Source organism: Anabrus simplex, chromosome 2 (assembly GCF_040414725.1).
Source record: "Anabrus simplex isolate iqAnaSimp1 chromosome 2, ASM4041472v1, whole genome shotgun sequence".
In the NCBI taxonomy this organism is placed as follows: Eukaryota; Metazoa; Arthropoda; class Insecta; order Orthoptera; family Tettigoniidae; genus Anabrus; species Anabrus simplex.
In genome coordinates, this window is record NC_090266.1 from 673,734,993 (window position 1) to 673,807,081 (window position 72,089).

The 72,089-nt window shown below is 41.1% G+C and overlaps 1 protein-coding gene across 6 annotated transcripts; it reads right to left on the reverse strand.

The window, feature by feature from the left end:
* Window positions 1–7,974: 7,974 nt before the first annotated feature.
* On the reverse strand, window positions 7,975–52,600 carry LOC136863026 (cuticle protein 70, isoforms A and B-like). Of its 6 annotated transcripts, none has more exons than XM_068225842.1 (4): window positions 52,556–52,584; window positions 34,604–34,668; window positions 34,532–34,558; window positions 7,975–8,305 (listed from the first exon to the last, which is right to left on the reverse strand). In XM_068225842.1, exons 1-4 carry the CDS (start codon window positions 52,565–52,567, stop codon window positions 8,029–8,031), a joined length of 381 nt encoding a protein of 126 aa, XP_068081943.1. In that variant the 5' UTR covers window positions 52,568–52,584; the 3' UTR covers window positions 7,975–8,028. The 6 variants fall into 6 exon arrangements, with proteins under 6 accessions (XP_068081943.1, XP_068081942.1, XP_066995440.2 ...); XM_068225841.1 differs by lacking the exon at window positions 52,556–52,584 and adding an exon at window positions 37,563–37,596; XM_068225843.1 differs by lacking the exons at window positions 7,975–8,305; window positions 34,532–34,558; window positions 34,604–34,668 and adding exons at window positions 49,352–49,650; window positions 49,696–49,760 and having other exon boundaries at window positions 52,556–52,595.
* Between the last annotated feature and the right edge of the window lie 19,489 nt (window positions 52,601–72,089).

Here is a 72,089-nt window from a genome sequence, read left to right on the forward strand (position 1 = left end):
GACCAAGGACGTCTAATTTATTTCGCAAATTCTGTTTTGACCTCTCCATCTCACATGTTACAACGTCAGCCCATTACCCACAACCATCTCTAGCTGAGCGAGTTAACCGTAATCTTCGATCTGCCTTGAACGCTTTTCATCATGAAGATCATCTTCGATGGGACTCTTCACCGCATTGGCTATCTTTTGCATTCGATCCGGCGGTTTACGAATCACACAAGTATTCTACCGCCTATCTTACGTTTACGTTCGTTCCAAACACTCCGTTGTCCGATTTGTGGCTCGTCAATGAGAGTTTACCAGAGACAATATAACCCGATAATATCAGGGATCTGTGGAGAAAGGCCAAAAATAATCTTAAAGCCACTCATGAGAAAAGGAAAGAGAAATATGATCGTTGACAGAGACCCACCAATTTAAAGGTCGGAGGTCAGGTAATGGTAAAAAACTTTGTTCCTGCAGATTTCATGGACCGTGCATAATTCTGGATTTCTTAACATCGGTCAGCTTCTATGTGAGTAATCCCGATATAGAGAGGATTTTCAGGGCTCATCTGTCCCAAGTGAAACCTCTGTGAACTCTGTGCTTTTCAGTATAGGCCACCAAGTGATGGCATTGCCGACTTAATTATATTTCTCTCCTTAGCAGCTTAGTAATAGTAATTTTAAATAAGGAGGCTTTCTGCCTCCGTTAATACTAAAAATTTGTAGGTAGTTAAGTTATTTTCAAATCTCATTTGGAGATTTGTCGTAAAAGCCTTCCCTTCAATAATTTATTTCCCCTGCCTCCAAGCCTGAGCCAGAAATTCTGTGCACTCGTCCTACATGCCGCCAAACTTAACTGCACCTCCAAAAACCACTGTCTATAAAATCAATCACTGTTGCCAAGGAATTAATTGTTGCAGTGCCCTGATTTCATCTGAGGCCGTGTCATAACAAATAGTGAGAGGTGCCGGCGCGAGGTAAGGGTCCGCCTCGTTCCGGCCCAGTCTCCTTCTCAACGGCCAATGTGGGCACCACCATCATGAGTAATGGCTGGGATGCTGAACACCAACCACCCACTCCATCATTAGGCACAACTATGATACTTGGTCTTACTGACCATCACCATGGCTACCCCTCTCAAGGTAGCGGGAGAGAGGTATCTGTGGGTACTTTGGGGGTTCGGGGGACCCCACCCTGGCATCGGCAGTGGCGGCCACTCTTGCCGACAACCTTGGGCATAACTAACCGGACTTCTACGACTTCAAAAATTACATCAAGCATTATCTTCTTCAAAATACCTTGTTAATGGAATCGCCATCAAGAAATTTTCTAACTTCGATCTCTAATTTCAAATTTTCTAACATTTCTTAAGTGCCAATTTTCAAAACTGTACGGGCCGCGGTAAAACCTTAGGGGTGGAGATCTGTACCGGAGGTACAACTTCCCCGTGTATTTCAACTGAGCGCCTTTTAGAAGGACATTTGTGATGTAAACCATGAACTGTGTAGTGGAAGAAGTTTGGACCTCTAATCTTCAGATGTCTCTACTGTCGACTTGTGCGCCTCCTCTGGAGGGAGGACGGACAGTAAATTTTCAATGGAAAATTCTATCCTATATGTTTGTTAACCTGAAGTGCTTGTAGATTGTTTTTCTTTGTGCTGATGTTGTCTGCACTACATGGCCTTCTTCTTCCTAAAATTATTAGCCAATCAGAAATTTTGGTATACAGTGTTTGTAGCCAATCAAAATTGGGGGAGTGTACACCCATCGGCCTAGAGAGTTGTGGAACTTTCCTCTCTACCATAAAAGCTGGGAGCTTTTGGGTCATGTTGTCTTCTTCACCGCTCCAATCTAGAGTGCATACGGTTAGTGGAGGCAGGGGAAAACCTTGCCCGTCGTCGGAAGGCCCACCAGCCCAAGGTAATGACGGACATATTTTAAATATGTGATGGCTCCAGACAATTGACTTGAGGGGAAGGTTACAAAACTCATTCTTAATGTAAATTTCTGAAGTTTAATATCATCTTTTAAATGTAAATTTTCAAGCAATTCTAAGGACTCTATTCAAATCCCTGCTGAGAAAGATGTAACTTAGGGAATAAAGAGGGTTCACCCTCTTTTAATTCCCATTCAGCCTGGTATTGGGGTGACAATGATTCTCAAAAACTTTACATTTTAGCTCTATTTTTGTAACTTAATATTTTTTACCATCTAGTCACCCTCCATAGTAGAGGCTTAGCCTCTGTAACTTCGAACAATAAGCCGATATTGAATTTTAGATGTTTTTCAAAGTGTACGTCAAAAGGGTTGAAAATGCTTCGCCTCCTAGCATTTTGTTCATGGCCGATTTTCCTAAATCTCTTTCTTTCTATACACGTAGGCCTTTGAATAAGGGCACATATTGCTCCTGTTTATTTTCTAATTATATATAGACAATTGTATATCAGTCTGTCGAGCAGAAAAGACCGGAAAAACTCTTTTCAAAGCGATCTAATGTAAAATTTGGATTAGAAAATTGTGCTTTGGAGAGACTTGAATGTTGTAAATTTTGGAGCTCAGTCTCTTAGAGTGTAAATTGAGTGGAGCAAAGGTGCTCTTTGGAATAGTGTAACTTTCAAGCTACAGGCTCATTTTGTAAATTACTGTGTATCTGAAATTTGACTTAAACCTTTCCCGTTATCAGAGCACACGAGATCACCGTAATTCTATTTAACTGTTATTTGCTATTGTTCATTCAGATTATTTATCAAGTTTAAAGTCAGAAAAAAGAAAGGAAAGAAATAAAATTTCAGATTTTAGTTTTTAAAAATTAATGCTGTCATCTCTTCCCTGTCCACCCAATGAAGACCGCACGTTCTTACACCTCTGCAACCTACCAAAACACGGTAATAAAATACATTAAAGTAAACATTCAATAAAGTGTCCGGGTAGCGCCGGGTAATACACAGCTAGTTCTAATATAAACAACTCAATAGAAAAGTCGTATTTAATTATTAATCGTGATTGGAACGTTGTTTAATCGATACACAGGAAGGTCATTATTTGCAAAAAGTTTGCATCTAAGTGATTGAGATTTCCCTTTTTTAATTTCCCAGCCCAAGAATCCACTTATTTCAGAATTTGTAAAGTCAAAATACAATATGTAGACTGGTACATGTAACTTAACAACTGTATCCGTACGAAAAGGTTTTTTCGTGCCTCCGAAAAAATTCCTGTCAGATGTCACCTTTTTGCATCTTCCGATTCAATTATGGCCACGGCTCTTTTCTATCCCAGCGAGACATTGAATACACAGTCTATACTGTGTGAGTCAGCCGCGCCTGACGTTTCTGCTTTTAGACATCCCCAACAAACATCAGTGGGGTGATGGTCGATTTTCCTTTGCCGTAAACCAAGCTAGAGTCGCCTTTAAAGCACTTACTGGGTATCAATGCACGACTTTTGCAAAAACATGTATGCGACATGTAGGCTATTTACACAATACATAACTGCCATACGGTTGTGTAAAATGTTCGTTCGTTCGTTTACCCTGTTTACCCTCCAGGGTCGGTTTTTCTCTCGGACTCAGCGAGGGATCCCACCTCTACCGCCTCAAGGGCAGTGTCCTGGAGCTTCGGACTCTGGGTCGGAGGATACAACTGGGGAGGATGACCAGTATCTCGCCTAGGCTGCCTGACCTGCTATGCTGAACAGGGGCCTCGTGGGGGGGATGGGAATTTTGTAAGGGATAGACAAGGAAGAGGGAAAGAAGCGGCCGTGGCTTTAAATTAGGTACCATCCCGGCATTTGCCTGGAGGAGAAGTTGGAAACCACGGAAAACCACTTCCAGGATGGCTGAGGAGGGAATCGAACCCCGCTCTACTCAGTTGACTTCCCGAGGCTGAGTTGACCCTGTTCCAGCCCTCGTACCACTTTTCAAATTTCGTGGCAGAGCCGGGAATCGAACCCGAGCCTCTGGGGGTGGCAGATAATCACACTAACCACTACACCACAGAGGTGGACTGTGTAAAATGTACGTGCCAATTATAAGCTTTCGATTGGTTATGAAATTATCGCTAAAAGCGATGGCATACTGATAGAAAAAGTGCGCAAATTTGTGAAGCGGAACGTAGTTTTACACCAAGTAAGCTTTCTGATAAACTGGAGGCTACAGTCACCATGGTGTAGTGGACACATGTTGCGTTTGTAAGTAGGTTCGGATCCTACGACCTATAAATATTTTTATTCACATTTTAATCTTTTAGGATCAAATAAGAGGCAATCCATGCCACATTCGACCAATAGCATGCATGTTGAATGTGTAGTGGCCTGACACTTGATGTAGCCTAGCAGTCCTGGTCATTTCTTCGCTGTGTATTCGAAAGGTATGTTGACATTCTCATCTACGGCGAAGCAAGACAGAACGCATAGGAAGCACAGCGCCTGTGCCAGGAAAGATTTCCATACAACCAATAATCCAACGCAAATACGTTTGGGAAGTGGAGCAAAGTTTGCGTATAACTTCGTTACTTTCCCGAACAGGACCTGTTAAGGAGGCATCAGTTACGTCCGGTGAAACTGCTGAGATGGTTTTGGACACTTACCGGGAGAATCCTCACACGAGCACCCGGGGAGTAGCACAACAGGCCAACATCAGCCAGTCGTCTGTTGTAAGGATATTGTATTCCAGCTTTTTCCGTCCGTATCACCTGCAACTACATCAAGAACTCCACGGACGAGATTTCGAAACTCGTGTTGATTTCTGTGCGTGGGTACTGAAACAAGTGGCAAATGATTCAACGTTTGTATATCACATTATATTTTCGGACGATGCACGATTTGATAATAATGGGCCTGTGAATCGTCATAACATGCACTACTGGAGTGTTGAAAATCCCCACTGGGTAAGGCATGCAGCATTTCAGGCACGATGGGGAGTAAATGTGTGGTGTGGTATACTGGATGATCGTCTAATTGGACCATATTTCTTTGAGGATCATTTGACAGGAGTTCGGTACCTACAGTTTCTTCAAGACCAACTACCATTGCTGCTAGAGGATGTGCCCATGGTGAGCATGTAACCACGACGGAGCTCCCCCTCACATGTCAGCAGATGTTCGAAACTAGCTGAATGCTACACAGCATGGTCGATGGATAGGAAAGGAACGTGTCACCTGGTCTGCTAGATCGCCCGATTTGACGCCACTGGACTTGTTCTTATAGGGCGATTTGAAGGATGTAGTGTACGCTCAGCAGCTGCAAAGTCCTGAAAGCCTGTGAATCCGTAACACTTACAATGCTACTTAGAGCCCGAATGGGAATTCAACGGCGTGCTGAAACATGCATTACTGCAGAAACTCATCTATTCGAACACTTACTGTGCTAACAGGCTGTTGTTTAGTCAAGCGGATTCAAACCCCCAACCATTCTATCCTCGTCCAGCCCTGCTTACAAAAAATCAATATAAGCAGCCCCAATCGCCTAGAACAGTGCTAAAGTATTGAATTAATTAACTAATTAATTAATAATTCTTAGCACCCACGACATGAGGGCATTCGGATACATTGGCTCTGTGGATGATACTCGAAAGTACTAAAAGCGAATACAATTTACAGGCTCCTACCAAACGCAGCTGTATTAACAGCACCGCAATTAACCTATGACACCACGGCCACACCAGCAATTAAGTTTCCAGAAGCCCTACTAGATGGACTAGTTTTTTAAAATCATGCTCTATCAGTTTTCTATCAGTATGCCATCGCTTTTAGTGTTCATTTCATACCCTACTGAAAGCTCATACCTGACAAGTACTTTTTATATAACCGTATGACAGTTTGATGCAATGTGTAAATGCCTGTCGCATACAGTACATGTTTTTACAGAGGTAATGGTGTAGTGAGTGATTAAAGGCGATTGTTGCTTGGTATACGACAAACGAGAATGGACCATAACGACACCAGTGACGTTCGGTAGGATGCCTAACAGCGTAAAACGTCAGGCGCGGTTGACTCACCCGGTATACTGCCATACTTAAGATCATTTTGCATGCAGTAAAAAGCTGTGAACATAATTAAATCCTTGCACGTAAACACTTTGCGGGCGAATTAAACGAGGTGATAAGGCGCGCCTAATTCATACAGAAGGCATGGGTTCGATTCCCTGTCAGGATGTCGACAAATTTACAAACGATATTTGAATTTGTGGAGAGGCACATGATTTGGGGTTGACGAATACTACGCCAGAAATGAGTACCAGGTGGCCAGACATAGAGCCAACCACTGAGTGCCAAGTTTATGGAGTGTGGAAATCATAATATTCTACTCCTCCAGGGACCTTCATGTACTGAGATGACTTTGCTTTTGCTTGCAACTTCTTGCACAACATTTTAATAGTAGGATGTTCCTGGGTCTTATCATAGAAACGTAATAAATTTTGGCAAAGTTAATTTTGATCAGACTATGTACTGACAGTTCAGTGGAAGAAATGTAATGTTGACGGAACATATGGAAATATTGAAAGGCTATCTTTTTATATGGCATAAATGCCTTTAAATTTACTTCGTTACGAAAGGTGTTATATATACGCTCTGTTTCTTTGTACAGTCAAACACGATTTTAAAATATAAAATACGAATACAAAGCAAAAGTCACCGATAAATCTTCTGAGCTCACAAACAGTATTACGTAGAGGTCTTTGTGGTTAAACCATGAAACGTCCTGTCCAACTGTGAAGTGAAAATATATCTGACCAACAAGCATACAGACAGTTTTCTATAGAAAATTATATATAGGAAAGATATTATTTCTCTTTTGCCATCGATTATAACTCGCAGGGGCGTCGATAAGGAAAATGTATGTACATTTATTTTAGCCGGACGCCGGTTTGAAATTGCATATCTCTCATGCATTAATAATAATAATAATAATAATAATAATAATAATAATAATAATAATAATAATAATAATAATAATAATAATAATAATAATAATAATAATAATAATAATGTCCATGTTGTTGTTTAGGTCATCAGCCCATATACTGGTTTGATGCAGCACTCCATGCCACACTATACTCTGCTGAATTGTTCATTTCTACGTAACTACTGCATCCTACATATGCACCAATCTGCTTGTCATATTCATACCTTGGTCAACCCCTGCTTTTTTTTACCACCAACACTTCCTTCAAAAACTGACTGAACAAGATCTGGGTGTCTTAACATGTGCCCTATAAATCTGTCTCTTCTTCTGGTCAAATTTCGCCATATCGTTCTCCTTTGAGCTATTCCATTCAGTACCTCTTATTTGTGATTCGATCCATCATCTCAGCCTCAGCATTCTTCTGTGACACCACATTTCAAAAATCTTCCCTTCCCTTTTCTTCTTAGCTCCTTATGGCCCATGCTTCACTTCCATTCGACGCCACATTCCAGATTAAAGTCCTCAAGAACGTCTTTCAAAGTCCTATGTCAATGTTCGAAGTAGAGCAAATTTCATTTCTTAAGAAAGGCTTTTCTTACTTGATAATGCGGTGTTTTGTGTCAATATGATAAGATGTGTATTGGGACCAACAGAAATACCCAATCCCCGAGCACGATAAATTAACCACACACGGCTAAAAACATCAACCCGGCCAGGAATGGAACACAGACAGTCTTAAACGAAGGCTATGATGCTGAACATTCAGCAGAGGAGCCGGAGAGTTATCGGTTCAACACTCTGGTCCATTAACTAAGTCTGGTTCTGTCTACATGACCCTAGATTCTATTATTGTCTGAGATTTTGGTGAGGAGTTTCCCAGCTTCATGACGACAATCTGATTTGGAAATTAATGGCACAGTCATACGTCAAGGCAGGCAGTCATTTGGCTCCAGCACTGGGCTTCGTAACGTATTATTGGCCATTGTGTGCTCCAAGAACTCCACGACAGGTAAAAGGAACGTACAGGGTCCAGAACAAGAGACATAACTTGATGTTCACTGATGTGTTTATTTTTTAAATTTCATGGCAGATGAGGTCAAAAATTAATGATTTATGTACACAGACTTAATAAATAAGGCGGGTCCTTAGTGCAGGTAGCCACCGTAGCCCAGGGGAGCCTTGAGCACAGCGGGGGCAGCAGCGGCGTAAGCCAGAGGAGCGGCGTGGACAGCGGGGGCGGCGTAAGCGACCGGAGCGGCGTAGGCGACAGGGGCGGCTACTGCGGTCTTGACGACGGCGGGAGCGGCGTAGGCGACGGGAGCGCTGACAGAGACCTTGTAGGTGTTAGCGTAGGAGGTGGCGACAGGGACAGCAGCCTTCACTACAGGGGCGGCATAAGCCACGGGAGCAGCGTGGACGGCGGGGGCGGCGTAAGCCACAGCAGCGGGGGCAGCAGCATAGCCGATGGCAGCTCCACCGAGGTATCCAGCGGATACGGCGGCGAAGAAGAGGGGCAGGATCACCTGGGAGAAGACATGGCAAATTATAGTTAACTGAATAACAAACATTCAATGTAGCACCCAGTGGTATTGTGGTGTCTGGAGCGGACTGTGTATTCTTATTATTGGGCACAAGTTTGGGAGGACCATTCTTATATTTTATACAAGGTACTACTCCTGTAGAGGGAGCATAACATGAACAGCCACTGTTACTCCGGATTCCCAGTCCTAATGACTGAGTACTCTTTGTTAAGAAGTATATCTTGTTCCTTGTGCTGACTGCTATAAGTATATACAACACCCACTACCTGTATACATTACATGAATCTGTATTATTAATTGTATGTCAATACTGCCATCGCATTTTCAAAATAGATGTACTTTTCTCCGTTGTACAAATGTCTAGTTAAGTTCGGAAGCTACTTCCTGTGCCATCTCGAATGCTGCTCTTTTCCAAACACATTACATTACAGTGTCCTATTTACCTTAAGATCCAACTAATAGTATAGATACGATATTAACACAGGTCATGGGAGATCGTTGATCAACAAAGCACCGTCGCTAATTGCACACTGGCGGGTATCTTGTTCTCTGAAGGCCAAGACTCTATTGTGGAGGCAGCCTTGATCTCTTGCAGAAAGTGAAAGTGCTGTCCGGCGCGAAATACGGTACTGTCCTCTCACACGCACTGCTAGCCGGGTTATTACAGCATCCTGCCACTCCTTACCAGCACGTTACTGTGCCACATTGGCACTAAATGTTCGTCATCTCTCATTCACTGGCACCTGTGTACTGTCAATCTCCGTAGGTTATAGGCAGTTATCCTCGGAGGCTGGGATACGATTACCGGTACTGGAAGAAATTTAAGATTGGCAGGAGGGCTGGTTTGATGTTAAAGAAAAGTTTACCGAGCTCGATAGCTGCAGTCGCTTAAATGCGGCCAGTACCCAGTATTCGGAAAATAGTAGGTTCGAACCCGACTATCGGCAGCCCTGAAAATAGTTTTCCGTAGTTTCCCATTTTCACACCAGGCACACCTTAATTAAGGCCACGGCCGCTTCCTTCCCACTCCTAGCCATTTCCTGTCCCATCGTCGACATAAGACCTATCTGTGTCGGTGCGATGTAAAGCTACTAGCAAAAAAAAAGAGAAAGAAAAAAAGAAAAGTTTCGTGTAGTTCACCTGAAAAAAGCTGCGATTTCTCGAGGAATACGAGGCCATGAGTTCACTTAGCATTACTTATCTCCTAACGGACAGGTTAGCGACACTGCCAATTAAGGTTTCTAGCTCTGTATTAGAGAGAGACATGGGTTCTAACCACTCGTCGACCATCCCCGAAACGGATTTTTCCGTGGTTTCACATTTAGATTCCAGGCAATTGCCGGGATAGTTCATTTCTCTAGGCCACGGCCACACCTATACCCTTCACACAGCTGACACCCATGGGATGTACCAGGAACACAGCCACTAAACTGGTGAGCTGAACATATCCTCGGATACTCCTGACACTTAAAAAATATACGGTAAGAAATGAAACATATTATCTGTTAGGTGAGGTATCTCTGGGAAGAGAAGTGGAGCATATATTGTGAACTTCCAGAGCTTTCCACGTTGATGTGTTTATGTATAGTGGGCGACTCTTAACTTCAAAAGTACTTCATGTACGAGTCGCTATTTGATCTGCCGTTGCCTGTGAGAGAAATCAGTGACGATACCTGCCCTTGAAGGTGAGTTAGTTTTGGAGGAAACTTGAAGTACTATTTAAAATACGCCGAAATAGTAATAGTATTGCTTTTCTAAGTGCCACTTGGTTCTTTTACGGGTTTAGCAACGCCAGGGTGCTGGAATTTTGTCCCATAAGAGTTCCATAAGTTGCCAGTAAATATATCGACACGAGGCTGGCGTTTTAAGATACCACAGGACTGAGCCGGGTTTGAACCAGTCAACTTGATCTCAGTCCATCCTTTCTACCATCTGAGCTACTCAGCCCTAATTTTGGAGTTACACTCACATGCCATTAGCATTTATGTGACTGAGGAATGAATAATGTGTTTTATCAAAAACAGTGAATGATTTTCCCGATTAAATTCGAATTATAATTTTTTTTAATTTCTAAAAGTAATATTATCTCTTCGGAGTCCCTCCCGTTTTGTTTTCCTGCAATTTTGATACGGATTCTAGTTTTTTTAGGCATAGCAGGGAAATAACCACAAATATTTTTTCTAATCGTTTAAGAATAATTGGAAGGTGCATGTTTCGGGTCTTCAATTTTGAGTTTCTATATTTTTTCCGAGTTTGTTATTATTTTTATGTTTTTCTGTAACGTGATTTGAAAGCACATTTTAAAGGAATTACGATCAATAAAAATAAGAAAACATTCTTTAATTTGTTAGGTGATATCTGGAGTTTTACCTACACTGTGATGCCAATTACGTTACAAATATATATGACACCGGTTGAGGGTTGGGAGATACCATTGCAACATTGTTTAGCCGCGCAGGAATTTTTTTATCTGGCCACTGACAAGGGGATGCCGCATTGAAACATCTTCTCCTGCAGTTAGTGGAATTTCAATTCTAAAGTTCCAAGTTTATCAAATAAGGAAATCAATTAAAGGATACGAAATTTTCTTTCAAAAATTATGAGGCACTGTTGTCCGAACCGCTGCGCCGTTAGAAAATTGGTGAAACTGAGTTAGTGTCTGCTGAAGCAAAGGAGGATGCAACGGTGATCTGAGAGAGTTCAGAGATTCCCTAGCCAGAATGCAGCGCATAACAGCTCAATGCGTTAACAATTGTCTTGCCCGTTGCCTCAGTCTAACTTACCTCCCAATATCTGTGACTTCCAATAAAGTTGGGCCAGAACCGACCGGTCTAGTTGTGTGTACAATGTCTGGTGCGAGTCCTGCCCAAACCAATTTTATATTTCCTAAACATTTATGGAGTTAACATTTCTGTGTAACTATATATGAAGCCTTCCGCTATTTACTGCACCTAATAAGCAAGCTCCACATTTCACACCTCATTGCTTATGATCCTATGTAAACTAGAAACACGCAGTTCTTTCCCTTATCGTAGTGGTTGGCAGGACAAACAAGACTACGGCGGATACTCACCAGCTTGTACATGTTGTTGTTGTTGTTGTTGTTGTGTCGGTCTGCGGAGCGGATCGAGTGTGCCTTACCGAACAACCACTTCGGTTTATATACCTCCAAGTGTAGTCCGAGTACGAGCGAGGTCATGGACGTAACTCAGTCACCGAGCCTCCCAACTTCCCCACCACTTTCTCTGGCACTCCACGGCATGGACACTGTCACCTGCTGGACTTTTCAATCGAAATTCAATGAATAAGAAAAACACGATGATCAGGGTGGAAAAGTGCTGAGAATTTCTGAGTGACCATTTCAATAATAATAATAATAATAATAATAATAATAATAATAATAATAATAATAATAATAATAATAATAATAATAATAATAATAATAATAATGATGGGCGTGACTGCGTCAGTAGTTTTGCTGCTACTTTCCCTCCCAGAAGGCTGCGTTTTGAATCCCAATCGATCTCGGGTGCAGTTTTACATATAAAGAATCACTTGGCGTTACGAAAGGGCATGCCCTATTAAATCAACGACAAAAATCAAAATAAACTTGGGTGCCTCCATTGATTCCAGAAAGTACTGGATTAGCTAAATAAATAAATACAAACATAAATAATTAATAATATTAATAATAGCTTTAATCGAACTCACGTCCTTCCGGGTTAACCAAGCAAGCTGTTTCCACATCGACTAGGCAGCCGTACAACTTCTAACATACTGGGTTCAATCCTGGCTGAGGTTAGCAGCATCTGGAAGTACTTCGACAATTCCGTGTCGTTGAATTCCAGTAAGCTTAGGAACTCCTGTGGAACAAAATTCCTATTATTATTATTATTATTATTATTATTATTATTATTATTATTATTATTATTATTATTATTATTATTATTATTATTATTATTATTATTATTATTTAACGTTCCCTCAGTTGTTATAAAGTATGAGTGATCACAGGTCGTCGCCCTAGGAGTGAATTTGAAATAGGGTATCCAAGGCTGTTTTTGATCTTAAATAAATACCTTCCGTTATTTTTAGAACCCTGCAGAAGAAATTGCTTAGACAGCAAATGTTCCTAAAGCCTATATTTAAAACACTGTTCGCAGGAGCGGACATTTACACTGTTTTCCAGCGGGTGGTACTTGAAGTATATTTCATCATTGACAGCTACTCTTAGTGCTTGAGATAAGATATGAATAATCAGAAATTAATATTGATGATTTAAATTGGTTACCCTTTACTATTAAGGCAAAAGAAGGATTATTTACAATAAATAAATAAATTTCGCATGGCTATTTCTAGCCGAATGCAGCCCTTGCAAGGCAGACCCTCCGATAAGGGTGGGCGCCATCTAACATCTGTAGGTAACTGCATGTTACTGGGGTGGATGATAGTGTTATGTGTGGTGTGTAATTTGCGAGGATGTTCCGCACAGCATAAACACCCAGCCCCCAGGCCATTGGAATTAACCAATGAAGGTTAAAATCCCCGAACCGGGCGGGAATCGAACCCGGGACACTCTTAACCGAAGGCTAGTACGCTGACCATTCATCCAACGAGTCGGACATTATTTACAATTCATTCAAACATAATTTGTGTAATAGTGTGTACTTTTTTCTACTGGTATGTTTATAGTGTTATAATTTATATTAAAATTGTTGTGTGTTTGACAGACTAAAAAAAATTATGTTACATACTTTAGCCTGTAGTGAGAAATACACTGATTAACCTCGGCTTGTGGTATCGAACAGTTGACAATCGAAACGTCCTGATAGGCTGTATTTGCGGATGGATTAAGTCGCATGTTTTCACATGAAGTAGAGACCAATGAACAGGAAGATAGTTCTGCTCTTTCCACGCCCATATCTTCGGGTATTAATGCTATCCTGACTGATACCCCTATGTTATTTAGGGATATTGGGAAATATCAACGTGAAGGTCCAGTGCTGTCTCCTATAATGGAAACCCTTTCTTCTGCGAACATGTCGTCCCTTATGTATTGAGGAACGGGGTTTTGTGTTGCCCTTCGAGGCACGATCAAAATATGAAAGTAGTGGTTTTAGGTGTGCTGGTGCCTATGATCTTCAAATACTACCATGAGACCCCATTAGGGGGGCATTTATGCAGCTTCATAGCTCGGAAAATGATCCGAGACCGAGCTCGATAGCTGCAGTCGCTTAAGTGCGGCCAGTATCCAGTATTCGGGAGATAGTGGGTTCGAACCGCACTGTTGGCGGCCCTGAAGATGTTTTCCCATTTTCACACCAGGCAAATGCTGGGGCTGTACCTTAAATAAGGCCACGGCCGCTTCCTTCCCTCTCCTAGCCCCTTCCTGTCCCATTGTCGCCGTAAGACCTATCTGTGTCGGTGCGACGTAAAGCAACTTGCAAAAAAGAAAAGATCCGAGAGATGTTCATTTGAAAAGGTATGGACGATGAAATTAGGGAAGTGGTGAACTCTTGTAAATCTTGCTTACTTAGTAAGCCCACCTTGTCCTCCACTAAGATAGGGCTTTTGTCATCGCATCAAGTGTCTCGCCCCATTGAATGCCTATATATAGACTACGTCGGACCTTTCTCACAATCCAAGGGGAACGGAAATAAATTTATTCTGTTGTGTGTAGACGGTTTCACGGTATTTTCTTGGTTATTTCAGACTAAGCTGTCTACCGCTCAGTCTTCCATTTCTTGTTCGAATAATATATTTGCTTCTTCTGGTCCTTGTCAATACATAGGTTCTGATAACGCTAAGGCATTCACATCTAACTTATTCCGCAAATTCTGTTTTGACCTGTCTATCTCACACGTAACCACTTCTGCTTATAACCCTCAACCGTCTCTGGCTGAGCGGGTCAATCGTAATCTCAGATCTGCCCTAATTGCATTTCATCATGAAGATTATTCCAGGTGGGATACTTCCCCGCATTCGTTAGCTTTTGCTCAAAATTCGGCTGTTCTTAAGTGCCATAAGTTCACTCCTGCATCTCTCATGTTTAGGTTTAGTCCGAAGACGCCGCTCTCTAATATTTGGTCACTTAATGACATATTACCATAGACAATAGATCCCGATAATCTTAACGATCTATGGAAGAAGGCTAAAAGCAATCTTAAAGCCTCCCACGAAAAGGTTAGAGAAATATATGATAGTGGACGGAGGCCCACCAATGTGAAAGTCGGAGATAAGGTCATGGTTAAAAATTTTGTTGTTTGCTCCCAGATTTCATGGGCCATGCATAATTTTAGACTTCTTAACACCTGTCACCTTATTGGTCAGTAGCCCAGCCACAGAGAGGATATTTAGGGTTCACATGTCTCAGGTGAAACCAGTTTAAATTCATTGGTGTATTTCATTAGCCACTAAATCTTGACATGAGTTGAAGGTTATCTTTCACTTAAGAGGGATAGTAGATTTTAGAGTTAATTAGATGGTAATATGGAGGCCTTCTTCCCCTATTATAATAAGTTATGTATTGTAATTAATGTTGTACAACCTTCTCCTCTGACAAAAACTCCCGTCGTCCATTATCTGGTGACCATTACCTAGCCCCGTCTCCCTAAATCCATGTACTGCTGACACACACTCACCGTCAAAGCCGTCCGCCTTCCTACCACCTGCAAAAATAAATATTGTACTCTCAAGCTCCATCACAGCAATCTCTGTCGCCAAGATGATTATTGTCTCAGTACCCTCTCAGCCGTAGGCGGCCGCATCTCAACGTCTGGCGAGCGGTACCGGAGTGAGGAATGGGCCCACTCCACTCTAGTTATGTCTCCTTCAGAGCGGCGTGCCGGAGCTCCATCTTTCCGGCAAGGGATGAGGTGCGGTAACTCTACCGCCAACCCATCTGGGGACTCTACTTCTACATCTGATCTGCGCGAATATCACCACGACTACCCCTCCTATAGTAGCGGGAGACGTGTATCTGAGGGTAATTGGGGGGTCCGGGGGACCTCGCCCAGGTATCGGCAGCGGCGGCCGGTCGTGACGTCAAAATTAAAAGGGCATATCAAAAATTTCTACGATGGCAAGAAGACTTCAAAACGAGTTTTCCAAATTATTTTATAAAAATCGACCTTCAGCAAAAAATCTCTGATGCGTAAAATTCCAACAATGTCTTCTTTCTCAAAGTTCTACTGTGTCACATCCAGGGAAGGACCTTGGGGGTGGGGGGCTGTGAGGACTGTACCGGGAAGTACACCTCAAGCCCGCACATTTAAAAGAAGCGCTTTAAGAAACACTATTTATCGAACAACACTTGAAATCGCTAATGCACAAAGTTCATACATCAATCAGAAGGTGTCACTACTGAATAACTGAGTAATGTTTTATTCTACAGTTTCCTAAACTGACTGGATTTATTTGTTTCGTTTTGGTGTACATCAAGAAGTTTGAACTTTTTGTCAAAGATATATCTATAAAAACTGAGGTCATGGACTCTGGTGCAAGGTGGTATAATTAATGATTTGAAGAATTTTTGTGTTCATAGGTTTTCGCAACTAAATTGACTTTCATTTATTTTGGTACTTCAAGGTTTGAAACACTTGCTTCCCTTCCCGCCAGATTTTAAGTCTGGCCAATCACAAATCAACTCTAATTATTTTTCAGCCAATTACAGGCTTACTGTAGGATTTTGGTTTACCCAATAAAATGAAAGGGTGTGTCCGGATTTAGTTCAGAGCCTTCTCGAATCCTCCCCTCGGGTATATAAGCTGCGATTTTTCCAAGTTACCTTTTTAACTGTTTCTCTTTCTGTAAAGCATTAATTAACCTTCCTTTCTAGTCACCTCAGTAGCTTGGTATTAGCCTCTGTATCATCGGGCCGCGAGCCCAAGTAGTGTTTTATTCTTGGTTTTCTAGGAACGCAAGTATACGCCTCCATACATTTTGAGTTTGGGCCGGTAATGTTAACCTGTTCTTCTTTATCACGAAGGCCCAGTAGTATGGGTACTAGATACCCCTGTATTAACTAAATTTCAAGTGGTAGGTTGTGCCTAGAAAGGCCAGAGTTTATGAGATTTTGTAAAGTTGCCTTGTGCAGGCTGTAAGAAATTAGGAGCCAGTCTCCTTTGTTAAATTCGGAGAGCTTGTAAACTGTTTTCTGATTTTAGTGTAATATTGAGTGGAGCCTTTGGAAGGCCGTAAATTGTATCGGTTGGAGCAATGTGCTCTGGAATGTTGTGTCTAATTAAACGCTACTTTGGCGACGTTTCATACTTGTAAATTTGGGGCTTGAAGCCCAAAACTGTTCAATTCCCTATTCTGTTTTTTTATTCTGGTATCAAAATTGTCATCGCACCTGATCCATTGGCTTCTCTACACTAAGTGAAGTAAGTTGTTAAGTTTGAGATCTGAAAAGAAATTTAAACTTTATTTAAAGTTTTAAATTAATTTTTGATATCGTGGTTAGACCCATTCAAGCCTACACTTTCTTTCACCTCTCTGCGTTCCACAAATACCCCGGAACAATTATTAGTATTTTTTAATTATTATTATTATTATTCAAAAAGAAAATACATCCCTTTTTAATAATTGTAATTACTTTACGTCGCACACACAGGTAGGCATTATGGCGACGATGGGACGGGAAAGGCCCAGGAATTGGAAGGAAGGGGCCGTTGCCTTAATGAAGGTACAGCCCCAGCATTTGCGTGGTGTGAAAATGGGAAACCAAGGAAAACAATCTACAGGGCTGCCGACAGTGGAGTTCGAACACACTATCTCCCGGATGCAAGCTCACAGCAGCGTGACCCTAACCGCAAAGCCAACTCGCCCGGTGAAAACACAACTAACCATAAATATGGTAATACAGAACTTCGTGCAATTTACTATTACTCATAACTGATATCAATCCATCTCATTTCTCATCTAGGACTTGCGGAAAATATAAGGAATTATCAAATAAACGTGAAATCTTATGATTTTATGTATCTTGTCTCTTCTCTCAAAAAGGGGCATGATGATTATTATTACAGGAGGACTGCTCGTCCAGGGTATCTCCTAGAAATTAACAAAAGGAAAGCAAAACAACATTCTTAAATATGTAATCACCGTCAACGGGCTTCCAGTCTCACCATGGACGTTCACGAATTATGGACTTTAATCCATATTACAAGTGGCGGAATTCATAATGGTCCACAAGATACATCCTTTTAGGTGCACCATCTTGTTTCAGGTACACACACACAACTACACAAGTATATATAACAATTATGCACCGATAAAACACACTCACTTATCACTAAGTATTCCTAGACGGCGCTCGTCTGATCCAAATGTGGCTCAGCATAAAAGAAATTTCTCGTGGCTCTCGTTTTGTGATCTGTTGGCTACTTGGCCTGTCTATAGCGAATTGTTATCGGCTCTTGGGCAGTAGGTCACCGTGTTAAAACCCCCTGCTGTGACGGGTTCTCTACTGTTCACTAGACGACCTGCCTTTAAAGGCTCGCCCACTTAATATTTGTTACAACAGATACTAATGGGATTCACTTCCTGCTATACCCATTCACTAATTCAAGTATTCATCTGAGTCTTCTACTATATTCCCGAGAGTTAATTACGTATAAAACGATTCCTCATTATACTCCACATAATTAAATTGTCCCTTTAACATGCACCCTAGAGAAAAGAAACAACAGTTTAAAAATTGACTGAGATACTCACTGAGGTTCATTACCACCTGACCGCATACTGACCGGCGCGTGAAGTTCTCAAGACTGCAGGACTGTGTAGTTGTGCGCGCGACTGGATAACGACGAGTGTATGACTACGAGTGTATAACGAGGACACTCTGAAGACGGCTCACTGTGGGTGGCTTCCCTACGATTTTAAAGGATGGCCTGGATTATTTTCTCCACGAGGTAGGCGGGGCTTGACAGAGTCTTTTGTAGTAAATCCTAAGTTCGATGAGTCCCATTCTCGCCTATCCCGGATTCTAAATAGTTGTGTTACTACCACAATTCACAGTTCTTCCACATCCGAACGTAGCAACCATCCGAATATTGAAGTGGGTGGATCGTATTGTATGGTTTCGCGGATGCACACTCAGTTAAATTCCCTACAAAACATCAGGTCGTAATCTCGACCCCAATGTATCATAACGACGCACTCGTTAAAATTAATTAATTCATGTTAGTATTAATCTTTCTGAGTAATGTAGAAATTTACATTATTGCACTGAACTCCCGAGAATTGGGAGTTATGACTAACTTTCGCCTGTAGTGTGAAATACACTGATTAACCTCAGCCTATGTCATCGAACAGTTGACAATAGAAATGTCATCATAGGCTGACATGGCCCATTTTGGAACAGTCCACTCTTTCGGTAACGGGAATCTGCATCTTGCTCGCACAATCGCCTTTCTCTCTCTTTGCCTTTCCCGAGTAAGCGTTCCTCACGCTAACTCCTCGTGTGTCTGGCAAGCAGGTGCGGATCGGTTTATTGCTATACAAAAAAGCCGTGCCTTTTTCGCCGGCTTAGCGGTTCTGCGGGGTGGTCTGTATATTATGCTAAACTCTTCTTGATACCTGAGCTCACTAGTGCTGAATCGGTAGACCTCGGTATCTTCTAGATTCGTATTGGCAACCATTGAAACACAAACTATGAATCGCTTATGCATCGCGATCAAACTGGAAAGCTGAAATCCTGATGGCCCAACGGGCGATACCTCCGGTACGACGAGGCCTAGCTAACACCGAACTCAAAGCTTGGTTATTCATTTCTAAGTCAAATTTGACATTTTTCCAAATAAAGGCGGAAATTCTCTAGCGCAAACAAAACTGCCAAACCCTCATCTTCATAGACTGAATATTTGGATTCTTGAGCCGATAAGGTCCTAGAAGTACAGGTGATGGTTCGCCTTCCGAGTTCCGTTTCCTGAAGAAAGACAGCGGCAAGAGCCGATGACGAGGCGTCTGTTTGAACAACGAATTTCTTAGAGAAATCTGGCATGGCTAATACAGGGGCGTTACAAAGAGCTAATTTCAGATCTTCAAAAGCTGCTTGCTGAGACGGCCCCCATTCAAATTCGACGCCTTTCCTCAGCAATAATTTCAGGGACGCCACTCTGTTAGCGAAGTAGGAATATATTTCCTGAAGAAATTCACCACGCCTATAAACCTGGCAATGCTTTTGATGTCCTTAGAAGGTTTGAAATCACGGTTAGCCTGCGTTCAGGAATGATCAATGGAAACCACACAATATGCCCTAAGAACGACATGGAAGGTTCAGCAAAAGCTACCTTAGATAATTTCACAGTCAACCCGGCCTTACGAAGGCGATTGAGTACTTCCTTTAGATGATCTAGGTGTTTTTCGAAGGTCTCAGAAAACACAATGACATCATCGAGGTAGTGATACAGATATTCAAATTTGATGTCCGAGCGGACACTATCTAGCTATATAGTAAGAACAGCTACCTCCGTGGGGAGCCCGAAAGGCACGCGGTTGTACTCATACAGGTTCCAATCCGTGGCGAATTCCGTTAGATGTTTCGATTCCTCTGCTAGAGGTATCTGGTTGTATGCCTGATTAAGATCAAGGATGATAAAGAACTTGGCTTTTCGAAACCATGAGAAACAAGAGTGAAGATCAGAAAGGGGTACCGATTGTAACACCACCTTACGGTTTTGAATCCCTGTAATCAAACACAAGCTTGAAGCCACCTTGAGGTTTCGGCACAAAAAAATTTGGCGATGAATACACCGACTTAGAAGGTCGAATTATACCATCCTTTAACATCTGATCGATGATTTCCTTAAGAGTCTTCATTTTAGGAGGGAACAGTCTATCAGGCGGAAACCTAACTGAGAATCTGTTAACTCGATCTTATATTCGATAAGGTCAGTAACGCCAAGAGTATCCGAAAATATATCAGGAAAGGACTGACACAACTTTCGAATACTTTCAGCATGCTCCTCAAGTAGATGTCTAAAGATCTAACAACATTTCACCCTGGGAAGGCGAAACCAATGAACAAGACACAGAGTTACATTTTAACAGGAGAATGTTACAATTACTAGCAAATTTGAAGGTGCACGACTTGCTCTAATTGTTGAGCACAATACCAGTAGAAGACATGAAATCGCCTCCCAGTATTACAGGGCAAGACAATTGTTTAGCGATAAGCAACTTCACTTTCCAGGTAAATTTTGAGACACGAACTTCAGCTCAAATGAAACCTAAAATATTGAATGGGGAGGAGTTAGCCGAAACACATTTAACAGAAGGGGGACTATAGTCCGGAAACTTACAAGCAGTTTTAATTTATAATACCATTCTTCCGAAATAATTGAACTCACACACCTTGAATCTAATAGAGCAGTGACGGGTTCATTGTTTACTTCAATTTTCAGAAATGGCACGAATGCAGGGGTCACTTCAGCGATCCTAAGACATTCTCTAAGGCCTTCAAACGATAAATTAGAAAAAACTTCACCCTTAACAGAACCTTTACTGGGTTTAACATGGGCTGAGCCTCGGGAAGGTGAACATGCTGACTCAGCCGATGACAATAGTAATTTCCTATTATGAGGGTTAGCGGAGGTAGCAACAGAAGTTGAGCAGGAGGGTTTGCTATTGATATTTGTGCAATTCTTGGTGAGATGGATAAAAGAGCCACATTTAAAGCAACCTTGAGATGAGCCTGCTCCGTTCTCAGTCCCACTTGATTTTATCAATGGGCATTTATTGCTAAGATGTTCAGTTGAACCACAAGCATAACATTTGCGGGTGGTGAAAGTTCGGCGAGGTGGAGGCCGAGAAGTGTTAGAAGACGGAGGGGGCTCCTTAGCAACACGTAAGGTGTCGGCGTACCGTACTCCTTCGGCTGACACAGCCATAGCCTCTAATTCTGAGAAAGTTTGAGGTCGTGATGCAAAACATAAATAAGACCTATAGGGCGGAGAGAAGCCTTCAACAATTGTTTGCACTATTTGGTCTTCAGAGAAATGAAGAGCGAACACCCTGGTGTAAAATTTAATATCTTCGATAAAGTCTGCAATATTTTCTTCCAACCGCTGTACTCTAAAGTAGAACTTTTGTATTAAGAATGGCATTGCTCTGGCCGGAATAAATTTCGCCAGTAGGTTGGCGTGGAAGTCTTCAATAGAGCTATGGCTTTGACCATTTTGTCCGATAGGACGCCTACAGAATAAGGATACATAATTTGAAGTATTTGGGAATGAGAAAGGGAAAACACTAACGCATGGTCTTGAAATTATACTAAGAACTTCATTAGTTGAGTTTCCAGAAAATTCTGAAATTCCCTTAAGCAACATAGCCAATGGATGAGGCAATCTACTCGAACCTGGTGACATAATCGGTGACGGCGTAGGAGGTTGAGAACTTTCAAACACCGCATTATTCAAAAAGAAAAATGGAGTTTGTCGAGGATGACCGGACTCAGTTTCCAATGGGGCAGATACTTGTTGAGTAGCAACAGATTTCCTACTTTCAGCAGATTTGCTAGGATATTCCTCCGTAGACAAGTTTATCAAAGGGACTTGGTCGGTTTTGCAAGTAGCCGCCCCAAAGAACAAGTGACTAACTCTATTGGACATGTCTGACTGATGTTCAACCAAATTGCTAGCCTCCTTAGCATGATCATCATTTAACATTAGAGACAATAGGTCCCTCACCCTATTGTAAAAAATGGAAGAGTCTAGCCTGTACTCTCTTAAGTTTCAAACTTCAAAAAAAATGAAAATTAATAACATTCTTCACTTAGTGAAGAGAAACGAATGGATCGGGTACAATGACAATTTTGATACCAGAATACAAAAACCCCAGAATAGGGAATTGAGCAGTTTTGGGCTTCAAGCCCCAAATTTACAAGTTTAAAACGTCGCCAAAGTAGCGTTTACTTAGACACAACATTCCAGAGCACATTGCTCCAACCGATACAATTTACGGCCTTCCAAAAGCACTACTCAATAATACACTTTTTTTTGCTATTTGTTTTACGTTGCACCGAGACAGATAGGTCTTACGGCGACGATGGGATAGAAAAGGCCTAGGAATTGGAAGGAAGCGGCCGTGGCCTTAATTAAGGTACAGCCCCGGCATTTGCCCGGTGTGAAAATGGGAAACCACGGAAAACCATCTTCAGGACTCCCGACAGTGGGGCTCGAGCCCACTATCTCCCGATTACTGGATACTGGCCACACTTAAGCGACTTCAGCTATCGAGCTCGGTACACTAAAATCAGAAAACAGTTTACATGCTCTCCGAATTCAACAAAGGAGACTTGCTCCCAGTTTCTTACAGCCAACACAAGGCAACTTTAGAAAATCTTATAAACTCTGGCCTCTCTAGGCACAAGCTACCACTTGAAATTTAATTAATACAGGGGTATCTATTACCCATACTACTGGGCCTTCATGAAAAAGAAGCTCAGGTTAACATTACCGGCCCAAACTAAAAATGTATGGAGGCGTACACTTGCGCTCCTAGAAAACCAAGAATAAAACCCTACTTGGGCTCGCGGCCCGATGATACAGAGGCTAGTCCCAAACTACTGAGGTGACTAGAAAGGAAGGTTAGTTAATGCTTTACAGAAAGTGAAACAGTTAAAAAACCATAGTCACCTCAAGATAAATTGAAAGGGAACTCGAGAGGGTAACGCACTCTCTATCCCCGATTTACAGTTTAAGTCTTTATGAAATTTTACACGAGAAGAAGTAGTTTACATTCTTAGGTAACGGATGGTTACATAGTTAGAAATTAGAATCTTCCCCTCGGGTAAGTCTGCGGAGATAGCTACAGAGATATAAAACTGGTGGTCATTACCTGTGCTGATGTTCTGCCCGCCGATGAATGAGGCACCTCGCCTCCTGTCTTAACACACACACACACACACTCAGAAATCTGACGATAAATAAGGCAAGGTAACTTGGAAAATTCGCAGCTTATATACCCGAGGGGAGGGTTCGAGAAGGCTCTGGACTAAATCTTAAAGCGCTTCTTTTAAATGTGCGGGGTTGAGGTGTACCTCCCGGTACAATAATAATAATAATAATAATAATAATAATAATAATAATAATAATAATAATAATAATAATAATAATAATAATAATAATAATAATAATAATAATAAAACCCTTAGTGAATGTGCTGGAAAGGTTGGTCTACAAATTTTTTTCGAAAAGACCAAGTTCTTCTGTTCAAAACTTGACATCCAAATTTGAACACGACATATGGGCTAATCAACCGAGTACCACACTTCAAGTACTTGGGAGAAATACTTGAACCAACGGGAGGCGAGAAGGCTGCGCAGAAAATTCGCCTACAAAAATTTCGGAAAGCCTACGGTAGGGTTCACAACATATACAATAAAAAGTGCTTGTCCCGCCATGCAAAGATCAGACACTATAATACAGTAATCAAGCCCGAAGTCTTATATGCCAGTGAGACCCTTACACTAAATTGGAAAGGTGACCTAGAAAACATTTTAAAAGTAGAAAGAAGAATCCTGAGGAAAAATCTCGGCCCCCGAAAAACAGAAGATGGATATAGACTGAGGTCACGCAAAGTGACAGAAGAGCTTTCCAACATTGCAGCAGACATCCGCAAAAGACGTCCGAAATTTTATGGGCACGTTCGCAGACTGCCGGCAAGTCGACTGACACACAAGATTCTCACCTACATAGAACATTTAAAAAATTATCCATGGGTACTGAAAGTGAAGAAGGATCTGGAAAAAGCCCATATGGACTCAACTGACACCGTGGACAGAAACCTCTACAGGAAAAAATTAATGGATGGAAAGTGCAACCAGAGAACGAAGTGAAAAAGAAGACTGGAGCAAAGTGGACAGAAGAATGAAAAAGGATCCACGGAGAAAGGATGAGAGCTGTTTGGCAACTCAGAAAACAGAATCGTTAGAGCTTTGCGTGATCCACTGGGTCCATACGCACATAATAATAATAATAATAATAATAATAATAATAATAATAATAATAATAATAATAATAATAATAATAATAATAATAATAATAAATGTCATAGTAACAAAGTAATAATCATGATGTACCCGAGCTAAAGATAGGGCCTACTTAGAGCATAATAATGGTAAAGTGATATGCGCACCAATGTTAATTATAAAGTCAGTTTGGAATCAAAAGCTAAACAATGAATATATTCTTGAGCCAAAGTAAATACGGATGTATGATGCTGAATTTGCATACAGTGTGCGCCAGAACAGTTAATGTGAAGATGAACGATCTGTATATTTGGAGGTGCATTAGATAAATGCGTATGTCCCCAACGTAATTGAGTCGTGATGATGGAATCGTTATGACGTGAAATGTCCCCGTGTAAGAGAGTGAATTTATGTGTTAGTTTCCAAATTGTGTGCATTATTTTCGTTAAATAAAGAGATAGATAGACGACAGTTCTAAATGTTATGTGGAATTTTAATGGGACAAAATGTGGACACGATGATAGAGGAAATGCCCATGTCCGGGAATTAAATGCCTTCCATTGGATAAATAAATATTGATGACTGCCACAACGTGTGCAAATCCTATTCACAATTGAACGTGGTTTATTTGGCTCTAATTAATAATAATGCGCTTATTTAGATAGCAGGAACTATAAGACAGTGAAGGATACACAATTTTAATCAACGGGGCAGACATAAGAATTCAAAAATAGATTTTGATACAATGTTACTTGTTTTGATTCAATAATGAGTTATTAACCTTCTGGAGAGCTGGTTATTAATCAACATACAAGAAGTAGTTTACTAGTTGGATGTGAGATTTTTATACTCCAGAGAATGACAGTAACAGAGGGAGATATGTGTTCATGTGTGTAAGAATTAACAGCCGGTTTTATAGATTTAACTCAACTGACCATGATAAATGATGGTAAGACAAGGTCATGGGCCGTCTCAGTGAAAATAATTTCTGATAATCATTGAGGTATATGGTCAAACATATCAGTGAAAATGAATTTCGTTGCATGATGTTCCAACGCGATAAATAAGATCAAATAATAATAAAAGAGTCATCAGATGAAATAAATTGTGTGATAATCAAATATGTGGAAACTCATTATTTGTAAATATTGTGGTACAGTATTTTTATATGTCCTTTATTACAGACTGTAGTGAGTTTTTCATGCCTTTTTAAGGATTTTATTCGTGATTTTTTATGTGTTGTTCATTGCGTTGTTAGAGTGTGATTTTTTCTTGTCATTGTAGTGAATCAACGTTATAAAATATTCTAAATAACTGACCCGCGTTGATTACCTCTACAGTATTCGATTATACAATTGACTTGACGTCGCACCGACACAGATTGGTCTTATGGCGACGATGGGATAGGCCTAAGAGTGATAAGGAAGCGGCCGTGGCCTTAATTAAGGCCCAGCATTAGCCTGGTTTGAAAATGGGAAACCACTGAAAAAACCTTCAGGGATTCAGACAGTGGGGTTCGAACCCACTATTTCCCGAATGCAAGCGCACAGCTACGCACCACTAACCGCACGGCCAACTCGCCTGGTGAATATTCGATTAGGAATAGGACAATCGCTAGTATCGGGTTAAGTGAACATAACATTTCTAAAGTCACGGCAGTATTACAACGAGAAGTCACTGAATTGACGTAAATTTTATTTGTGACTGTAGGCTTGGGATAGAATTAAGTGTTAGTAATTGAAATTCCATATGTTTAAATGCGGTGAATAATCGACATGAATATTGTGTGGGGTAAATATCTTACTCAGAAGTGTTTGTATTAAAAATCTGTAGCGTCCTTTCAGTCGATAGCATGTTATGGTTAAACGAGGTGAATGAACTCAAGTTCTGTATGAAGTTTCACATGTATTGATACATTTTATTATTAATTAGAGTTGTTTATTTATGGCAAAGTAAACGTAGATGTCACAACGACCGCGATGGAGACGTTTAGCCATGAGATGTTAAAGGAACCGGTTTATGTCAAGGTCAAGTATACGATGTCCAGAGGGACACAATTGTGTGTTAGTAACATAATCTTTAATGACGAGAAAAATCTCTGTGATATGTGTGTTTCATTACGTTAATACAATACTGGATATTTAAATCAGGTTTGTTGCTATGATTTAATTTCGATTCATGATCATATTTGTTTACATTAAATTCATCTAGTGATTTTTGAAGAACAATTAAGAGTAAATTAAGTGGTTTGCACTATGGACAGTATTGTATGAAGTTAAGCCGATCATGAGCACAGTAAATAATATCAGAATAATATAATGTGTCATATATTTTTATATTCTTATCTTTGCTACGTTCACTTAAAGTTTAATTTTGCAGTAACTTATTTTCGAGTAAAATTCAATATTATTTTTATAGTTTTTGTTTCTTACTATATTTAAAATACCTACTCCAGTTATTCATTATTTTAAATTTCATTTAATTTTGTTTCTTTTGGTGTTAAGAATTTGATCCTTTAAATCAGCCTGGCTGTCATTATTTGAGTAGTTTAGCCTTTAGATTAGGATCCCTTACGTACCTCAAAGAAGATGAATCTACGAACGGGGTGCGATCCCGAGGTAAGTGGAGAAAACGGTATGTATTCGAGCAGCGCCGAGGCAGAACCCAGATCCCAACGAAACATCTACTCATGCCGAATAAGATGATTTAAAGGGTTCAATACATCACACAGCATTTAATTTCAATATACCACCATGGCCGTTATACATTGTAAATAAGAGAGTACCCTAATCTTCCTCACGAAATTGCTGGTAACACGATTACATCCAAAAGTTTGTGCCAGAATCAGGAATCAAACCTAGATCCTCTCAAGCAAGGAACAACTTGTGACACTAGCCGCAAGATTATGAAGCTGATCAGGAAAATATACTTAACTTACGAAAAAAAAAATGAAATGGTGTGTGACTTTCAAAGTGGTGGGAGTGTCCGAGGACAAGTTCGCGACCTGCGCGTCCTGATGGGGATGAAATGATGATGAAGACGACACATACACCCAGTCCCCCGCGCCAGCAAAATTAACCAATAACGGTAAAATTCCTGACCCTGCCATGGAGCTGGACTACTAAGAAGGATTCAAATAGTCTGTAAACCTATGAGATCTACGAGTATATTACGGTCGCATGAATTATGGAAGGATTTCCAAATGCAGCATTTACGGCCGGAGTCTTCGGTTTTTCTTAAGAATAGCAAGTCTGTATTTAAATCGGCGAGCTTGAGAACTTTTCACTTCCACGGTAGAGTAAATTGAAAATATGAAAAACTTAGTTTCAATAGATATGATCATTTCAAGGATAATTCGAGGAATTGGTGTGAAAATAACGTAACTACAAACTACGTGTAAATACCAGCATACTTCCGACAGAGCTATACAGCATTTACGTTGTACTGATGCAATTGAATGCATTTGCAGATACACTACAAGTAAACATTCTTTATATTATATTCTGATTATTTAATAATTCTATAACAATTGGGTAAATGTATGACAATATTTTATTTGTAGTTTTAGAATCAGTAACAGTATTATTGTTAACTAATAACAAAGCAGTGATTAAGAACTTATTTTGTGGATACAGTTGCTCTCTATGGAGGACCTTAGGAAACAAATTATGTCTCTGAATTCGAGATTATAAATTTTTGTTTTGTACTCCGTGGAGTTCATGTCAGTTCATGGTAGTTATTAATGCCTGTAACGTGTAATTTTATCACTAACTTTTAATTTTAAACTGTATATTTGTTATCATACTGAATGCTTTGCCCTATTTTAAGACCTAGATAAAGGCTAAAACTCTTCCAGAAACCCAAAGTATATATATATATATATATATATATATATGCTGAGAACAACAATTATACGAATATTCAACGATATATTTGAATTTTACTGATAATATATTTGTAATTAAAACAATAATGACAGGTACTTAAGAGAAAATCTGGTTTTCATTACAGCTATTGACCCATAGAAAGCCTTTGACTGTGTCAGCAAAGGGGTTGACGATATGACAGTGGGTGGAATAGGATTGTGAAATAATGTGATTTATGCTATAGAGGAATTATATCCGGAGGTTAAATGTGCAGTTAAGCTGTGATTCCACTAATGGCGCCTGATTATGCCTTTTTTCCTTTGGCCATTATCACTAGCACTTCATTCTCTATGATTGGATCATCTAGTAAGGTCAGAATATTCTCCATAAGTATACCAATCCGTTTAATTATTAACATTCAATTCATCTTGGCACCTTAGTAATTACTTGAATACCCTCTCCACTCATCGTTGTTTATATTTGCTTGCTAATGTTTCTCTCGTCCTTACAAATTCGGTTTATTCTGTTCCAGACTGCCTTTGTTTCATTTTATTTACAATCCCTGCTTAATAACTGCTCCTCGGTGTGGTGTCAATTGTTTTCCATTTTCACTGAACAAATCCTTGTGCCCTTATCTCTTGTGCTTCCTGATTTCTGTATAATTGTGGAACCTTTATCACTTCAATTTTTGATTTGCACTCGTCCTCACACCGACAGGTTTTATTGTTTTCCTGTTTTTGTAACGATTTACTGCTAGGTATGACTATTGATTTTTCTATGATTCGTATTGATTCACCAATGTCGTAATTCTCTGTCTTACTTTCCTCTGGTTTCCACTGACTGGTCAGCGTCTTGCCATCGGGGTACAGGGTGCGATTACAGGTATCGTCGTGGGATTTGAATGGAGATTGGTGAATTCCCCTGGCTCGATTACAGAGTGTTTGTTGTGTCCTCATAATAACTGCAACTCACACCACATACACAATACCATCATCTACCCACAAGCACGCAGTTCCTCATACATGGTAGGTCCTGATCTAAGGGCTGCACCAGGTTATAATGGCTGCTCAAAATTATGAAACTTCTATCATGCCATCTGTTCAGTACTTTCACTTTCTTACAAACCTTGTATTAATTTCTCCTTCCCTATATTAATATTTCGTCTTTAATCATACATCGGGGAAGGTAACATGAATGTGTTAAATGACTTACGCCAGCAGAAAGTAGTCTATTATCGTTGCTGAACATGCCAGCCAGTTTTCGAACTGAGAAGTCAATGCGGAGAAAATAGGTAATAATAATAATAATAATAATAATAATAATAATAATAATAATAATAATAATAATAATAATAATAATAATAATAATAATAATAATAATAATAATAATAATAAAAATAATAATAATAATAACAATAATAATAATAATAATAATAATAATAATTGTTACGGAGTTATCCGTGGAAGGCAGAGGTGAAAGAAGATGCGGACTGGAATGGGTCTAAGTACAAAGCTGAAAGATTAATTAAAATTTCAATAAAGGTTATATTTTCAGAACTTAACAATTTTCATATAGACTTTCAAAATTCAACAAGTAACAAATCAACAAGCCAAAATCAGGTACAAGGTATAGTTTATAAACCAAAGCATGAAAGCACAAGTTTTAGGGGATCATTAAAAGTTCTGGCTTCGAGCCTCAGTTACACAATCCTTGAGCTACTAGCCCAACATTACCAAGGTACACTCATTTATTCAAAGGGCAGGAAACCCCTTCATTCAAGGAGCACTTGCTCCCAACTTTTAACCTCATGCCTCCCAGAGGCACTTTTCAAAGAGCTGAGCCGCTCTCAATTTTTCAAGCCTATTAAAGGCAATACCAGACTATTATACAAATTGCCATCAAGGCACCGCTTACATCAAGTGAAACGGGGGTATCTCGTACCCAACCTACTGGGCCTCAGTGGAAAAGAACAGATTAATTAAATGGCCCAAAATACCAAGATGAATGTAGGCGTTGCTTGCACTCCTACATGAAACCTTATAAGACCTAAGGAGCACTAGGCCGATGATACAGGGGCTATTCTCAAGCGTAGAAAATCGGTTATGAAAACGTAGTCACCTCAACTCAAAATGAAGGGGAGCTCGAGAGGGTAAAGCACTCTCTATCCCCGATTTACAGTTAAAGTAATAAGAAATTTTTACATAAGCTGGCACTAAGTTACATTTTTAGAGAGGTAGGTTACATTGAAAAGGTTTCGGACCTTTCCCGAGGGCTAAACTGCTGAGCTAGCAAGAAATAAAGATGTTAAAAGGCCATTACCTTTGTTGAAGAGCTGCTGCCCGAAGGAAGAGGCGCTACCCGCCCCCTGCTATACTTCCATACACTAAGCTAGATGTTGTTGAAGTGGCCGAATCTCGGGGAAGATTCGAGACCTTTCATGAATAATTAAGACACACCCACAGGCGTTTATTGGGCAACTAAAATTTACACATCAAAAATTGGGGAAGAAAGACACAATTGGCTGAAAATTAATGACAGAAATTATTGATTGGCTAACTTCAAAACTGGCGGAAAGAAAAGATTTATATTGCCAACCCAGAAATGAAAGAACTAAATGTAGTTATAGGAAAACTTATGTGTATAAAATATCTTCAAGAAAAGTTCCATCACTTCGCACCAGGGTGCATGATCATAGTTTTTGGTAGAGACATCTATCAGAGAATGTCCACACTGCTTGATAATTAGTAAACAAAAGCAGTTCGAAATTAACACAGTGACATCTTCTGAGAAACTGTTAAGATAATTCAGTTTTTAAAGTTCCGAGTTTCTGCTGTAGGGGAGTACTTTAAGGCGGAAAATTCAAAAGTACGGCGTAGAGGTGTACCAACAGGTACAATAATGATGATAGTAGGTTCGAATCCCACTATCGGCAGCCCTGAAGATGGTTTTCCGTGGTTTCCCATTTTCACACCAGGCAAATGCTGGGGCTGTACCTTAATTAAGGCCACGGCCGCTTCCTTCCAACTCCTAGGCCTTTCCTATCCCATCGTCGCCATAAGACCTATCTGTGTCGGTGCGACGTAAAGCCCCTAGCAAAAAAAAAAAAAATAATAATAATAATAATAATAATAATAATAATAATAATAATAATAATACCGGTAATGATAATGATAATAATTGTTACGGGGTTACCCGTGGAGCAAAAAGAGGTGAAAGAAGGCGCGGGCTTGAATGGGTCTAACTACAATATCAAAATTTAAAAAAATCTTAAACTGAACTTCATAACTTCAAAAAATTTTGTATGACAATATTACAGGTACAAGTAGCAATCATTAAACAAGACTGGGAAAAATCCAAGATTCAGAACATTAACAATTTTGGGCTTCAAGCCCCTATTTTACAATGTCAGCGATACCTGATTTAGTTTACCAAAACTTTAATTCACACTAAGGAATCATTTATCTAAGGGCAGAAATCCCCTTGAATGAAGAGCACATGCTCCCTCAATTACAATATCTGGCCTTCCACAGGCACTTTTTGATCTTACAAAAACTTTGAAAAAGTGCAAATAGGCTCTCAGTATCTTCTAGCCTATTCAAGGCAATATAAGAAAATTAGAATCACTCGCCCCTCAAGGCACAACTTACAAATTGAAAGATAATATTATACAGGGGTATCTAGTACCCAACCTACAGGGCCTTGACGAAAAAGAACAGGTTATATAAACGGCCCGAACACAAACTGAGTGGAGGCGTACACTGCAATCCCAGATAATGAAACATTAAAACCTATAGGGCTCTCGGCAGATGAAGCAGGGGCTATTCCCAAACTACATGAGGTGTCACGGATGGAAATAACTTTAACACATTACGGAAGGAAAAACCGTTACAACGTAGTCACCTCAAACCAAGATGATGGGGAGCTGGAGAGGGAACATCACACTCTATCCCCGATTTAAAGTCAAAGCTTTACGAAATTTTTACATTAGCTGAAGAAGATTTACATTTTAGAAACGTTTGTTACATAACAAAAGAGTCGGACCTTTCCCTCGGGTTAAACTGCGGAGGTAGCAAGAAAGAAAGAAGTTATGTGGCCATTACCTTGTAGATGTGCTGTTGACCGATTGAAGAGGCCGCCCGCCTCCCGCTTTGACACACCCACTCAGATAGACGACGATCAATTGGCCAAGAAACGTGAAAAGCCGCAGTTAATAAACTCTCAGGGAAGGTTCGAGATCATTCAAGACTAAACCAGCCACACCTTCTCAATTTTATTGGTAGATTTCAAAAGTAACACTCAGAATCGAACAAGAAGCCTGTGATAGGTGGAAAATTAATTACAGAAATCAGGGATTGGCTAGATTAAAAACTGGCGGAAAGAAAAAGGAAATATTGCCAACCCAAAAATAAATGAACATCATTCAGTTACAAAAACCTAGACATACAAAACTTCTTTAAATTATAACTTCTTACACCTCGCACCAGGGTGCATGATCATAGTTTTTAGTGGTGTCCTCTGTGGAAAAATGACCAAACTTCTTGATGAATGTCAAACAAAACAAGTAGAAATTCACTCAGGTTAGGAAACTGCACAATAACAAAATTACTCAATATTTTAGTGGTGACATCTTCTGATTAAAGTTCCAAGTTAGTGTAGTTTCAGTTTCACTGTTTTACCAATAGAGGAGTTCATTTAGGCGCTGAATTTTAAGGCGCGGCGTTGGTGTGTACCTCGCGGTACAATAATAATAATAATAATAATAATAATAATAATAATAATAATAATAATAATAATAATAATAATAATAATGCTAGCTACACGTCCCAATGTAATATTTTACAGTTTTCAGAGATGCCTTCTTCTTCTTCTTCTTCCTGAACTTATGCGGATTTGTTTAGATTTACGGTCTGAGACCCATCCAGACGCCATCACATTGCGGAAGAATGTATTCAGTACTGCGTGTTTCGTGGTGGTTGACATTGTCGATGAAGAGAAGTATGTTGAGACGCACACAAACACACAGTTCTTGAGCCAGAGGAATTAAGCATACACAGTTGTTATCATCGAACTAGCTGTGAATCGAATCCGGGTCCCTCTGAGCCGAAAACAACTACGAAAGTCGTTCATCCTAAGAACCGGACATTTCAGTGACTCGGAAGTGCCGGAATTTTGTCTCACATGATTTCTTTTACGTCCTGGTAAATTCATCAGTACGAGTTTGAAATATTTGAGCACCTTTGGATACCACCAAACTAAGCCAAGATCGAACATGTAAGCTTTGTCTCTGCTTTCCGAGCAACTCAGTCCGGTGTGGAATTATAATAATTTATCCTGTCATATGAATTATGGAACTAACACCTCTTCTTCTGTCACTTATCCTACACCTAGAAGTGGACATGGCCCTGTTTTATGGCCGGATGCTCTTCCTTACTCCAAACTTACGTGGAGAGATGTTTTCACTTCAGTATATTTTTGTTGTGGTTGATAATGCGGTTTGTTATGTGCATATGATGAGATGTGTACTGAGACAAACAGAAAAACCCAGTCCCCAAGCAAGAAGAATTAACCACACACGGCTGAAAACATCAACCCGGCCAGGAATCGAACACAGAGAGTCTGAAAGGAAGGATATGATGCTGAACATTCAGCAGAGGAGCCGGAGAGTTATAGGTTCAACACTCTGGTCCATTAACTACGTCTGGTTCTGTCTACATGGCCCTAGATTCTATTATTGTCTCAGATTTTGGTGAGGAGTTTCTCAGCTTCATGAGGACAATCTGATTTGGAAATTAATGGCACAGTCATATCTCAAGGCAGGCAGTCATTTGGCTCCACCCCCGGGCTTCGTTAACGTATTACTGGCCATTGTGTGCTCCAAGAACTCCACGACAGGTAAAAGGAAAGTAGAGGGTCCAGAACAAGACATAACTTGATGTTCACTGATGTGTTTATTTTTTAAATTTCATGGCAGATGAGGTCATAAAATTAATGATTTATGTACACAGACTTAATAAATAAAGCGGGTCCTTAGTGCAGGTAACCACCGTAGCCCAGGGGAGCCTTGAGAACAGCGGGGGCAGCAGCGGCGTAAGCCAGAGGAGCGGCGTGAACAGCGGGGGCGGCGTAGGCGACCGGAGCGGCGTAGGCGACAGGGGCGGCTACTGCGGTCTTGACGACGGCGGGAGCGGCGTAGGCGACGGGAGCGCTGACAGAGACCTTGTAGGTGTTAGCGTAGGAGGTGGCGACAGGGACAGCAGCCTTCACTACAGGGGCGGCGTAAGCCACGGGAGCAGCGTGGACGGCGGGGGCGGCGTAAGCCACAGCAGCGGGGGCAGCAGCATAGCCGATGGCACCACCACCGAGGTATCCAGCGGATACGGCGGCGAAGAAGAGGGGCAGGATCACCTGGAAGAAGACATGACAACTTACATTTATCCGAATACCACGTGTTCACTTTAGCACCCAGTTGTATTGTTCTGTCTGGAGCTGAGTGTGTATTATTATTATTATTATTATTATTATTATTATTATTATTATTATTATTATTATTATTATTATTATTATTATTATTATTATTATTATTATTATTGGGCACAAGTTTGGGAGGACCATTCTTATATTTTATACAAGGTACTACTCCTGTAGAGGGAGCATAACATGAACAGCCACTGTTACTCCGGATTCCCAGTCCTAATGACTGAGTACTCTTTGTTAAGAAGTATATCCTGTGGCTTGTGCTGACTGCTATAAGAATCTACAACACCCACTACCTGTATACGTTACATGAAACTGTATTATTTAATTTACGTCAGTACTGCCATCGCAATTTCAAAATAAATGTACCTTTCTCCGTTGTCCAAGTGTCAAGTTAAGGTCGAAAGCTACTTCCGGTCACTACCTGGAATGCTGCTCTTTTCCAAACTCATTACAATACAGTGTCCTCATAAGTATGAGAACCAACTATTAACACAGGTTATGAGACATGGGACATCAACAAAACACCGTCGCTAATTGCAGACCGGCGGGTATCTTGTTCTCTGAAGGCCAAGTCTCTATTGTGGAGGCATCCTTGATCTCTTGCAGAAAGTGAAAGTGCTGTCCGGCGCGAAATACGGTACTGTCCTCTCACACGCACTGCTAGCCGGGTTATTACAGCATCCTTCCACTCCTTACTGTGCCACATTGGCACTAAATGTTCGTCATCTCTCATTCACCGTCACTTATCTATTGTCAACCTCCATCGTGTTAACTCTTAGAGCTATAGGACATAGTCCTTGTAGGGTCGGGTTGGATTACCAGTACTGGCAGGGATTTAAGATTGGCGGGAGTGCTGGGATGTTGTTAAAGAAAAGGTTCGTGCAGTTCAACACGTTTGGGGTAGTACCTGATAGAGCTGCGAGTTCTCGAGGAATACGAGGCCATGAGTTTACTTAGCTTTACTTATCTACGACCAGGTAAGCTCGATGCGTTGCGACACAGCCAGTTAAGGTTTCTAGCTCTGTATTAGAGAGAGACATGGGTTCCAACCACTCGTCGACCATCCCCGAAATGGATCTTTCCGTGGTTTCCCATTTCGATTCGAGGCAATTGCCGGGATAGATTTTTCTCTAGGCCACGGCCACACCTATACCCTTCACACAGCTGACACCCAAGGGATGTACCAGGAACACAGCCACTAAACTGGTGAGATGAACATATCCTCGGATACTCCCGACATTTAAAGAAAGATACGCTAAGAAAGGAAGCATATTATCTGTTAGGTGAGGTATCTCTGGGAAGAGAAATGGAGCATATATTGTGAACTTCCAGAGCTTTTCACGTTGATGTGTTTATGTATAGGAAGCGACTCTTAACTTCAAAAGTACTTCATGCACGAGTCGCTATTTGATCTGCCGTTGTCTGTGAGAGAAATCAGTGATGATACCTGCGCTTGAAGGTGAGTTAGTTTTGGGAGGAAACTTGAAGTACTATTTAAAATACGCCGAATTAGTAATAGCATTGCTTTTTTAAGTGCCACTTGATTCTTTTACGGGTTTAGCAACGCCAGGGTGCTGGAATTTTGTCCCATAAGAGTTCCATAAGCTGCCAGTAAATATATCGACACGAGGCTGGCGTTTTCAGACACCACAGGACTGAGCCAGGATTGAACCAGTCAACTTGATCTCAGTCCATCCTTTCTACCATCTGAGCTACTCAGCATTTATTTTGGAGTTACACTCACATGCCATTATCATTTAGTCACTGAGGAATGAATAATGTGTTTTATCAAATACAGTGAATGATTTTCGCGATTAAATTCGAATTATAATTAGTTTTTGATTTCTAATTATATTATCTGTTTGGAGTCCTCCCGTTTTGTTTTCCCGCAATTTTGACACGGATGCTAGGTTCTTCAGGCATAGCAGGGAAATAATTTTTCTAAAATTTTGAGAAAAATTGGAAGGTGCATGTTCCGGGTCTTCAATTTTGAGATTCTATATTTTTTCCGAGTTTGTTATTATTTTTAAGTTTTTCTGTGACGTGATTTGAAAGCAGATTTTAAAGGAATTACAAGCAATAAAAAAAGAAACCGTCGTTTAATTTATTAGGTGATATCATGAGTTTTATCTACACTGTGATGCCAATCACGTTACAAATGTATATGGCACCAGCTGAAGGTTAGGAGATGCCATTGTGCTGGTGTTTTGCCTGGCAGGAGTGTTTTTATCGGGCCACTGACAAGGGATGCCGGATCGAAACATCTTCTGCTGCAGTTAGTGGCACTTCAATTCTAATGTTCAAGTTTGTGAAATGAGGAATGAAAATCAAGGATACGAAATTTTCTTTAAAAAAGTATGAGACACCACTATCCGGACCGCCGCCCCGTTAGAAATTTGGTGAAACCGAGTTAATTTCTGCTGAAGCAAAGGCGAATGCAAAGGTGATCTGAGAGATTTCAGAGATTCCCTAGCCAGAATAAAGCGCGTAACAACTCAATGTATTAACCATTATCTTGCCCGTTGTCTCAGTACTAACATAGCTCCCAATATCTGTCACTTTCAATAAAGCTGGGCCAGAACCGACCGGTCTAGTTGTGTGTACAATGTCTGGTGCGAGTCCTGCCCAAACCAATTACATATTTCCTAAATATTTATGGAGTTAACATTCCTTTGTAACTGTATATGAAACCTTCCACTATTTACTGCTATCTTCATATTTCACACCTCATTGTTTACGATTGTATGTGAACTAGAAGAAGGGAGATTTTTTCCCTCATTGTCGTGGTTGGCAGGACAAAGAAGACTACGGTGGATACTCACCAGCTTGTACATGTTTTTGCTGTTGTTGTGTCGGTCTGCGGAGCGGATCGAGTGTGCCTTACCGAACAACCACTCGGGTTTATATACCTCCAAGTGTAGCCCAGGTACGAGCGAGGTCATGGGCGTAACTCAGACACTGAGCCTCCCAACTTCCCCACTACTTTCTCTGGCACTCCACGGCATGGACACTGTCACCTGCTGGTCTTTTCAATCGAAAATCAATCATTTAAAAGATAACCACGATGTTCAGGGTTGACAAGTGCTGAGAATTTCTGAGTGACCCTTTCAATAATAATAATAATAATAATAATAATAATAATAATAATAATAATAATAATAATAATAATAATAATAATAATAATAATAATAATAATGGGCGTGGCTGCGTCAGTAGCTTAGCTGCTACCTTCCCGACCGGAAGGCTGAGTTTTGAATCCCAATCGATCCTGGATGCAGTTTTTCATATCAAGAATCACTTGGTGTTACGAAGGGCATCCCGTATTAAATCAATGACAGAAATCAAAATGAGCTTGGGTGGTTACAGTAATTCCAGAAAGTACTGGATTAGCTAAATAAATAAATACACATATAAATAAACAAATTAATAATAATAGTAATGATTATTAGTATTATGAAATGAAATGTCGTATGGCTTTTAGTGCCGGGATATCCCAGGACGGGTTCGGCACGCCAGGTGCAGGTCTTTCTATTTGGCCCCCGTAGGTCACCTGCGCGTCGTGATGAGGACGAAATGATGATGAATACAACACACACACCCAATCCCCGTGTAATTAGAATTAACCAATTAAGGTTAAAATCGCCGACCCGGCCGGTAATCGAACCCGGGTCCCTATGAACCGAAGGCCAGTACGCTGACCAACGAGTCGGACGTTATAATTATTATTACATTCGACCTCACGTCCTTCCGGGTTAACCAAGCAAGCTATTTCCATCTCGACAAGGCAGCCGTACTACTAAGATACTGGGTTCAATCCTGGCTGAGGTTAGCAGCATTTGAAATTACTCCCACATTTCCGTGTCGTTGAATTCCATTAAGCATAGGAACTCCTGTGGAACGAAATTCCTATTATTATTATTATTATTATTATTATTATTATTATTATTATTATTATTATTATTATTATTATTATTTAACGTTCCCTCAGTTGTTATAAAGTATGAGAGATCACAGGTCGTCGCCCTAGGAGTGAATTTGAAATAGGAGATCCAAGGAAGCATTCGTGACTCATGGTATGGATACAATTTCCAATTCCCGAAAACTATAAGAAAAGCGGACATAACCAATTAAATGACCTGAAGAATTTCCTGCTGAAATATGTTAAAACACGCGATGTAAGATATTCCTTTTATTTTCATACCAAATAAGGAGGTACATAAATCACATCAATTATTTTTACTGCACTAAGTTATGACCTTCAGTAACTCTGAACACAACTTCTCGTATGTGGTAGACCACATACTGTACAAACTGAGTCTACTTCACTGTCTGTTTTTGATCTTACATAAATCATCACCATCATCATCATCATCTGTTTACCCTCCAGGTTCGGTTTTTCCCTCGGACTCAGCGAGGGATCCCACCTCTACCGCCTCGAGGGCAGTGTCCTGGAGCTTCAGACTCTTGGTCGGGGATACAACTGGGGAGAATGACCAGTACCTCGCCCAGGCGCCCTCACTTGCTTTGCTCAACAGGGGCCTTGTGGAGGGATGGGAAGATTGGAAGGGATAGGCAAGGAAGAGGGAAGGAAGCGGTCGTGGCCTTAAGTTAGGTACCATCCTGGCATTCGCCTGGAGGAGAAGTGGGAAACCACGGAAAACCACTTCCAGGATGGCTGAGGTGGGAATCGAACCTACCTCTACTGAGTGGACCCCGTTCTAGCCCTCGTACCACTTTTCAAATTTCGTGGCAGTGCTGGGAATGGAACCCGGGGCTCCGGGTGTGGCACCTAATCACGCTAACCACTACACCACAGAGGCGGACTACCTTCCGTTATTTTTAGAATCATGCAGAAGAAATGGCTTAGAGAGCAAATGTTCTTAAGGCTCACACAGGCCTAAATTTAAAGCACTGTTCGCTGGAGCGGACATTTGCACTGCTTTCCAGCGGGTGGTACTTGAAGTATATTTCATCGTTGACAGCTACTCTTAGTGCTTGAGATAAGATATGAATAATCAGAAATTAATATTGGTTATCCTTTACTATTAAGGCAAAAGGAGGATTATTTACAATTCATTCAAATACATTTTTTGTAATAGTGTGTACTTTTTTTTCGACTTGTATGTTTATAGTGTTATAATTTATATTAAAATTTTTGTGTGTTTGACAGACTAAAATAAATATGTTACATACTTCAGCCTGTCGTGAGAAATCCACTGATTAACCTCGGCATGTGACATCGAACAGTTGACAATCGAAACGTCCTGATAGGCTGATTTGGTCCATTTTGGAACAGTCCACTCTTTTGCTAACGGGAGCCTATATCTTGGTCGCACAATCGTCTTCCTCTCTCTTAGCTTTTCCGGATTCCTCGCGCTAGCCGCTCGTGTATCTGGCAAGCAGGTGCGGAACGGTTTATCGCTATAAAAAAAAAAAAAAAAAAATAAATAAATAAATAAAAAAAATAAAGCCGCCGGAATTCTGCTGGGTGGTCTGAATATTACGCGAACCTTTTCTTGATATCTGAGCTCCCTAGTGCTGAATCGGTAACCTCGGTTACTTCGAGATTCGTATTGGCAACCTTCGAAACACAAATTATGAATCGCTTCATGCTAGGATCAAGATTCACCCCGTGGTGGAGAGGTAGCGTGCCTGCTTCTAACCTGGAGGCCCCGGGTTTGATTCCCGGCCAGGTCAAGGATTTTTGCCTGGGCCTGAGGGTTGGTTCGAGGTCCACTCAGCCTACGTGATTATAATTGATGATCTATCTGACGGTGAGATAGCGGCCCCGGTCTAGAAAGCCAAGAATAACGGCCGAGAGGATTCGTCGTGCTGACAACACGACACCTCGTAATCTGCAGGCCTTCGGGCTGAACAGCGGTCGCGTGGTAATCCAAGGCCCTTCAAGGTCGTAGTGCAATGGGGTTTTGGGGTATCGTATTGTAGTTCGTATATATGCCATTTTGCACTCGAATAAATTCAGAATTTTGATTTGGAGGAAGGATAACTCCATTGCCAATTTTGTTTGTTAATACTTCAGTAGAAATTGCATTAACATCCACTTCAATGGCATGAAATATGAAAAGATATCTGCAACATTTCATTGACTATTGAAACATTTACTAAGTAATGAAACGAGGTGATGAAAATGGTACTTCCCAAATTTCTGAAAAGTACTGGGTTGGTCTTTAACCACTTATCATTTGCGGGTCTTCAACTATAATTAAGAAATACAGAAGGAGGCACAGAGAGAAATACACGACATAATGGGATGTAGGTACAGTGTGGGGAAAATAAAATGAACATTACAAAAGTTTATGGAAATGTCCATCGTTGACTTCGATGCAGCGCTGTGCTCGATTTATCAAACTGTGAGACATGCGTAGCAGCTCTGCCTTGAGGGATAGCAGCAATAGCATTTTCAGTGTTCTGATGTAGCTTTTCCAGTGTGTGAGGATTATTCGAGTACACCCGAACCTTCAATTTACCCCACAGGAAAAAATCGCAGGGAGGGAAATCAGGCGATCGAGGTGGCCAGTGATTGCACTGCTTGTGCTTATTGTTCTGTTCTCACTGAACACCTCATGCACTCGTCATAAGGTTGTCAAGGTTGTGTGTCTTGTTTCTCCGTCTTGCTTACAATATCCATACAGTTGTTCATCTTCTGTGAGTTTATCCACACATGGAATAAATTGTGTCTGGACATACCAGCTAGCATTAACAGTATGGTAAGGGAATCGTATTAAGATGCGAGCAACAGACATGCGCACCACACAGCAATCTTGAGATTATGCAACAACTTTTTGCCGAACTGCTGGAAATATCCTGGTTCATAACAGCGCTCGAGGTCACACACCCTGTCGGGCTGAACCAGGCCTCATCTGAAGAAATGAAAAATTGAGGATCTAAGAGTCGTGACTCCACTTCATCGGAAACCACCGACAGAACTCAACACTCGAATTTCGTCCGGATGCTTTAATGCATGCACAACAATAAATGTTACAGATGCAGGTCCTGTTTGATAATATTTCTACACGGCGGTCTTTTAATTCCCACTTGCACATAAAACGCCGTTGAGATTTCGTTGGACTTCGTTCCAGGCGTTCCTTCTTTCGAACTATGTTTTCTGGTGTTGGAACTTTATTTGGATAATTAGGGATTTATTCGCTACAGAGTCCGATTGGCGCCTTTTGTCCACTAATTTCTTCTTCTTCTTGCTAGTTGCTTTACGTCACACCGACACAGATAGGTCTTATGGCGACGATGAGACAAGGAAGGGCTAGGAGTGGGAAGGAAGCGGCCGTGGCCTTAGTTAAGGTACAGCCCCAGCATTTGCCTGGTGTGAAAATGGGAAACCACGGAAAACCATTTTCAGGGCTGCCGATAGTGGGGTTCGAACCTGCTATCTCCCGAATACTGGATACTGGCCGCACTTAAGCGGCTGCAGCTATCGAGCTCGGTCCACTAATTTTTACATTGCAGACTTTGCTGGAGGTTTTGCCAAGACACTCCCAGTTTTAAACTCTTGCGCAAACTGCTTCGCACAGGTTTTCCACCAATCGTGCTTCGAATAACACTCGACAATAAACACGTGCTGTTTCATCGTGAGCACCAATTTGTGTTACATTTAACTGGTCACTAAACACGTCTGCTCCTCTCACTGACTCACTCACACGTAATTACACAGCCACTTACTCTAGACGGAGCATGCGGGAAATGCACACGCACAGATATGTGACAGCAACCGACTGATGCATCGAAATCACAGTTTCCATAATTTCCTGTAATGAGCAGTTTTCCTGTTCATTAACAAGGGACAATTCCGCGTTATTCTTGTAAGAATTTGCTGCGCCAGTTTTATTTTCCCCACCCGGCAGAAGGCTGAAAATGAACATGGACGTAATCCATCAAAGAAAGGGTGATTGTACTAAATCAAACAGCATGACGGTACAGGTCCACTGACAACGACATTGCGGTGTCGTGTGACAGCAAGATACTGCTCCCATATCCTGAGTGTGCTGTTTGTAATTGATGTGATAATGTTTCATATGTTGCATATATCATATTCTGAATGTCTTCCAACTCAGGACGATATACTATCTCTTTTCCATACCAGATTTTTCGGGGGTGAGGAGTAAGGAGGGAGCTCTCCCCCTTCCGGTTATACTGCCAACTGAATGGAAATGAAATCTGAATTGAATCGATAATATAATCGGTCGATAGGCCTATGAATTTTCTAAACTTTTGTTATCTTACAGCAACAACTGTCTCACACAAATATTATATAACATTTCTCGGTGCGAATCTTGTTCCTAGCATGAATTCGATAGCTTGGCTTTGCTGTGTAAACTACTACAGTACCTGTACGTACAGTGTACGCCAGATGTCTCACGGCGATGCATAAGAGATTCATAGTTTGTGTTCCAATGGCTGCCAATACGAATCTCGAAGATGCCGAGGTCTACCGATTCAGCACTAGGGAGCTCAGGATATCAAGAAAAGGTCAGCACACTAAACAGACCACCCCGCAGAATTGCTAAGCCGGTGAACAAGGCACGGCTTTTTTGTATAGCAATAAACCGATCCGCACCTGCTTGCCAGACACACGAGGAATTAGTGTGAGGAAAGCTTACTTGGGAAAAGCTAAGAGAGAGAACGGCGATAGTGCGAGCAGGATACAGATTCCCGTTACCGAAAGAGTGGACTGTTCCAAAATGACCCAAGTCAGCCTATCAGGACATTTCTATTGTCAACTGTTCGATGACACAGGCCGAGGTTAATCAGTGTATTTCACACTACAGGCGGAGGTTAGTCATAAGTACCAATTCTCGAGAGTGCAGTGAATTAATATGAATTTCTACATTACTCAGGAAGATTAATAGTAACATGAATGAATTAATTTTATCGAGTGCGTGTCGGTATTATACATTGGGGTCGAGATTACGACCAGATGTTTTGTAGGGAATTTAACTGAGTGGGCATCCGAGAAACGATAAAATACGATCCACGCATTTCAATTTTCAGACGGTTGTTGCTACGTTCGGATGTGGATGAACTGTGAATTGTGGTAGTAGCACAACTATTTAGAATCCGGAATAACCCAGAATGGACTCATCGAACTTCGGATTTCCTTTTTTTTTTGCTAGGGGCTTTACGTCGCGCCGACACAGATAGGTCTTATGGCGACGATGGGATAGGATTTACTAGAAATGACTCTGTCAAGCCCCGCCTACCTCGTAGAGAAAATAGTCTACGCCATCCTTTAAAACCGTAGGGAAGCCACCTACGGTCACCCGTCTTCAGAAAGTCATCGTTATGCACTCGTTGTCGTACACTCGTCGTTATACAGTCGCGCGCACAACTACACAGTCCTGCAGTCTTGAGAACTTCACGCGCCGGTCAGTATGTGGTCAGGTGGCAATGAACCTCAGTGAGTATCTCAGTCGATTTTTAAACTGTTCTTTCTTTTCTCTACGGGGCATGTTAAAGGGACAATTTAATTATGTGGAGTATAATGCGGAATCGTTTTATACGTAATTAACTCGCGGGAATATAGTAGAAGACGCAGATGAATACTTGAATTAGTGAATGGGAATAGCAGGAAGTGAATCCCATTAGTATCTGTTGTAACAAACATTAAGTGGGAGAGCCTTTAAAAGCAGGTCGTCTAGTGAACAGTAGAGAACCCGTCACAGCAGGGGGTTTTAACATGGTGACCTACTGCCCAAGAGCCGATAACAATTCGCTAAAGACAGGCCAGGTAGCCAACAGATCACAAAGCGAGAGCCACGAGAAGTTTATTTTATGCTGAGCAACATTTGGATCAGACGAGCGCCGTCTAGGAATACTTAGTGATAAGTGAGTGTGTTTTATCAGTGCACAATTGTTATATATATTTGTGTAGTTGTGTGTGTACCCGAATCAAGATGATGCACCTCAAAGGATACATCCTGTGGACCATTATGAATTCCGCCACTTGTAATATGGATAAAAGTCCATAATTCGTGAACGTCCATGGTGAGACTGGAAGCCCGTTGACGGTGATTACATATTTAAGAATGTTGTTTTGCTTTCCCCTTGTTAATTTGTACGAAAAACCCTGGACTAGCAGTCCTCCGCGAATAATAATAATCATGTTTCTTTTTGAGAGAAGAGTCATAATACATAAGATCATGAGATTTCACACTAATTTGATAACTCCTCTTATTTTTCGCAAGTCCTAGATGAGAACTGAGATGAATTGACATCATTTATGAGTAATAGTAAATTGCACGAAGTTCTGTATTACCATATTTATGATTAGTTTGTGTTTTCGTTTCTTGTTGATTAGAAAAATCCAGAATACAACATTGGTGAGTTTTGGAATAATAATAATAATAATAATAATAATAATAATAATCATAATAATAATAATAATCAATGTCCCCATTTTGCAATGTTTTTCACCCACAGTAAACACACGAACACTGTAACATTCGTCAATGTGATATATTTCTGGAATTGGACAAATTAATTGTAAATATTAGTAGGTTTATCTATATTATTATTAAAATTGTAATTCGTTGTATGTTGTATGTTAATTTCTTCGCAGGAAGCAAAATGTTAATTTATACTGTGTATTATAATAGTTATTTGTATGTACAGCAGGATAGCATAGTACCATAGTAATTTGTTTCAGTATCTTTTTTTCATTTATTCAGTATTTTATAAATTTTATGTTATTTATGTATTTCACTTGTTAAGTGTAAGACAGGGACACGTGTCCCTAACTTTGGCAGTTAAAATAAACCATATCTATCTCTATCTATCTATCTAAAGTCTAATGCCTTTTCGATGCAACCACTCTTTCCTTTCATTGGCTGTTTTAGTTCCATGTAATTGATGTCGTCCAAATACTTCATCCTAGGTCTTCCTCTGCCTTTCTTTCCCAGCACTTTCCCTTCAAGTATGTTAGTAATGAAATTATTTTGTCTGATGACATGTCCAATAAATTTTAATTTTCTGTTTTCCATTTCGTTTAAAAATCTTCTCTCTTCTTTAACTTTCCTTAAGACTTCAAGGTTGGTTTTTCTTTCCGTCCAGACATTCTGGTAATTTTCCGCCATATCCACATTTCAGCAGCTTCAAGTCGATTCCTTTCTAATTTACCCAGATTCCAACTCTCACTTCCATATTGGAGTGTACTCCATACAAATGATTTTGCAAAGGATTTTCTGACATCTATATTCATGTGTGTTCTGGTTAAAATGCTTTTTATGCTCATAAATGCCTGTTTTGCCAATGCTATTCTTCTCTTTACTTCCAGGAAGCATATTATCCTCTGTTATCATACTACCAAGATAGCAGAATTGTTTCACCTGATCACTTCTGACGTCATCAATTTTGATATTGGTTTTAATTTCTTCCATATTTTTCCGTACTACCATTACTTTCGTTTTACGTTTGTTTGCTTCTAATTTCCAAAGTTTAAGAGTGCCTGAGAGGACTTTCAGCTTCTATTCATTTCTTTCTCTGAGTCTGCAATTAATACGATGTCATGTGCAAATCTGATGCAATGTATCCTTTCACCATTGATTTTTATTCCCTTTGTCTTCTCCTTCATGATCTGAATAGCTTCCTCAATGAACATATTAAATAAATACGGTGATAGGGGACAACCTTGTCCAACTCCTTTCCTAATCCTGGCCTTTTCTTCTACCTGATTGATGATTATTTTTGTGCTTTGGTTTAGATACAGTTGATTAATCATTCTTCTATCCTTCCAGTCCAGTCCTATTTTCCTCATAGTTCTAAACAGTAGTTCTCAGTTCACATTGTCAAAAGCTTTTTCTAAGTCAATGAAGGTAAGATAAGTCGTTCTATTCATTTCCATCCTTCTCTCCAATAGCATGCGTAAGGCCCGAATTGCTTCTCTTGTTCCTTTGCCTTCTCTAAATCCAAATTGGTCTTCTCCAACATACTTATCTACTTTTCCTTTTATTCTGTTCTTAACTATGTTAAGGAGTACCTTGGAGGCATGTGTTAATATTGATAGTGTTCTGTAACTGGTGCAGTCAACTGCCCTTCCTATTTTAGGTATGGTAATGGTTCTGCATTGTGTCAAGTCTTGTAGCACGATTCCTCTTTCGTAGCATTCATTTATTACTCTGAATAACTGGTCTTTCATGTTGATACCTACATTTTTCAGTAATTCTGCTGGGCTGTCATCTACACCGGTTGCTTTTCCTTCTTTCAGACTCTGAAGGGCAAGTTCAAATTCATGTCTCATGATTGGATGACCTTGAATTTCTCTTCCACACTCATTGATGTCTTCAATGAGCTTATTGTCATTCTTGAAGTCCTTATCATCGTACAGTTCTTCTATGAATTTTTCTATCGAACACATATCTTATCGTTGCCTATCAGTAACATTACTTCTTTGTTTTTTACTACTGCAGATTTGGTTCTATTTTTGTACTGAAGGGAACCGATTTTCTTATAAACTTTATCCTGTTTTCCCTTTTCTATATCCTTTTCTATCTCTTCAGCAATGTTTTTGTTCCATTTCTCTTTTACTTCTCTGCATTTGGTTGTGATCTGAGTTTTAATCCTTTTGTAGTCATCTACATTGTTTTCCTTCCTGAGCTAATTCCTTTCTTGAATTAGGTTTAGTATTTCTTCTGTCATCCAAGGTTTTCTGGGTTCCAATTTCCTTTTTCCTGAAAGGTCATTTGTCGCTTCAATTATCCTTATCTTGATGTTATTCCACTGCATTGGCTCATCACTTCCATTATCTACTTTATTGGTTCGTTCTTCAAAAGCCTCCTTTGTTGTTGCTTCTTTCAGTCCTTCTAGTCTCCACTCCTTTTTGATAGATATTTTGGTTCTTTTAAATTGAATGTTGCACTTGGCCAACACAAGTGTATGTTCACTGTCTATATCAGGACCTGGGTAGCTGTGGCATGATTTTATCTGATTCCTGTATCTTTGCTTCATTAGTATATAATCTAACTGAAATTTTATGGACATGTTAAGAGACTTACAGAAACCAAACTAACCCACCAAGTTCTTGAAATAGATGATAAACTGAAGAATTTTCGTTGGACACAACAATCAAAACCGGACATGAAAAACGCACAAATTCAACCTGAAGACATTTTGAATCGAAATATATATAGAAAGAAAATTGACAAATGGGAAGTTACTTCAGAGAATGAAGTACCAAAAAGAGTAGATACCAAGTGGACGGAAGAAAGGAAGAGGATCTTTAGTGAACAGATGAAAGCATCCTGGATCCTCCACAAAGCAATCATAAATAAAGCTTCGTGTGTTCCGAAAGGGACCATTCAAGCATAATAATAATAATAATAATAATAATAATAATAATAATAATAATAATAATAATAATAATAATAATAATAATAATAATAATAATGTTACCAACACGTCCCAATGAATTATTTTGCGGTTTTCAGAGATGCCTTCTTCTTCTTCTTCTTCTTCTTCTTCTTCTTCCTGGACTTGTGTGGATTTGTTTAGATTTACGGTCGGAGACCCCTCCAGACGCCATCACATTGAGGACGAATGTATTCAGTACTCCGTGTTTCGTGGTGGTTGTCATTGTCGATGAAGAGAAGTATGTTAAGATGCACACAAACACCCAGTTCCTGAGTCAGAGGAATTAAGCATACACAGTTGTAATCCTCAAACCAGCTGTCAATAGAATCCGAATCCCTCTGAGCCGAAAACAGTTACGAAGGTCGTTCATCCTAAGAATCGGACATTTCAGTGACTCCGAATTGCCTGAATTTGGTCTCGCAGGATTTCTTTTACGTAAGTTCACCAATACAAGTTAGAATTATTTGAGCACCTTCGGATACGGCGAGACTATGCCAAGATCGAATATGTAAGCTTGGTCTCTGCGTTCCGAGCAACTCAGTCCGGTGTGGAATTATAATAATTTACCCTTTCATATGAATTATGGAATAACACCTCTTCTTCTGTCACTTATCCCACACCTAGGAGTGGACATGGCCCTGTTTTATGGCCGGATGCTCTTCCTTACTCAAAACTTATGTGCAGAGATGTTTTCACTACATTAAATTTTTGTGGTGGTTGATAATGCGGTTTTGTTATGTGCATATGATGAGATGTGTACTGAGACAAACAGAAAAACTCAGTCCACAAGGAAGAAGAATTAACCACACACGGCTAAAAACATCAACCCGGCCAGGAATCGAACACAGAGAGTCTGAAACGAAGGCTATGATGCTGAACATTCAGCAGAGGAGCCGGAGAGTTATAGGTTCAACACTCTGGTCCATTAACTACGTCTGGTTCTGTCTACATGGCCCTAGATTCTATTATTGTCTCAGATTTTGGTGAGGAGTTCCTCAGCTTCATGAGGACAATCTGATTTGGAAATTAATGGCACAGTCATATCTCAAGGCAGGCAGTCATTTGGCTCCACCCCCGGGCTTCGTTAACGTATTACTGGCCATTGTGTGCTCCAAGAACTCCAAGACAGGTAAAAGGAAAGTAGAGGGTCCAAACAAGAGTCATAATTTGATGTTCACTGATGTGTTTATTTTTTAAATTTCATGGTAGATGAGGTCATAAAATTAATGATTTATGTACACAGACTTAATAAATAAAGCGGGTCCTTAGTGCAGGTAACCACCATAGCCCAGGGAAGCCTTGAGAACAGCGGGGGCAGCAGCGGCGTAAGCCAGAGGAGCGGCGTGAACAGCGGGGGCGGCATAGGCGACCGGAGCGGCGTAGGCGACAGGGGCGGCTACTGCGGTCTTGACGACGGCGGGAGCGGCGTAGGCGACGGGAGCGCTGACAGAGACCTTGTAGGTGTTAGCGTAGGAGGTGGCGACAGGGACAGCAGCCTTCACTACAGGGGCGGCGTAAGCCACGGGAGCAGCGTGGACAGCGGGGGCGGCGTAAGCCACAGCAGCGGGGGCAGCAGCATAGCCGATGGCACCACCACCGAGGTATCCAGCGGATACGGCGGCGAAGAAGAGGGGCAGGATCACCTGGAAGAAGTCATGGCAAATTTTAGTTAACTGAATAACAAACATTCAATGTAGCACCCAGTGGTATTGTGGTGTCTGGAGCGGACTGTGTATTCTTATTATTGGGCACATGTTTGGGAGGACCATTCTTATGTTTTATGTAAGTTACTACTCCTGTAGAGGGAGCATAACATGAACAGCCACTCTTACTCCGGATTCCCAGTCCTAATGACTGAGTACTCATCGTTAAGAAGTAGGATCTGTTTCTTGTGCCGACTGCTATAAGAATCTACAACACCGACTACCTGCATACGTTACATGAAACTGTATTATTTAATTTACATCAGTACTGCCATCGCAGTTTCATAATAGATGTACCTTTTTCCGTTATCCAAATGTCTAGTTAAGGTCGAAAGCTACTTCCGGCGACCATCTCGAATTCTGCTCTTTTCCAAACTCATTACTTTACAATGGCCTCCTATTTACCGTAAGATCCAACTAGTAGTACAGATACGATATCAACACAGGTCATGGGAGATCGTTGATCAACAAAGCACCGTCACTAATTGCACAGTGGCGGGTATTTTGTTCTCTGAAGGCCAAGTCTCTATTGTAGAGGTAGCCTTGATCTCTTGCAGAAAGTGAAAGTGCTGTCCGGCGCGAAATACGGTACTGTCCTCTCACACGCACTGCTAGCCGGGTTATTACAGCATCCTGCCACTCCTTACCAGCACGTTACTGTGCCACATTGGCACCAAATGTTCGTCATCTCTCATTCGCTGTCACCTGTGTACTGTCAATCTCCGGAGTCCTCGCAGGCTGGGATTCGATTATCGGTACTGGCAGACATTTAAGATTGGCAGGAGGGCTGGTTTGTTCTTAAAGAAGAGTTTCGTTTAGTTCACCTGAAAAAAGCTGCGGTTTCTCGAGGTATACGAGGCCATGGATTTACTTAGCATTACTTATCTACGACCAGGTTAGCTCGATGCGTTGCGACACAGCCAATTAAGGTTTCTAGCTCTGTATTAGAGAGAGAACCACTCGTCGACCATCCCCGAAATGGATCTTTCTGTGGTTTCCCATTTCGATTCGAGGCAATTGCCGGGATAGTTTTTTTCTCTATGCCACGGCCACATCTATACCCTTCACACAGCTGACACCCATGGGATGTACCAGGAAAACAGCCACTAAACTGGTGAGACGACCATATCCTCGGATACTCCTGACACAAAAAAATATACGCTAAGAAAGGAAACATTATCTGTTAGGTGAGGTATGTCTGGGAAGAGAAGTGGAGCATATATTGTGAACTTCCAGAGCTTTCCACGTTGATGTGTTTATGTATAGGAAGCGACTCTTAACTTCAAAAGTACTTCATGCACGAGTCGCTATTTGATCTGCCGTTGTCTGTGAGAGAAATCGGTGACGATACCTGCCCTTGAAGGTGAGTTAGTTTTGGAGAAAACTTGAAGCAGTATTTAAAATACGCCGAAATAGTAATAGCATTGCTTTTTTAAGCGCCACTTGGTCCTTTTACGGGTTTAGCAACGCCAGGGTGCTGGAATTTTGTCCCATAAGAGTTCGATAAGCCGCCAGTAAATATATCGACACGAGGCTGGCGTTTTCAGACACCGCAGGACTGAGCCGGGATCGAACCAGTCAACTTGACCTCAGTCCATCCTTTTTACCATCTGAGCTACTCAGCCCTAATTTTGGAGTTACACTCACATTCCATTAGCATTTATGTGACTGAGGAATGAATAATGTGTTTTATCAAATACAGTGAATGATTTTCCCGATTAAATTCGAATTATAATTAGTTTTTGATTTCTAATTATATTATCTGTTGGGAGTCCTCCCGTTTTGTTTTCCCGCAATTTTGACACGGATGCTAGATTCTTCAGGCATAGCAGGGAAATAACCACAAATAATTTTTCTAAAATTTTGAAAAAAATTGGAAGGTGCATGTTCCGGGTCTTCAATTTTGAGTTTCTATATTTTTCCGAGTTTGTTATTATTTTTAAGTTTTTCCGTGACGTGATTTGAAAGCAGATTTTAAAGGAATTACAAGTAATAAAAAAGGAAACCGTCGTTTAATTTATTAGGTGATATCATGAGTTTTATCTACACTGTGATGCCAATCACGTTACGAATGTATATGGCACCAGCTGAAGGTTAGGAGATGCCATTGTGCCGGTGTTTTGCCTGGCAGAAGTGTTTTTATCGGGCCACTGACAAGGGGATGCCGGATCGAAACAACTTCTGCTGCAGTTAGTGGCATTTCAATTCTAATGTTCAAGTTTGTGAAATGAGGAATGAAAATCAAGGATACGAAATTTTCTTTCAAAAAATATGAGACACCACTATCCGGACCGCCGCCCCGTTAGAAATTTAGTGAAACAGAGTTATTGTCTGCCGAAGCAAAGGCGAATGAAAAGGTGATCTGAGAGATTTCAGAGATTCCCTAGCCAGAATAAAGCGCGTAACAACACAATGTATTAACCATTATCTTGCCCGTTGTCTCAGTACTAACATAGCTCCCAATATCTGTCACTTTCATAAAAGTGGGCCAGAAGCGACCGGTCTAGTTGTGTGTACAATGTCTGGTGCGAGTCCTGCCCAAACCAATTACATATTTCCTAAATATTTATGGAGTTAACATTCCTTTGTGACTATATATGAAACCTTCCACTATTTACTGCTATCTCCATATTTCACACCTCCTTGTTTACGATTATATGTGAACTAGAAGAACGGAGATTTTTTCCCTCATTGTCGTGGTTGGCAGGACAAAGAAGACTACGGTGGATACTCACCAGCTTGTACATGTTGTTGTTGTTGTTGTGTCGGTCTGCGGAGCGGATCGAGTGTGCCTTACCGAACAACCACTCGGGTTTATATACCTCCAAGTGTAGCCCGGGTACGAGCGAGGTCATGGACGTAACTCAGACACCGAGCCTCCCAACTTCCCCACCACTTTCTCTGGCACTCCACGGCATGGACACTGTCACCTGCTGGTCTTTTCAATCGAAAATCAATCATTTAAAAGATAACCCGATGTTCAGGGTTGACAAGTGCTGAGAATTTCTGAGTGACCCTTTCAATAATAATAATAATAATAATAATAATAATAATAATAATAATAATAATAATAATAATAATAATAATAATAATAATAATAATAATAATAATAATAATGGGCGTGGCTGCGTCAGTAGCTTAGCTGCTACCTTCCCGACCAGAAGGCTGAGTTTTGAATCCCAATCGATCCTGGATGCAGTTTTTCATATCAAGAATCACTTGGTGTTACGAAGGGCATCCCGTATTAAATCAATGACAAAAATCAAAATGAGCTTGGGTGGTTACAGTAATTCCAGAAAGTACTGGATTAGCTAAATAAATAAATACACATATAAATAAACAAATTAATAATAATAGTAATGATTATTAGTATTATGAAATGAAATGTCGTATGGCTTTTAGTGCCGGGATATCCCAGGACGGGTTCGGCACGCCAGGTCCAGGTCTTTCTATTTGACCCCCGTAGGTCACCTGCGCGTCGTGATGAGGACGAAATGATGATGAATACAACACATACACCCAATCCCCGTGCCATTGGAATTAACCAATTAAGGTTAAAATCCCCGACCCGGCCGGTAATCGAACCCGGGTCCCTATGAACCGAAGGCCAGTACGCTGACCAACGAGTCGGACGTTATAATAATTATTATTATATTCGACCTCACGTCCTTCCGGGTTAACCAAGCAAGCTATTTCCACCTCGACAAGGCAGCCGTACTACTAAGATAGGCTACTGGGTTCAATCCTGGCTGAGGTTAGCAGCATTTGAAAGTACTCCGACAATTCCGTGTCGTTGAATTCCATTAAGCATAGGAACTCCTGTGGAACGAAATTCCTATTATTATTATTATTATTATTATTATGATTATTATTATTATTATTATTATTATTATTATTATTATTATTATTATTATTATTATTATTATTATTATTATTATTATTTAACGTTCCCTCAGTTGTTATAAAGTATGAGAGATCACAGGTCGTCGCCCTAGGAGTGAATTTGAAATAGGAGATCCAAGGAAGCATTCATGACTCATGGTATGGATACAATTTCCAATTCCCGAAAACTAAAAGAAAAGCGGACATAACAAATTAAATGACCTGAAGAATTTCCTGCTGAAATATGTTAAAACACGCAATGTAAGATATTCCTTTTATTTTCATACCAAATAAGAAGGTACATAAATCACATCAATTATTTTTACTGCACTAAGTTATGACCTTCAGCAACTCTGAACACAACTTCTCGTATGTGGTAGACCACATACTGTACAAATTGAGTCTACTTCACTGTCTGTTCTTGATCTTACATAAATCATCATCATCGTCATCATCATCTGTTTACCCTCCAGGTTCGGTTTTTCCCTCGGACTCAGCGAGGGATCCCACCTCTACCGCCTCAACGGCAGTGTCCTGGAGCTTCAGACTCTTGGTCGGGGGATACAACTGGGGAGAATGACCAGTACCTCGCCCAGGCGGCCTCACCTGCTATGCTCAACAGGGGCCTTGTGGAGGGATGGGAAGATTGGAAGGGATAGGCAAGGAAGAGGGAAGGAAGCGGTCGTGGCCTTAAGTTAGGTACCATCCCGGCATTCGCCTGGAGGAAAACCACTTCCACGATGGCTGAGGTGGGAATCGGACCTACCTCTACTGAGTGGACCCCGTTCTAGCCCTCGTACCACTTTTCAAATTTCGTGGCAGAGCCGGGAATCGAAACCGGGCCTCCTGGGCTGGCAGCTAATCACGCTAACCACTACACCACAGAGGCGGACTCTTACATAAATACCTTCCGTTATTTTTAGAATCATGCAGAAGAAATGGCTTAGAGAGCAAATGTTCTTAAGGCTCACACAGGCCTAAATTTAAAGCACTGTTCGCTGGAGCGGACATTTGCCCTGCTTTCCAGCGGGTGGTACTTGAAGTATATTTCATCGTTGACAGCTACTCTTAGTGCTTGAGATAAGATATGAATAATCAGAAATTAATATTGGTTATCCTTTACTATTAAGGCAAAAGAAGGATTATTTACAATTCATTCAAACACATTTTTTGTAATAGTGTGTACTTTTTTTTCGACTTGTATGTTTATAGTGTTATAATTTATATTAAAATTTTTGTGTGTTTGACAGACTAAAAAAAATATGTTACATACTTCAGCCTGTAGTGAGAAATCCACTGATTAACCTCGGCATGTGACATCGAACAGTTGACAATCGAAACGTCCTGATAGGCTGATTTGGTCCATTTTGGAACAGTCCTCTCTTTTGCTAACGGGAGCCTATATCTTGGTCGCACAATCGTCTTCCTCTCTCTTAGCTTTTCCGGATTCCTCGCGCTAGCCGCTCGTGTATCTGGCAAGCAGGTGCGGAACGGTTTATCGCTATACAGAAAAAAAAAGCCGCCGGAATTCTGCTGGGTGGTCTGAATATTACGCGAACCTTTTCTTGATATCTGAGCTCCCTAGTGCTGAATCGGTAACCTCGGTTACTTCGAGATTCGTATTGGCAACCTTCGAAACACAAATTATGAATCGCTTCATGCTAGGAACAAGATTGCGTGCCTGCTACTAACCTGGAGGCCCCGGGTTTGATTCCCGGCCAGGTCAAGGATTTTTGCCTGGGCCTGAGGGTTGGTTCGAGGTCCACTCAGCCTACGTGATTAGAATTGAGGATCTATCTGACGATGAGATAGCGGCCCCGGTCTAGAAAGCCAAGAATAACGGCCGAGAGGATTCGTCGTGCTGACAACACGACACCTCGTAATCTGCTGGCCTTCGGGCTGAGCAGCGGTCGCGTGGTAATCCAAGGCCCTTCAAGGTCGTAGTGCAATGGGGTTTTGGGGTATCGTATTGTAGTTCGTATATATGCCATTTTGCACTCGAATAAATTCAGAATTTTGATTTGGAGGAAGGAAAACTCCATTGCCAATTTTGTTTGTTAATACTTCAGTAGAAATTGCATTAACATCCACTTCAATGGCATGAAATATGAAAAGATATCTGCAACATTGCATTGACTATTGAGACATTTACTAAGTAATGAAACGAGGTGATGAAAATGGTACTTCCCAAATTTCTGAAAAGTACTGGGTTGGTCTTTAACCACTTATCATTTGCGGGTCTTCAACTGTAATTCAGAAATACAGAAGTAGGCACAGAGAGAAATACACGACATAATGGGATGTAGGTACTGCACCCGTCCACCTCCCGGGTCCCAGACTAGCATTTATCTCAGGGGTGTCGGTTCATTATTTAAGTCATCAAATATAACTATAGCGGCATCAATGAACACGGGAATGAACGGAGCAATTTAAAATTAAAGTAGGGAAGGCTCGATTGTAAACTTGAATTAAAGGCCTCCATGATAGGACTAGGAAGTGACTGTTAACTTTAAAAAGGGTACCATCTAACTACAATAAAAAGATTATGAGAATGGTTTCCTTTGAAATAATTGCCAGAAGGAGCAGTTTATTACGCCATCCGACGTACGAAACTTTGATACATTTGGCAACGATATTTAAATTCCCACACATGTTACATAAATAAATCACTTGCTATACCGCAAGTGGTATCAATATGTTGCTGGGTTGCTTCTGAAAGAAATTATAAGTGGAGTATAACTTACGGGTCGATTCCATTTGAATCGAACCGTTGTCCAAGGATATAGCTTCCTTTTATCGGGAGCCCGAGCATAACCCATGTTACGGTCGGCTTCTCGATTTAACTAAGATGATGTACCCCGGCTATATACATTTTCCGAGACCGGTACTCGGACTGGGTAATGTTTCTCGTGAATTACGAAAAATGGATTACACGGACAGTTCCTATCTTACGATGTCCAGCTGATGCCATACCACTGAATTAGCATTTATATTTTATTTACACATGATCTGAAATGGTACAAAGTAGCCTCAATAGACTACTGCCACAGATGAGATAACGAGAAGCGGTGGGAAATACCGTGCGGAAACCGTACGATAGCGAGGTAACAAATGACTATAATATTTATCATTCTTATTATTGAAACATAAGAGTAGAGGGATGTTGTCACCAATTAATTTAATCCACTATCGTCAGAATATTCATGAAATTATCATCTTTGAAATTATTATTATTATTATTATTATTATTATTATTATTATTATTATTATTATTATTATTATTATTATTACTCAACGGTTCCTGGCACTGTCACGTTTGATTAATATCGTCATTATTATGCGGGACGCAAACACCAATGGCTATTACTGTTATTATTATTATTATTATTATTATTATTATTATTATTATTATTATTATATCCCTCTTGTGGTTATTATTATTATTATTAATGAATAGGTGACTCAAGATATTATTGTTATTAATGAACCGGTCACTTCCGCCAAAATATATTAAGATATCGGTCGCAATTATAATTATTTCACTGATCAACCAACGGCATCATTACTGTTATTATTATGACAATTATTATTAAGCTGACCGCGATGATTTAACATCGTCCTTACATTGTTATTATTATTATCGGTTGCATATTATCATTTAGATTCCCGTTTAACATCTTTATCAACGCTCAATTTAATTAAGGCGGTCCAATCATTTATCTGCAATATTTATTATTATTATTATTATCACGACATCATGATTGTCATCACTCGTCATTACAATGATTACACTATACGATCATTTCTGTGGACTCTGAACTCTCATTATCCTTAGATCGGTAGTATCTCAACGAATAGCGGTGCAGTCTATTTATTTCGTACATGCTGTCACGGGTTCGAATTCTACCCGCTAAGTAACTCAGATGCCTTTGCTGGCAGGACCTAGTGTTTACAGTGCACTATGTCTTCTGGTATGGGCTAGAGCAATTTTGTTACTTTCATTGATCTGTCTCTGTCTTTACCTTGGCTTTGACACTATGAAAGTGACTGAGGTATGAGCGATGCTAGTAATGCCATTCCTTCTGCAGCCAGTCCCTGCTATGAATGGTGTGAAAATGTTGCTCATAGGGTCGGTTGGTGCATGCATTTCAGTGGGCTTGGCAAACTGATATGTAATAGCAACTTCTGGCTCGGTGAGGAAAGCAACGGGAAACTACCTCACTCCTCATTTCCCTAGTACACCTCTTCAGTGATGCCTAGGCCATCTATGACAGCTGATGGCAGAGCTGTTGAGGATCCAACCAGCCTTAGGGCTGAAGACTGAACATACACATACACGTAACTCAGTATTTCTCTGTGACACTGCCCGTACATTTTACACTCATTTACATCCTAAGTGTCTCTCGTACGGAATTTATATCCCTTTCTATCTCAATATTCCTTGATTCATTTATTTCTCACAGAATTATCAACTGACTTATTTATTCCACTTCTGACATCGTACGACCTTTTATTATCTGACTGCAGATTCTTTAACATTTTTCTATCTCATTTTGATCTACGCCTTAGTTCGTTCTCCACAAATAATCGTAACATCTTGAAATTATATTTACCAAAATTTGACAATCATGGTTTCGTAATATTAGTCCTACGAGTTCCGGCTAATGAATTGCAACTTTAAGACACGACATTTATACGTAAAAATATATTGGACCGTAATTTAAACCACACGTTCATTAACATGTACGGATTATTAGCACCGATCTACATTTCAATATTTTTAATTTATCAAGTTAAATTATCACACTCTTTAATTCCGAATTAAAAACGACATCCCGTCATTAAATGATTCCCGACAAACTCAACACCTGATCACTTGACTTTTATTATTACGCACGGCTCACTAAATAATCCAATATCACATGAATTATTATTATATCCAAATATATAAAAAAAGTAAATTCTTCTTCAAAAAAGTAGTTTTATTTTATTTATTATTATTATTAATTTTAAAAAAATTATTTTCCCTGTTACACGGTAGTCCATTCTTAATATGTTTAACGCATAACCCCTTTTACAATTTCGATTTATTCTGGCACTAATCAACTCCAGATACGATTTACTTGGAATATTATTATTATAATCGCTTCTCACAAATTTAACAACTTCACTTTGAAACTGTGAACATACTAATCAACAACAAAACACAACTGGTATGACGAAGCTGGACTTTCCTTCAATGTCATTACATCGCTCGTTAAAGTGACAAACAGAAAAACACATATCGGGTCTATTTAACTATCATAACCAAAATCAAATGTAAAGAAATTTATTCTTGAATACAAAGAAATTATGAATGCATGCATGACTTAACGTACTACCCTATATCTACAAAATTTACATCTCCAACAAACTGAATACATAAAAAGACCCGATTATTTACATTGTTATTATTTACTACTGTCCGTGCTACAAATTTAGGATGGGGTCGTTAAGCGACTCATCTTGTTACAGAAGGTAACCAAGTCTAATCAAATTATTCCCATTTTTCCCATCACGATAACATTTCCCAAATATTATTTACAGTTTAGTACTCATCTTAGTTTCTCGGTATTCCATTACAGTTTTGCAGATGAGAGGCTCCTTTCGGCCCCTCTCTGCATTTTACTCCTCCATTCTTGATGGCGTAGTTCCACAAAAGATTTCCTGGCACATTACCATTTTACACTAATACCTTAATTATCACATAACTTCACCATTGACAACGTTAACACTGAACACTTTAACTTTTATACAACAAATTAATATCCTAGACCCAAAAATTTAATATTTACACTATTTTAATCTTCGTCCAATTACCGCACAATGGACCTGGACACGTACGAAGAGGTGTCAAATTTTACGCCCGTCGCGATTTATGTCGTCCGACGCGATACGCCCGTTTCATACGGCACTCTTGAAGTGTTCATGATAGCGGTTCGATATTGCAAAGTACAGGCTATTATTCCCTTAAAGTACTGTTCGTCACACAGTCTGTTATTTACGTACTTATTGTGGTACAATTTATATTACTCTCTTACAGTGCAATTAATTTACTTCACTGATATTTATAACTGGCAAACACTGTCCTACGTTAACTATTTCCAGTTCATGTTGCTTGAGCGCGATCACATTTTATAAACACTGGCGGATGCTCGCGCCATTAAATGTTGAGTTACTGTACGCCCGTAGAATTCTAAGTTAGCTGCGACCGACGGTTCAGCTCCAGAGATTCATTTCAAGTGTGTTCGGCGAGTATCCCTTGTCCCGTATATATGGATGAGGCTTTCCCTCGCGGATTCATTGACGTCATACCCCTGAGGGAGGGGGTGGAATTTTAATATCGGTACTTGCACTCCGAATTGGACGTTAAAATTTACATCAAATTAATCCACTCCGCTGGCATATTTGCTGGATTAAATATGAACTCCTAACGATCACAGATTTAGGAGATACGGGTGGATTTAGCTCCTCACATTTCGCGCCTTTGGACGCGTCCCTTACAACGTGGTCTTCGTCCAGCCAATGATATTCAAGCTGTCTGGTTTCCAAGAAATCCAGCCTTCGATTTATTTAACTTGCCAATAATTATTGATTATTTTTCCATGCGTGACATCTAATAAATTCATTACATCGATCCGTGTACTCACAATAATTTATTACTGATTATTTTTGTAGTTACGAGAATATCTCATCCATCATTCCTTAAGATGGTATCCCTGAGTCTTCCATCAAATTTTAGCTATTGGCCGGCAAGCGGTCACGTGATTTAAATTTCCACCTGCCCGAACCTAGGCTAGCGAATGTCCTCGCAACCGCTGTAGTTTTCCATGACGGCACGGAATTTCCGTCCTGCCAAAAATATCCCAGCGCATTACTCATGTTGCGAGGTTCCTTTGTGTCACCTACCCCTTCTCTTTCTAACCAAGACTTATTTGTGGACTTGTATTTCCTTGTTCGCCAACTAATGAGATCCCCTGCTGTGAAGTAGCTAAATGTTGTTGTGTCGAGCTAATCCGTCAGGCTCCAGTCTGTCGTCCTTCCTCGCTCGTATTTCGACATTACACAGATGAAATATTTTCAACTACACTTCTGTATTTCAATAAATGTACCATATATTATTTTATCAATCAAATCATGATTGACTTTGGGCCTAAGTCACTCGGGTTCAGTACAGTGTGGAGAAAATAAAATGAACATTGCAAAAGTTTGTGGAAATGTCCATCGTTGACTTCGATGCAGCGCTGTGCTCGATTTATCAAACTGTGAGACATGCGTAGCAGCTCTGCCTTGAGGGATAGCAGCAATAGCATTTTCAGTGTTCTGATGTAGCTTTTCCAGTGTGTGAGGATTATTCGAGTACACCCGAACCTTCAATTTACCCCACAGGAAAAAATCGCAGGGAGGGAAATCAGGCGATCGAGTTGGCCAGTGATTGCACTGCTTGTGCTTATTGTTCTGTTCTCACTGAACACCTCATGCACTCGTCATAAGGTTGTCAAGGTTGTGTGTCTTGTTTCTCCGTCTTGCTTAAAATATCCATACAGTTATTCATCTTCTGTGAGTTTATCCACACATGGAATAAATTGTGTCTGGACATACCGGCTAGCATTAACAGTATGGTAACGGAATCGTGTTAAGATGCGAGCAACAGACATGCGCACCACACAGCAATCTTGAGATTATGCAACAACTTTTTGCCGAACTGCTGGAAATTTCCAGGTTCATAACAGCGCGCGAGGTCACACACCCTGTCGGGCTGAACCAGGCCTCATCTGAAGAAATGAAAAATTGAGGATCTAAGAGTCGTGACTCCACTTCATCGGAAACCACCGACAGAACTCAACACTCGAATTTCGTCCGGATGCTTTAATGCATGCACAACAATAAATATTACAGATGCAGGTACTGTTTGATAATATTTCTACACGGCGAACTTTTAATTCCCACTTGCACATAAAACGCCGTTGAGATTTTGTTGGACTTCGTTCCAGGCGTTCCTTCATTCCAACTATGTTTTCTGGTGTTGGAACTTTATGTGGATAATTAGGGATTTATTCGCTACAGAGTCCGATTGGCGCCTTTTGTCCACTAATTTCTTCTTCTTCTTGCTAGTTGCTTTACGTCACACCGACACAGATAGGTCTTATGGCGACGATGAGACAAGGAAGGGCTAGGAGTGGGAAGGAAGCGGCCGTGGCCTTAGTTAAGGTACAGCCCCAGCATTTGCTTGGTGTGAAAATGGGAAACCACGGAAAACCATTTTCAGGGCTGCCGATAGTGGGGTTCGAACCTACTATCTCCCGAATACTGGATACTGGCCGCACTTAAGCGGCTGCAGCTATCGAGCTCGGTCCACTAATTTTTACATTGCAAACTTTGCTGGAGGTTTTGCCAAGACACTTCCAGTTTTAAACTCTTGCGCAAACTGCTCCGCACAGGTTTTCCACCAATCGTGCTTCGAATAACACTCGACAATAAACACGTGCTGTTTCATCGTGAGCACCAATTTGTGTTACATTTAACTGGTCACTAAACACGTCTGCTCCTCTCACTGACTCACTCACACGTAATTACACAGCCACTTACTCTAGACGGAGCATGCGGGAAATGCACACGCACAGATATGTGACAGCAACCGACTGATGCATCGAAATCACAGTTTCCATAATTTCCTGTAATGAGCAGTTTTCCTGTTCATTAACAAGGGACAATTCCGCGTCATTCTTGTAAGAATTTGCTGCGCCAGTTTTATTTTCCCCACCCGGCAGAAGGCTGAAAATGAACATGGACGTAATCCATCAAAGAAAGGGTGATTGTACTAAATCAAACAGCATGACAGTACAGGTCCACTGACAACGACATTGCGGTGTCGTGTGACAGCAAGATACTGCTCCCATATCCTGAGTGTGCTGTTTGTAATTGATGTGATAATGTTTCATATGTTGCATATATCATATTCTGAATGTCTTCCAACACAGGACGATATACTATCTCTTTTCCATACCAGATTTTTCGGGGGGTGAGGAGTAAGGAGGGAGCTCTCCCCCTTCCGGTTATACTGCCAACTGAATGGAAATGAAATCTGAATTGAATCGATAATATAATCGATCGATAGGCCTATGCATTTTCTAAACTTTTGTTATCTTAAAGCAACAACTGTCCCACACAAATATTATATAACATTTCTCGGTGCGAATCTTGTTCCTAGCATGAATTCGATAGCTTGGCTTTGCTGTGTAAACTACTACAGTACCTGTACGTACAGTGTACGCCAGATGTCTCACGGCGATGCATAAGAGATTCATAGTTTGTGTTCCAATGGCTGCCAATACGAATCTCGAAGATGCCGACGTCTACCGATTCAGCACTAGGGAGCTCAGGATATCAAGAAAAGGTCAGCACACTAAACAGACCACCCCGCAGAATTGCTAAGCCGGTGAACAAGGCACGGCTTTTTTGTATAGCAATAAACCGATCCGCACCTGCTTGCCAGACACACGAGGAATTAGTGTGAGGAAAGCTTACTTGGGAAAAGCTAAGAGAGAGAACGGCGATAGTGCGAGCAGGATACAGATTCCCGTTACCGAAAGAGTGGACTGTTCCAAAATGACCCAAGTCAGCCTATCAGGACATTTCTATTGTCAACTGTTCGATGACACAGGCCGAGGTTAATCAGTGTATTTCACACTACAGGCGGAGGTTAGTCATAAGTACCAATTCTCGAGAGTGCAGTGAATTAATATGAATTTCTACATTACTCAGGAAGATTAATAGTAACATGAATGAATTAATTTTATCGAGTGCGTGTCGTTATGATACATTGGGGTCGAGATTACGACCAGATGTTTTGTAGGGTATTTAACTGAGTGGGCATCCGAGAAACGATAAAATACGATCCACGCATTTCAATTTTCGGACGGTTGTTGCTACGTTCGGATGTGGAAGAACTGTGAATTGTGGTAGTAGCACAACTATTTAGAATCCGGAATAACCCAGAATAGACTCATCGAACTTCGGATTTACTTTTTTTTTTGCTAGGGGCTTTACGTCGCGCCGACACAGATAGGTCTTATGGCGACGATGGGATAGGATTTACTAGAAATGACTCTATCAAGCCCCGCCTACCTCGTAGAGAAAATAGTCTACGCCATCCTTTAAAACCGTAGGGAAGCCACCTACGGTCACCCGTCTTCAGAAAGTCATCGTTATGCACTCGTTGTCGTACACTCGTCGTTATACAGTCGCGCGCACAACTACACAGTCCTGCAGTCTTGAGAACTTCACGCGCCGGTCAGTATGTGGTCAGGTGGCAATGAACCTCAGTGAGTATCTCTGTCGATTTTTAAACTGTTCTTTCTTTTCTCTACGGGGCATGTTAAAGGGACAATTTAATTATGTGGAGTATAATGCGGAATCGTTTTATACGTAATTAACTCGCAGGAATATAGTAGAAGACGCAGATGAATACTTGAATTAGTGAATGGGAATAGCAGGAAGTGAATCCCATTAGTATCTGTTGTAACAAACATTAAGTGGGAGAGCCTTTAAAAGCAGGTCGTCTAGTGAACAGTAGAGAACCCGTCACAGCAGGGGGTTTTAACATGGTGACCTACAGCCCAAGAGCCGATAACAATTCGCTAAAGACAGGCCAGGTAGCCAACAGATCAAAAAGCGAGAGCCACGAGAATTTTATTTTATGCTGAGCAACATTTGGATCAGACGAGCGCCGTCTAGGAATACTTAGTGATAAGTGAGTGTGTTTTATCAGTGCACAATTGTTATATATACTTGTGTAGTTGTGTGTGTACCTGAATCAAGATGATGCACCTCAAAGGATACATCCTGTGGACCATTATGAATTCCGCCACTTGTAATATGGACTAAAGTCCATAATCGTGAACGTACATGGTGAGAATGGAAGACCGTTGACGGTGATTACATATTTAAGAATGTTGTTTTGCTTTCCCCTTGTTAATTTGTATGAAAAACCCTGGACTAGCAGTCCTCCGCTAATAATAATAATCATGTTTCTTTTTGAGAGAAGAGTCATAATACATAAGATCATGAGATTTCACACTAATTTGAATACTCCTCTTATTTTCCGCTAGTCCTAGATGAGAACTGAGATGAATTGACGTAATTTATGAGTAATAGTAAATTGCACGAAGTTCTGTATTACCATATTTATGATTAGTTTTTGTTTTCGTTTCTTGGTGATTAGAAAAATCCAGAATACAACATTGGTGAGTTTTGGAATAATAATAATAATAATAATAATAATAATAATAATAATAATAATAATAATAATAATAATAATAATCAATGTCCCCATTTTGCAATGTTTTGCACCCACAGTAAACACACGAAAACTGTAACATTCGTCAATGTGATATATTTCTGGAATTGGACAAATTAATTGTAAATATTAGTAGGTTTATCTATATTATTATTAAAATTGTAATTCGTTGTATGTTGTATGTTAATTTCTTCGCAGGAAGCAAAATGTTAATTTATACTGTGTATTATAATAGTTATTTGTATGTACAGCAGGATAGCATAGTACCATAGTAATTTGTTTCAGTCTCTTTTTTCATTTATTCAGCATTTTATATATTTTATGTTATTTATGTATTTCACTTGTTAGGTGTAAGACAGGGACACGTGTCCCTAACTTTGCCAGTTAAAATAAACCATATCTATCTCTATCTATCTATCTAAAGTCTAATGCCTTTTCGATGCAACCACTCTTTCCTTTCATTGGCTGTTTGTTTTAGTTCCATGTAATTGATGTCGTCCAAATACTTCATCCTAGGTCTTCCTCTGCCTTTCTTTCCCAGCACTTTCCCTTCAAGTATGTTAGTGATGAAATTATTGTGTCTGATGACATGTCCAATAAATTTTAATTTTCTGTTTTCCATTTCGTTTAAAAATCTCCTCTCTTCTTTAACTTTCCTTAAGACTTCCAGGTTGGTTTTTCTTTCCGTCCAGACATTCTGGTAATTTTCCGCCATATCCACATTTCAGCAGCTTCAAGTCTGTCGTGTACCGACCTCCCACGGACTCGAACCGGCGGACTGCCAGGTGGAAGGCAGCCGGGGTTCGCAGCCGAGTCTTGAGCTCAAGGTGTCAAAGGAGATTAATTAGTGTTAGAATGATAATCAAAGATAGGAGACACCTTGTAGCATTAATGTAATTGAATAATAATTATAGGCAGATTTAGTTACTGTAAGAAAAGGGAAACATTTCAAGAAGTTACATGTAGTGGAGAGAGCTTGCGAAGTGCGCTTACACAAATGTTGACTAAGAGCGGAGACTTGTTGATCACAACAAGTTATTTACTGTGTATCGACAAACAGAGCTCGTATGCCAGCGAGCCAGGCGGCCCGCCGATAAACCGACAAAGGAACAAAGCCGAGCGCAAGGCCATTCAGGGTCAGTACAGATGCACTTAGGAAACAAGGAAAGATGAGGACAAAGTAAGACAGAAGACAGTAGTGCCTAGGTAACAGCACTTACTGTGACAACTATTGAGAATAGCCACTTGAGGGCGCTAGTGACTGGATGAACAGTTTGGTAATGCCTGTAAGACCCAACCCCTTGGTAGGAGGTAGGGATAGAACTTTGAGTTCAGGAGCGGAGATATAACCCCTGGCCAAGATGGCGCGGGGCCTTCTTCCAGCTAGTAGTTCGTACTTGTCAGAACGAGATTCAGTTCGAGCATAGCCCAAGTGCCGCAGGGCAAGATTCAGATAGACGCGTAGTAGAACAGTAGGCGCGTGGAACAAGCTCGCTCTCTCTATAGATTATTACATTCAGACTTGTAAATATACTGTACATAGTAGTTTTAGTTGTCCTCAGTAATAAAGGACAGGGAAATAATTTCATCCTTTATTTCGGGAGTTGCGGGACGAGTCATACCTACAAATTACCTCCCTACATTCCGCTCGGCAGGACAGGTAATACTTCAACATCCAACGGCCTGGTGACCAACCTACGAGAACGTCTCTCAGGACAGGTAGGTCACGACAGGCACGTATAAAAATTTGGTGTCAGGTAGTGCAGGGTCCCGAGTTCGATCCTCGAACAGTGTCAACTCACCGAAATAACGTGAGAGAACCGCGACTTCGTAGAAGAGTGTCCGTAAGAGAACCGCGACTTCGCAGAAGATTTCCGTGTGAGAAAATCGCGACTTCGCAGAAGATTGTCCGAACCGTGCTACCGCGTAGTTTCGTTCGTGTGCCGCGCATCGCAGAAGAGGAGCATCACTACCGCAGCCTACTAAGCCAGCCCAGCAGAGGGGTAGCAGTCCAGTAGCAGACAACGCCATCCGGTGGAGAAGCAGCACTACAGCCGATTACTCATCCAGCCCAGCAGTGAAGCAGCATTGCAGATTAAGGTAAGCTGAATATTTATTTCAAATGGCACGACAGAATAGTTCAGTACCAGCAGACCGAGGCACTGAGATGCTCGAGGACGAGGTGGAATCAGTAAGTATGAGTGGGCCTTTTGTTACAGTAGTAGAAGGACATCGTCTCATTGGACGAGAGTTTGATGGCAGTCAACCAGATAGATTGCATGAGTTCATAGCCAACGTAGATGCTTCTGTTCGTATGATTAAGGATGAGGGTCAAGAGTTGTTTTTCAAGTACATTTTAACTAAGGTTACGGGCAGAGCCCGAGATAAATTATTGTACAGACGTGATATACATAATTGGGAGAAAGCCAAGCGGGCATTGATAGAATATTATGGCCAGCAAGGCACGTTAGATTTGTACATTTGTCAAATGTTCCAAACAGCGCAGGACCCGCGAGAATCAGTCGCACTTTGGGCACACAAAATAGAAACATTGTCAGCTTCTTTTAGAGAGGCAATACTTGAGGATGAATTAGAGGAGGATCGTGACGCGCAGTTGAAAATAACGAGAAAAATATGTGTTGCTAGTTTCATACAAGGGTTAGCCAACCCTCGAATACAAGCTAGGTTACAGTCAGAAAAGGGCATTACTTTTGAGAGGGCAGTTGCACTTGCTCAACAGGAAGAAACCGTAATATTGTCAAAGAAGGCACGAGAGGGCCTACAACACAAACATAGTTCAGGGTTTAGCAAGCGCAGACCAGAACAGGAGCGCAGTGCAGCACCAAAGTGGCATACTAAGCCAACACATGCTAGTGTTAGGGTGGTCTGTTACAATTGTAGCAAGGAAGGCCACATAGCAAGGAACTGTAAGAACGCAGGAACGCAGGGGGCTCACACTACACAGACCGCTAGTTCCAATACAGCTACAGGGGGCACCTTCAGTAAATTAAACTGCCGCTATTGTGGGAAGACAGGGCACATTGAACGTGACTGTAGAAAGAAATAGAGGGACAAGGAAACAGAGGTACGAGAAACAGTGCGCATAGTACGCACACAACCAAACACAGTGACAGGTGAAAACAGAACTTGTTATCGTTGCGGCCAAAATGGGCACATACAGGTGAATTGTCGACAAGGTGTACGCACACAAGGTGCACACACTCAAGGTGCACGCACAGAAGGTGCACACACTCCGGTGATGCGAACGGATAGACATAGATGCTATTCGTGTGGCCAACAGGGCCACATTCAGAGAAACTGTCGAAAAGCCCAAGGTGAGTCCACAGGCAGCAGGGCCATGAAAGGCCAAGCTCAGGGTGGTCGCATAAGAGGCAAGGCCGTAAGATACCGAGCCCAATGCGAACATTGTGATAGATGGCCAAACCGAACCCAAGACTGTTGGTTCAAAAAGAAGGGTGGCAGTACGCACGCCACGAAAACCTCCGTGGCTCAGGCGGCAAACTAGAACGGGCCCGTAGCAAGGGGACAGTTACGGAGGCCCGCACACCACAAGGTCCCAAGAATTCTGACGTAGAAGGCACGGTGCTGATCCAGGTTGCGAACCAAGGAAGACCGTTGAGATTTTTGATAGATACTGGGTCCGATGTCAGCCTAGTTAAGAGGCAATCGGTACCCAAGGAATGCCTGATTGACGGGAGCAAATCAATTGAATTAGCGGGTGTAAGTAAGGGAATAATTTACACCCAGGGTACTGTACGTTTTGCTATTGGAAACACAAGTCCCACATTTCATGTGGTAGGGAGTGATTTCCAATTAACACAGGATGGCATAGTTGGACGAGACCTCTTGACAGATAGCGTGATTGACTATAGGGAAGGTCAAGTCACCATAAGAGGGCGACAATACCCTATGGGGGCACGAGAGACGAAGGTGATCCGTCTCGAACCAAGGACCCAGAAGGTCGTTGTCATAGAAGTAGATCGAAATCTACCTTTAGGATTTATTGAGAAGGAAGAGGTGATACCAGGGGTGTACCTCGCAGGGTGCCTGACTAAATCAGCGCGCCACGAAGCAGTGGTTAGCATGATGAATACCACTGAAAAGGCAGTGACTTTACACAGTCCACGAGTGCACATACAGGAGGTAGATAAGACCTGCCAGCACAAGTGCGAAAGGTAGAGCAGAACAGTAGAGTGGCAAACGGAGAACCGGCCACCCAGAAGCCCCGATCACAGCGGGTGATAGACTGTTTGCGAGTTGATCTCCTCACGCAGGTAGATAAGGAAGGGATATACGCCATCTGTGCTGAGTACAATGATATCTTCCATCTTGAGGGAGACAAACTAACTCACACTGATGTACTACGGCATGAGATCCCTACACCCCAAGATCAACCTCCAATTAATGTACGACCATATAGACTTCCCGAAGCACAGAAGGGGGAGATACAAGCTCAGATAGATAAGATGCTGAATGATGAAATTATCACACCTAGCACATCAGCCTGGAATGCGCCATTACTTTTAATTCCCAAGAAATTAGACGCCTCAGGGAAACAAAAATGGCGGGTCGTGATCGACTTTCGAAAATTGAACGAGATAACGATAGGAACCAGTTATCCCCTGCCATTAATTTCAGAACTGTTAGACGCCCTTGGCAAGGCGAGATATTTTTCGACCTTAGATCTCGCGAGTGGCTATCACCAGGTATTGTTGAAGCCTGAAGACAGGCCAAAGACAGCATTCTCTGCGCTAGGACGCAAGTGCGAATTCAGGAAAATGCCCATGGGTTTGATGGCCGCGCCAGCCACGTTTACGAGGCCGATGAACAATGTGCTCACAGGGCTAAAGGGTATAAAATGTCTGTGTTACCTGGATGACGTCATTGTGTACGGGAGTTCAATCCAGGAGCACAATGCGAAGCTAAGAGACGTATTTCAAAGGCTGAGAGAGAACACGCTGAAACTCCAGCCAGATAAGTGTGAATTCCTAAGAACCGAAGTAGCTTTCCTAGGGCATGTAATCACTGACGAAGGTGTCTTGCCAGACCCGCGTAAAGTACAGGCCGTTAAGGACTTTCCGAGGCCTACCACTAGCCGCCAGATCAAGCAGTTCTGCGGATTGAGTGGATACTATAGGAAATTCATACCTAACTACAGCAAAATCGCGAAACCGCTGTATCAGTTAGTGAAGGAGGACGTTCCCTTTGTATGGGGAGACGATCAGGAACAAGCGTTCCAGATACTAAAGGAAAAGCTAATTGAGGAACCTATATTGCAGTATCCGGATTTTGAAAAACCATTCGTTGTTACCACTGATGCGAGCAACGAAGCGGTTGGGGCAGTATTGTCACAAGGACCTATCGGGAAAGACCTTCCAATAGCCTATGCAAGTAGAACGCTTAACAAAGCAGAAATGAATTACAGTGTAACTGAGAAAGAATTGTTGGCAATAGTGTGGGCAGTAAAGTATTTCAGACCATATTTGTTTGGTAGAAAATTCACTGTTGTGACAGACAATAAGCCGTTGAAGTGGGTCTTCAACGTGCAAGATCCGTCTTCACGCCTGCTAAAGTTCAGGCTGAAGCTGGCGGAATACGACTTCGACGTCGTATATAAGCAGGGCAAACAGAACTGCAATGCAGATGCCCTGAGTAGGAATCCCACTGAACCCAAGTGCCAAGCGCGAGTGGTTAACTCGGCTCAGCACAGGTCACACTCAGAGACAACAGTAGAAACTCAGGCCTCAGACGAGAATAGAGAGGAGGTACTGTCTTCAAAACCCGAGGACGCCACGGCAGAGGGAATTGAAGCGGACGGTAACGAGGTTTCCCAGGACGCTAACGCAGAGGAGATTTCGCCCGAAGGTAGCTTATCTGAGGAAGAGAACGAATTAGGCGAAGCTGAAAAGCTAGCCATTTTGAAAGAATGTCATGATTCTTTGGTGGGAGGCCACCAAGGAATAGCGCGCACGTACGCCAGGGTACGTGAACTAATTCAGTGGAAGGGCATAAAAGGGGACATTGAGCGCTATGTACGCACATGTCCCTCTTGCCAAAAGAATAAAGGGACCAGACCAGATGTCAGGGCTCCCATGAGAATCACGGATACCCCGAACACAGTCTTTGAGAAGATATCCCTAGACGTAGTTGGACCTCTTCCGTTGACAGAGGCAGGAAACAGGTACGTACTGACATGCCAAGATCAGCTGTCAAAGTACCTAGTAGCGAGTGCCATGCCTAATCAGGAGGCAGAAACCGTGGCACGGACGCTAATCAATAACGTAATAAGTATCTACGGGATACCAGAGCAGATTCTCACTGACTAGGGTAGTAATTTCATGAGTGATGTTTTTAAGACGCTGTGTAAAACGCTGCGCATTCGGAAAACACACACTACGGCCTTCAGGCCACAATCGAACGGTAGCATAGAAAGATCCCATAAGGTGCTCATGGAGTACCTAAGGCATTATGTCTGCTCAGGGGAGCAGAATGACTGGGACAAGTATTTGCCGACAGCTAGCTTTGTGTATAATACCACAAAGAGCACAAGTACAGGGTTCACACCCTACGAATTAATTTTTGGAAGGAAGGCAAATATCCCAGGTGTGCTGCAAAAGCCACCTGAAATGAATTACAATGAACACCAGAACGTGGTGGAGGAACTGACGGCACAGCTTAGGCGAAATCACGAGGCCGCCAGAAAGACCCTAATAGAGCGAAAGGAATTAGAGAAAGAACACTATGACAAAAAGCAAAATGAGGTCACCTTTCAGGTAGGTGATAAGGTTCTCTTGCGCAATGACGCATTGCGAAGAGGAAAATCCAGAAAGCTAAGCCCACCATTCGAAGGTCCTTACGAGATAGTAGATGTTTCAGGGGTGAATTGCACCCTACAGATGAACAAGAAAGGAAAAAGGGTTAAAATTCATAAGAATCGTTTGAAATTGTACTTGTAGATGAGTGAAACGAGAACTGGGAAGCGAATGGTTAACACACATCCTGTCTTTACCTTGCAGGTAGACAGCAGA